This window comes from Polyodon spathula, chromosome 6 (genome assembly GCF_017654505.1).
Source record: "Polyodon spathula isolate WHYD16114869_AA chromosome 6, ASM1765450v1, whole genome shotgun sequence".
NCBI lineage: Eukaryota > Metazoa > Chordata > Actinopteri > Acipenseriformes > Polyodontidae > Polyodon > Polyodon spathula.
This window is the reverse complement of record NC_054539.1, coordinates 5,339,205-5,411,293: the sequence shown is the minus strand read 5'-3', so window position 1 is coordinate 5,411,293 and position 72,089 is coordinate 5,339,205. Positions and strand designations below refer to the sequence as shown.

Below are 72,089 nucleotides of genomic sequence, written 5' to 3'. Positions count from 1 at the left end.
TGCATAGAGCTATAATGTGGGGTAGTTGTATACGTTATTTTATTTGTATTATAAAGGAAAATGTCATGTTAAGCACTGATCTATTGCAGTGGTTATGGACGACTTGCATAACATGCTAAAATGAAAATAATTGCTTTAAGAGAAAACAAACAAACGTGAAACTAACAGAAACTGTATTAGACAACTTTAATTAAATGGTGCTCTACAGGGGATTGAGAAGCAAGCCATTATTGAATCAGCAATGATTTCAAATAATGTGAAAGGTGGATTGTGGCGAGGGGAAGGTAATAAAACATTGCTTTGTCTGGCTGTTATTTGTTCCCACAATTTGCACCAGTCCTTCTCTCGCTCCACCCATCCACCCCACCCCCCAGAACACAGATAACTTATTCTTCACACTGGCATCCGCTGACAGGCTCATCCGACAAGGCAGTGTGTACCAGCAGTGCCAGGGGAACGGAGCGGCAACCTGCGTGGGACGACAACAGCACATGCATTCCCCTCAAACAATCAGCTGTCTATGTGTCCTATTGCTCGCTTCCTGCAAATCCCTTCATTCAGATCAGCTAACAATCCTCACCATTCTCAGTCATGGCACAAAGAAGCAAATGTTTGTGCAAAAGATTTTTTTCTTGCTAAGTGTCTGTAGGCTTCTTTTTTGAATGACAAAGAGAGTTAAGATTTTTGTGTGGCTGCAAATAAACATTTCTCTTTTTTGTGCATACTGTTGACATTTAGAGGAGAGATTTTTGTGTCTTTGCATGGGTTTTTCATCTCAGCAATCAGCACACAGAACTGTAAACACTTTTGTAACTTTATATAAAAAAATGCCCGAATTATAAGCTACACCTCCAATCCCAGGCCTCCCACTAAATTCCACAGCATGGGAACAATTAGTACATACATCCTTTAAAACTCTTAATAACAAGCGCCTTACACATACACCCCAGAGAGCTGACTAAAATGCCAACACTAGCATTACTGAGATGCACAAATACATTAATTCCGAAACAATGCAACATTTTATATACATTTGGAAGGAACAAATTACATGCTGTCTAGTGGGGCAACAGTATTATCCAAGGCCATTTAACAAAACAATCATTTATAAACAATATCATAAGACACTGTCGGGTTACATTTATATATTCAAAATCAATTTTCTGGCATGGATAAAAAAATATCTAAGTTAAAGGAAGCTGCCAATGGCAAGAAAAAAGTGAGATCAATAGTTTTTCTTTTTTCAGATGTCAAATTAGCATAAAAAAAAATGAGAAAAAAACTTTGCAGCAAGTTTACTTTAAAACGATCTTTATTTATTATAATCTTGCCAGACATGTAATTTGAGTTTAATTAAATGATATATTTGAATGACCTATACTATAATATGAAAACGGTATAACCAATACACATTGGTACAAATCTATTGCTAGATACTATTATACACCAGTCCCAGTGTTCTACTGGGAAATATTTTCCCATATCCATTCTCTTCCTATTGCTGGTGACACTGCTGTTTTCCAGTGGTTTCAGGGATTACACTGTTTGAATTCAGCAGTCTGGATTTGTACTCAGACCCAGTAGTTCATTTTGGAATGTAATAATATTATGTTATGTAAGTCAGTTGCAAGTTATTTTTAAACTTGATAACTGTGATACAGTACCCTTTTCAAAAGTAAAGAAACCTCTGTATTTTTCACATTGGAATAAAAAAAGGCAGCCTTTATTAATTGCTTATTGTGTGTATAGCTAGGATAAGTACTTTGTTACCTTCTGAGTCTCTTACCTCCCGCTCCCATTTACTTAACCAAAGAAAACTGTCAACTGGCTGTTTCTCCGAGGGTTACATTGTGACAATACCGTCATCATGTGGTCCAGACATTCACTGTGATTGATTGAGAGGACTCTGGGAAACATCCCTATGAGATAATGTATGAGATTTGCTGAGGCTTGTTTTAAAGGCTGCCTTGTGGCAGACAGAGTCCTGAGATTTGGTGCTAAATGACATTGTAAACTTTCACAGAACACAATTTTAGATATCTAAATTAGATGAAAGAGCACCCCCCCCCCCCCTTATAAAACCATTGCATTTCTGCATAAGCCCACAGTTTAACACTGAAGCAGTAGTCCCCCATTGTGAAATGATGAAAAGTTTGAATAAGTGCACTTTGTGAAAACGGACAGCATTGTATGCTTTGAGCTAACTGAAATTGAAGCACGATTTAAAACTAGTAGTAACGTTTGTGTTGACAAAGGGCTCATCCAGTCAACTATCTAATAAAAATGAGCACTTACTAGTTCTATGAATTGAATACTGGCTTTGACATTGGTTGGAAAAGCTGAGAAGGAAACTGACAGCCATATTAAGTTAATAAAGAATTCACATATAACAGCTGACCTACTGTAAGTTTGCAGGTCAGGGTCACACTAAAACAGGAGGACATTTCCACACAGTCACAACCAACTTTTATTTGCATTACTCTTTTATTTTTTTAAAAATCTTGTTGTGTTGAGCTGGTTCTAACTCGAAAATGCAATTGTGTAGCCCCTAAAATTCTTTAACCAACCTTTTGACCAAAATTATTTCTTCTAGTCAAAACTTCTGTCAAATAACTTTATTTTAACACTGGGTGCTTTATAGTTATGAGTGAAATAGACTGGGTTCTCTTTAATTAGCATTGCTTCTTTCCCCACACTTTCAATGAACCCTTACAATCTCAATCCATTGAAAAAGGACATATTAATTAGCCAAACTCTTAAAGTGCAAGACTTTGTATTAAATATTAATGAAGAATTACAGGAGTTAACCTATATGCATGAAAAAAACATATATAATTGAGTACTTCTGAAGAGTTGACTTAAGGTTAATTTTAACATTCATCTAGTTATGAATATCCACTAGTTCACATGACACTGTTTACTCCATGAGAACTAGATGCTTCTAATGGCTTAGAAGCAGCAGGGATTTTAATGGCACAGCATAGCCAAAACTTCACCAGTGTACATAAAGGGAATTGAAAGGAGTGTTTTTAGAAGCAAAAATGTCTGGAATAGTAAGCAAGGAACAAACACTAGTATACAGAAACAACAATAAACTTCACTGGGGATTGAGGATCATAGGTCTGCAGCCTGCTAGTACAGTACTCTACCCAATCCTCGCCCTTGACTACCACAACCCAGGGTTCCCTTGCATCCTATTAATTCACCTGTATGTTCTGCCCCTCTGCAACTGTGGGTTAGTCATGGAAAATCTTTTTTGGCAGGTTTTCAATCCACTTGACTTCAGAAATTGAACTGTTGCAAGTCTTTTTAGAAGTAGTTCCTGTATTTTAAAAAAACAGTAGTTAGGAAGCTTGGTAAATAAGGATCTAACCAGAAACAGGAACAGAAAATTAAAAAAAACAACTTCATAGAAAAGTAATCAGGTTAGACATTAAACAAGGTAATAACTTATACAGCACTTTGATTCAAGAAAGTCCTCATGTATTTATTTGAACCAATTAAACCCAAGACAAAGTCTGAAAGCACTCAATAATGTATTGATACTTCTTAAATGTCTTGATAAACAGTTATGGAACTTCTTTTATTTATTAATTGAGTTCTCAGGTTTTCGTTTCACTAGTTATCATATCAATTTTGTAAGATGCATTCCTGCCTCTGTCTTCTTGTAGTTCCTTTGTGTGTCAAGTAGCTGTATTCCTGTCTTTAAATTAAATACTGAGACCTTGACAGGGGACATAACCTACTTGAAATATGTCACATTTCACACAAGCATATAAATGATCATTACGACATCATACAACAATAAAATGACCCGATCCATAGTAAATGTATTGATAGATCCCTTCGCTCTTCCTCCCCGTAGGTGCTTGATGTGAATAAAGACAGCTTGCATCCCAGCAAGAGAACAGATTGATTTCAGATGAGTCAGTTATGGTCCTGGTTTGAAGGTGATCAGTTAAATATCATTTTAATCATTTGCAGGCCCCCAGAGCTCATCTCTGACCTTCCAGAATTTTCTTTTTAGATTTTTCAGAGCTTTGTGGGCCTGTAAAGGAGAGATCACTTTGTTTGCTGCCTGTCTAATCACAAAGACAGCTTGTCTGCACTATGGATATGACAGACTATTGGTGCAAGTCTGGTTTCTGGTTTCTCTGGTTTCTTGGGGGTAAATACAGTATTAGTACATTTGGTAAAACTTGGCATTAATTGTATGTTACCGTCTCATAGCACTGTAATAACACTATAATTACAGAAATAGTAACTACAATACATTAAGAATGGAAATGACAGTGTTCACTGGGGGGGTGGGGGTGGGGGTGGGGGGGTTGTGGGCTTAGGGGGTTTATTCAGATGTAAATCTTTTAATTATATATGTTCAATTAGGGACCCTGTAATCAATCACACTATTTTAATGTAAAACAAAAATGGCATAATCAATATTGTTATGCTCACATTATACACATTTCCAGAAATCTCTTGTCTTATGTGTCTTTAAAAAGTACTCTTCATTCTACCTCAGTCTTCTGACATATAGTCACATGATGTGTCACAGCAGTCAGTGTTTGAAAGTGGTCCGTGACATGAGGGACTTTGTCAAATAAGACCCTGAAATGTCCATGAGCCTTATTATTTGTGGTGTTCAATTATTTTGTGTTTGTAAAAGGTGAAAGACTTACAGGCCCTGGAGACTGTAGTCTACTAAGTTAACCTCCATGTTATAATGATGCGGTATGCCTCCACAGACTCACAACCTCATTGCTCACTCATTTCATTTATATGAGGACTGCAAATCAACTTTGTAACAATACAAACACGTTTTGACAAGTAGTCTTTATCAGTGTTCTGCTGGAAAATTGCTGCCAAACTATTCTGTTATTTTTTCCAATGCACAAAAATTAGTTTTGACATTAATCAAGTATTGAAATTCTCTAACAGAACACTTACTAAGCCATCGGGTGATGCTATGTGCTATGTAGAAGAAAATATAAAAAAAAACAACAACATTAGAATCAAACAGAGAGAACAACACAATAAAAGAGGTGTGATTTACCAACACAACATTAACAAATGGATTAGACTAGTATGCCAGTGTGAGGCGTGTGAGTAAAAATGGATTTTCCAGACAGCGATTTACGTGTAAAAAAAATAAAAATTTTATTTAATATTACCAGGAAAAGAAAAAAAAACAATAAAGAAGGATGTGAGGGAGGGAGTGCTGGAGTAAACAAAAAGAAAGGAACGGAAGCCTCTTAATCCTCTTCGTGATCTGCTCAATCCAAAATGAAACAAAAAGGAATAAAAACAGAAAAGAGCAAAGTCAGTAAGGCCTCCGTCCATAATTAAGTACGCCAGGTACCACCGCGTAATCCTAGCGTTTGAATCCTTCATTGTGTCTAACCACTTTAAAAGGGCGTGATCTGTGTTGAGTACAAAGGGTCGTCCCAGAAGGTAGTATTTTAAGGACTCCACCACCCATTTTACTGCCAGGCATTCTTTCTCTACCACAGAGTACCTTTGTTCTCTCGGCAGTAACTTCTGACTAATATATAGTATCAGGTGTTCTATACCATTTTTTTCCTGGGACAGAACCGCCCCCAGACCAGTCTACGATGCATCGGTCTGAAGGATGAACTCTCGGCTGAAATCCGGGCTTACTAATGCTGGGGCCTGACTCAAGTTAGTTTTAATAGACTTAAAAGCCGTCTGACACGTTGCACTCCACTTAATTTTATTTGGAGCGTTCTTTTTAGTGAGATCAGTGAGAGGGGAGGCTATAATGGAAAAGTGTGGAATAAAGCAGCGGTAATAACCAGCCAATCCCAACAATGATCTCACCTGGGTTTTTGTGGTAGGTACCGGTGAATCCAACAAAGCCTGGACTTTTGAATCCAACGGTTTCACTCTACCCTTACCCATTATGAAACCTAAATATTTTGTTTCTTCTTTTCCAATAGCGCACTTTGCCATGTTTGCTGTGAGCCCCGCCTTCCTCAGAGACTGTAGGATGGCTTTTAATCTACTCAGATGTTCTTTCTAGGAAGAACTGTATAAGACTACATCATCGATATATGCAGCTGCTTACTCTCGATGAGGTTGTAATACCCTGTCCATCAGGTTCTGGAAAGTTGCGGGAGCTCCATGAAGTCCGAACGGCATAGTACAAAATTGAAAAAGCCCATCTGGGGTTGAGAATGCCGTTTTCTCACGAGAGGCTTTTGCTAATGGAATTTGCCAGTATCCTTTCGTCAGATCCAAAGTTGAAATAAACCGAGCTCGCCCCAGCCTGTCTAAGAGTTCATCTACCCAAGACATGGGATATGCATCAAACTTAGAGATAGCATTCACCCTCCTACAGTCTATACATAACCGTAGTGACCCATCTGGTTTGTCTATTGGTACAATTGGGCTACACCACTCACTTCAGGAAGGTTCAATTATCCCAAGTTTCAACATACACTCCACCTCCCTCCGAACAGAATCTCTCAGACTTTCTGGAATGCGATACGGTCTCTGTCTAACTCTCAGACCTGGCGGAGTGATAACAGCGTGTTCAATTAAATGCGTTCTTCCGGGAACGTTAGAAAACACATCACCAAACATTTTGATTAAATTGCTTACCTCTTTGCGTTGATCAGGAGTTAATTGTTCCCCCATCGGAACCCCAGCTGCTGATACTGGCTCAATTAAGGTCCATAGTCCTCTCCCTCCTGTTTGGGAGATATAAAATGGACCTCCCATTCTTTCCACAGTTTGAGGAGATTAACATGATAAATTAAATTTTCCTTCCGACGCTCAGGCTGTCGGATCTCATAATTAACTTTTCCAATTGCTCGAATGACCTCAAAGGGACCCTGCCATTTAGCAAACAACTTAGATTCTGATGAGGGAAGCAACAACAACACTTTGTTTCCAGGTCGAAAGTTCCTAATTCTTGCATTTTTATTGTAGCTTTGACGCTGCTTCTGCTGTACCACTTTGAGATTGTCATGTGCCAATCGACCGACTAATTCTAAGCGATCGCGTAGCTGTAATACATATTTCACTATATTTTTAGAGTCTTTTGACTGTTCTTCCCAGCCTTCTCTTATGAGATCCAAGATACCTCATGGCTGCCGACCGTACAAGAGTTCAAACGGAGAGAACCCCGTTGAGGATTGTGGTACCTCACGAACTGCAAAGAGCAATTAGGGAAGCAGTTTAGCCCAATTACGTTTCTCCTGATCTACAAAGCGGCACAACATACTTTTTAAAGTCTGATTAAATCGTTCAACAAGCCCATCCATTTGAGGATGAAAAACTGAGGTTTGAATTGAATGGATTTTCAATAATTTGTATAATTGCTGAATACAGCCAGACATAAAATTAGTGCCCTGATCAGTGAGAATTTCTTTCGGGATTCCCACCCTAGAAAATATTTTAACCAATTCATTTGCTGCTACTTCTGCACTCATAGAGCGTAAGGGAACAGCTTCTGGATATCGTGTTGCGTAGTCCACTACTACCAAAATATACCGATATCCTGACTCTGCTCCCTCCAGAGGGCCTACTAAATCTACACCAATCCTCTCAAACGGTACTCCAATAATTGGCAGTGAGACCAGAGGTGCGGGGCGAACTAACTTAGGGGCAGCTAATTGACATTCCGGACACTCAGATACATACTTCCGCACAAGACCATAAACCCCTGGCCAAAAAAAACGGGCCAGAATTCGTTCCTGGGTCTTTTCAGTTCCTAAATGACCTGCAAATGGAATGTCATGCGCCAATCTCATGACTTCCGACTGAAAAGGCCCAGGAACCAATAACTGTTTTACGAGCTGTCCCATCCCGAGAGCCCGGGTTATTCTATACAATAAGTGCCCAGATACAGAAAAATGCGGAAATATCACTGGTTGTCCTTCCTGCATATCCTTCCCCTCAACATATCTAACCTGTTTCCAAGCATACTGTAATGTGGGATAATTTTGTTGTTCATAGCCCAGGTCAATATCTCGGTCCCAATGATTAGGTACTCTGAGAGAAGTGTCTTTTATTATGTGACCTTCCACATCAGTAACCTCGCAGCCCCGGTCACACTGAACACTTACTCCTTTACCCTGCTGTTTACAAGATTGGTTTACCTTTGAGTCAGACCCCTCCCCTTGTCATCTCAGAGTTCCCTTATATTTTTCCACCCTCCACTCTCTCTTTGTTTTTCTCGGGCAGATTTTAGGGTTAAACAGGTCGGATTGTAACGGGAAAATCTCACCAATTGTTTTCTCCCGTTGCTTAGATTGTCCCCTGGTAGAAACTAAGACCATTTCCCGACCTAAAATACGATCAAAAAACAGCCAGTCTCTTCCCAGGAGAACAGGGTATGGTAAACATTGCGCTACAGCCACTTTAACGTAAGCTGAGTAACCATCAACAGTAAGTCTAACTTTAGTGGTGAGATAAACCCGAGTTTCTCCATGGATACATGAGATAGCCACTTTACCCTGTGGCTTCCAGGTTACCCCCTCCAAAAGAGCTTGTCGAATCAATGTTTGTGCACACCCAGAGTCCACAAATGCATTAGTAGTCTTATCCCCGACCTGTACTCTTAATTGATAAGGGGCTTCCCGACATTCCCCAATGTTCTTACCTGTTACTGCCGACCAGGATCTTCTTGTCAGGTCTACCTCCATCATCGGACAGTCCCTGGCTATATGTCCGGGCTCATTGCATCGGTAACAAACTGGGGTAGAAGGCACCAATGGAGTTTGCTTGTCCTGTGAGTCAGTGACCGACAGGTTAGGGGGTTTTTCTCTCGCCCAAGATGGGGCTAACCTCGACCTCCATGGTCTGAAGGTCTGGTTACCTCCTCTGGGCTTCACTGATGGGTTGGTCCTGGTTAGTTTAGGCGCAGGAGTGGGGTCAGAGGTGGCGCCTTCATTCGCATCCTCATATGCCTCCGCCAGGATGATGGCCTTCTCGAGAGTGGTAGGTTGATTCCTTTTAACCCACTTCCGATTTCCTGGCGGTAGTATGGATGTGAACTGCTCTATGGCGATCTTCTGCACCAGTTCTTGGGGTGTGTGTTCTTCCGGCTGCAGCCACCGGGTGCACTGATCCAGGAGATACTGTCCCGCAACCCGGGGCCGCACCCCCTTGGACAGCTGGTATTCCCGGAAACGGCGCCGGTATGTTTCTTCCGTGATCCCGAGGCGTGAGAGAATGGCTTCTTTTACTTTTGTATAATCCGCGGCCTCCGAGGCCATTAATGCTCTGTACGCTGCTTGCGCTTCTCCTGTCAAACAGGGTGCCAATTTCATGGCCCAGTGTTCCTTGGGCCACCCTGCTGCTTCTGCCACTCTCTCAAAGGTGACCAAGAACGCCTCAGGATCATCTTCCGGAGTCATCTTCTGTAACTTTGGTTGTGAAAAAAACATCCGGGCAACCGTTGTTTCCGCCGCTGGTGTTGAGATTTTCTCTACCAGCTGACCAAAGAACTGGGCGAGCGGTTCCTGGCGCCACGCTTCCCTCTCCTCTCGCTTCTCCTCCTGCTCCCTAAACATAGCCAAGACTGTAGCTGGATCCATATCCCACTCAAACACCACGTGTGAGTAAAACTGGATTTTCCAGACATCGATTTACATGTAAAAAAAATAAAATTGTTATATAATATTACACGGAAAAGAAAAAAAACAATAAAGAAGGATGTGAGGGAGGGAGTGCTGGAGTAATCAAAAATAAAGGAACGGAAGCCTCTTAATCCTCTTCGTGATCTGCTCAATCCAAAATGAAACAAAAAGGAATAAAAACAGAAAAGAGCAAAGTTAGTAAGGTCTCAGTCCGTAATTAAAAGTAAATAACACAGTCCAACCCCGCAAGTACTTCCCTCCAGCCTTTTTTTCCCCGCCTCTATTCCTCAGGACCAACCCAGAACACAGTAGCACGTTCCCTTTAGTACCGCCCCGGTAGTCAGTGGATCACCAATCCCAGACTGACAGGTATCCTTAACTTCACTTGACTCCAGTGGCTGGAATTTACATACGCGTACTTCCGCCCCTCACCAAGGTGCCGCCCCTCATAAAGATGACTTTTGTCATGGTCACAAGACCTTGGTAAGGGAAGTCCCGAGTTGGTTTGATGCCTTCGACTGTTGGGAGGCTGAATTGCAGACCGAAACCCCTTTGACTCATCACAGCCAGTCACTGGTGTGTCAGATGAGGAGCTGTTGACTGTCAGATCATTTCTTTTGAAAGCTTTTAATTACACTGAATTCCTCTTGAGGGCTTGGGGGTCTTCTGTAAAGGAGTTCTGAAGCCACCCCAATGGTTGACTTCATGGCTTCCATTGATCTCTATGTTAGCTTCTCCACAGTTAGAAGGGGCTATTTTATCATCCCTTTGCCCACACATTGTATAAATGGAAACACCAAAAGCATTCTTTGAACACATCTTAGCATTATTATAAACAGTAAAGCACATCAATTCCGTTAATACAATTATTTGTACATCTTAGGATGTCATGCATTTGTTGAAACCAATAAGTGTGTTACAAAACTCTTAAAGACCTTGAAAAATTAAAAGAGTTAGACTCAGCTTTGCAGGCTCAAAATGGAAAGGCCATGAATTGGATGGCATGGAAACCTCACAACTTCTTTTTTTTTAAAACAATAGAAAAAACTTGGTTACAGTAAAACCTGGCAACTTATTTTTTTGGAAGACTATCAACATTGTATGCACAAAGCTGAAACCAAAATCTAAAAACGTGCAGAATTATGATATAGTTGGACCTACCCCCTTCTATATATATATATATATATATATATATATATATATATATATATATATATATATATATATATATATATAGATATAGATATACACATATAAAAATGACAAAAGTAGGGAAATGCGATGTTAAGGTCCGTGTCCCCCTCCCCCACTTCCCCTTACAAGTAGTGGAAGGGGCAAGGCAACACAAGCAACTACAGACAGCAATCATCAGGTAAGATGAACAACATACAACTCACTGCAGACAAGAGACATCCATCATCATGGTCCACTAGGTGTATAAGGTCAACTGTCATGCCAATGTGTTGAGGCTACCACAACACTATAATATAAATGTGTGTTGTATTTCTTTACAGGATTCTCCATGATTTCAAAGGAAATGCATCATGGAAATTGTCAATGTTCTCACATTCATAAAACCTGTATATACGTAGTATATAGTGAACTGTAACTCTTAACGCTGTCTAAGACATTCCAAAAAAGCTGTACTTTTACAGCCGGGTTCACCAGTTTCACAAGCAAATACAAGCACAGGGAGTTTGTGGGTCTCTTGTGCAACGGTTCTGCACTATGTGCACTGATATTATTGATATTCAAAAAATGATATTGGCACAGCTGAGCCATCTCAGAAGCCCAGTGGGTCAGACCTCTCTTCACCTGAACACCTGATCAATAATATTTCATCAAACAGCCAACATAGCTCCTCTGATCCTCAGTCCCTCGAAGCATGAGCACCATCCCTCACTTTAATATCTTTGTAAAGTTCAGCAATTACATTACCCAGAACACGGCACTACAGCAGATTGGATTACATGGCATCACTGTTGGTTCTTTGTCTTTGTCTTTTTTTATTTGATTCATCTCACAAATTATGAACTGCCTCCTCCAGCATGTGGCAGCCTCCCTTTTGCTTTTAAACTAACAAGCAAGATTTCTTTTTTCTGTGCAGTCCCCTGATGACTCGTGGTTCAAGCCTTTTTTAAATTTTGTATCTTCTATGGGGCTTTCGACTCGCAATGGTGTAGAGACTTGTAATCTTGCCATATAATAACTGTTTCCAGCTTTGAATGATCACAGCCATTGTTTGCCTTCTGAGAGTCATTGTTAATGATTTAAACAAGGTCAAGGTCCCAAAATGAGCCATAAAGGTTTTCAACAGACTTTTAGCGGGGGCGCTATTAAGAGCAATCCACCAAATCAACTACTCCCAGAAGCGTAGTTTTACTCTTGTTCATATAAATATGAATAAAAATAATATACATGGTAGTCCCCATTAACTCATTAGTACCAGGATGGTCAATGCGACTTTCTGGACTAAATTAATTAAAACTGTCTCGGTGCTATGATTTGGATAACCAGCATCCACCATGTTCCTGTTAGCCTTCCAATAATTCTTTTTTTTTTTTTTGTGATCAAATTTTTATTATTTTAAGGGAAATAAGACACTACAACAATCTAGTACAGAACATCAATCCCATTTCCCCCCCCTTATCCCCCTCTCTCCCCAGATTACAAAGAACCCTAAGACACTATTTCAGCCAGTATCCTTCCAATAATTCTGTCTTTATTATTATTATTATTATTATTATTATTATTATTATTATTATTATTATTATTATTATTATTATATTCATACATAGACAGTCTTTTGTAATTCACATGCACACTCTTTACTGAAACAATCTGACCTGTTGCAGATTATGTCATGTCATTTGACAATTATATAAGTTTAGCGGAGTGCAACTTGCATTTATTTATTTGCATTACTCTGTACATCTGGCATTTACAGATCAACAAATAGTATGTTGCTAGATTTTAGTAACCTGAATATTTCATATTTTGTCAGGTTAATCTAAAAGATGATTTTATTTTTTTGTTCATTGCATCTTCAGTTTAAGAAATAACAACCAAATCCAGATTGCTTGCAATTACATACAAAACAAATATTATAATCAAGTTGCTTCACACTTAAAAGGAAAATACTCACTGTCATCTCATTGGAAATCTTGCAAGACATGAAAAAGGGTTATATAGAACCCCTAAAATCAGCACAACAAACTGGGCTTTATTTAATTACAGTATTTTGAAATTTGTTAAATGTTTTCTTTTAGTAACAAATTGTTGTAAACTTATGCTTTAATAATAACCCAGCGTCCCTAAATATGTGGCACTAAATCCCAAATGATACAGTTTTTTGCTGCTCAGCTTAATGTGTATATCTTTTTCCATGATACAACCCTTAAGATTTTCTGATACAATTGTATACTTATTGTGCAAAAACATTAAATACATTGTAGGTATAATAACACTGTAATTATGTTTAAGTACACATGCATTTACTAAGAAAGTACTATGTAAATACATAGCAATTAGAGACACAATGTAAAGTGTTACATTTTTTCCCAAAAATGCTTTTCAAGGGTGATGGGTAGTGTTAAATGGTTGTGCATAGCGCAAACCCATTCCTATGTTCATCCACTCATTTTTTTATATAATGCATGCAGAATTTCCTAGTGCTACTAGTCGATTAACCCTGTGGTTGCCTTATTAATGATAAATGGTATTGTGTCTCCTCAATAGGCAGCATGCTCCTTATCAAAATCGAAAAAAAAAGCCATTACAGTAAGTATATTTTTCAATGTATTTTTAATTGCATTATTACTTTTTATGAATACAGCATTGATTGGTTTTGCAAGAACTAACAACAGGTTTTAATGCTATTTAGCGTTAATTGACTAGACTTTGTACTGACAATAAAATTGATTCAAAATGATAGAAACTAGCCCGGGTGTTGTTAAATCAATTCAGATTAGGTTTATAAATCTAAAAGCCCATAGCTCCAGACGTATTTTGTTCCCCACTCGTAGGAGTTTGAATTCTGGCTCTTAGTTTCCAATCAGAGTGACCACACATGTTAGATCTGGTTTAAGTAGCACTACTGTTTTAGTATTCTTAGAATTAACATGAATTACAAGTAGATGAGAGCTTAAGAATAGTCAAAATGTGTGCATCCAAGAAAATTGTTTTATATACAACTGTATGCTTCTGTGAAATGTGAATTATTTAAACACAGATTTGTGCAGACTATGTATTTAGATTAGGGTTACACTTTACATTATGTGTAACTAATTACTGTGTATCTGATTGCAGTTACTTAGTAAATACATGTCTACTTACACATAAATATAATGTTATTATGCATAGTTACAATGTACTTCATCAATACGTAAATCTTAAAAGTACACAATCGTATCAGAAAGGGAGTTGGGTTAGAGTTAGAGTTAAGGTTATGATTATGGCTAGGAATAGGGTTAGGGTTAGAGTTAGGGTTAGGGTTAGGGTTAGAGTTAGGGTTAGGGTTAGGGTTAGGGTTAGGGTTAAGGTTAGGGTTAGGGTTAGAGTTATGATTAGGGTTAGGGTTATATCATTCAAAATGATTTACACAGCTTCATCACTGTTCTGGGACGACTTGGGTTTCTAGTCGGCTCCTGAAATGATGCATCTTGTGCTTCAGCACTCACTTTAGAGAACAGTCTACAGAAACGCTAAGCCTGAAATCCTATTTTTCTCTTTGCCACCCTTTGCTTTATCTACTTGATACTAATGATAAGTTAATCCTATCTATGCCTAGAGCACACAGACGTAGTCCCAGTAGGAGCACAAATCTATATCAGTGAAAAGTGGAATCAGTGGACTTGTCTAACAACAATTTGTAAAGGGAGATACAGACCAATTCAAGTGACACAGCAATGAATCAGGATCCTTGTTTTCCTTGCAGAAGAGTCCTCTAAGGGGCTCTCAATGCCATCTCCCAGTAAGAACTGATACAAAGCATGCCTGAGGGAAAGGCAAATTCATGTACGTATGCTTTCCAGCTCCACTGATCTCTGCACTCCTTTTACACTATACCTATTACTTACCACTCCTGCCTCCTGCAGTCAGTTGAGGGCAACAGTTTTCAAACTTAAAGTGCAATTGTTTTGATATTTTTGTCACTGTTCACGTTATCATCACTGGAATAGGTTCATAGAGGTGCCTTGTTTATTCCTGTATCACACACACACATACACACTCACACAATTTATATACGGTGTCTTACTGGGGCATAACAGAATCAATACAATTACTTAAATTACATATACTTTCTATGTTATCATGGTAATACAATGCTTTAGTGTCAGATATACATCTTTATATTCTTCATGCAAAAGACATGCATGCAATTTAATTTTGTCAATCTAGACAAACAAGATAGAATAAATATGGAGGAAAACAGCTGTCTGCCTCAAAACACAGAACATATCAAATAACATTACCTCCCAAAAACCAGCTTGAGACAAGAACAATTGTGTAATAATATATTCTGACCCACATGTTTTTTTTGTTTTTAATTAACAGCATTAATAATAGAGACACTGGTCTGTAATCTGACAGGGTCTTGTTAGTTGCTGATGAGCATCACATGGAGAAGTTGTCAGTAATGTTAATGCATTCATGTGCATAAAGCTTTCCTTTTCCTAAGCAGCATCAGGGATAGCTTGAGGATCATATCAGCAATGTGCAAGACCCAGTCAATAAGCCTGTGCTGGAGCTGCAGTGCTTGTGGTCCAGGGAAAGGTGGAATGGGTTGAGGCATGCTGTCTGTCATGAGGGCTTGAAGCTCGGCTGGGAAGTGCTTGGAATGTGTATTGTTTCCAAGACTGATAGCTTGGAGAGTAGAGAAGCACCCAATGGCTCAGCCTGTAGGGCCAACTTCTGAAATACCCAGAGGCTTTTAAGTGTTGTAATGCTTTTCATGACATCTAAAGGAAACAGGACTTGGCCTCCCTACGTCTAAAGTCCCCTCACAGCAACAACAACAACAGGTAAGACCAACTGTGACCTACAAGCTCTAGGACTTAATGTGTGCATCGTCCCTTTAAGTGAAAGATCAAAGCAGGGCTGCACATTACATTTATAATGCTGCCAAGGGCTTTTATGCTCTTCAAATATAAAAACAACAGTCAAAGACAGACTCTGGTGTCCACCTTTCGCAAATGGGAATGCTCTTCTGATTCAGACAGAAAGTCATGAGGTTCAGTGGGGAGTCTCTGTTCATACTTAGACAATCAAAAGTGAAAAGTTAACTAGAGTTCAGCATAGAAAATGCTACAGCTTTCAGAGCATGTGTGCTCATAGAGAGCAGGGTGCATTCTATCAGTTTGTCACTGTTCTTTATCCTGCAAGGAGATTATTAAGCTGTTAATGTATGCAAATTCCCCATACTGAATATTCCTTATTCATGAGGTAAGGAGCTTCAAGTTTATATTGTCTTATTTATTTATTTATTTGTTTGTTTTACTGTTTCTTTAACTTCTATGGTTCTTATTGCAGTTATTCAATTTGTTGTGTTGTTGTGATACAGTACTTATGAGTTTATGAGCTGCTCTTTATTTCTGCTTGTCAGCCTTAAATATATCTTTATATTAGTAAGCACCAGCGCCATCTAGTGCACAGCAGTATAATGCCAGCAAAACAAAGGGAAACTTGATACAACGTGGCAGAACACTAGAGGGCAATCTTTCTTCTGCAATGACACTGTGGCTGAGCTAGTCTGTGTTACTTATATTATTTCAAACAGTTATAATTCAGTTGTTTGAAGAATGTAGTTCTACAAGCTCTTGGGAATTCATCTTACAGTTCTGATTAGTGATTTTCAGCTAGTAAAGCCTGCATTTTATTATATATTTAAACTTTAGTCATTGTTACAGATCAAGGGTTTAAAATGCATTCCGTCGCGAATACACAGCCTAGGTACAAGTTAGCTACTGTTGAACAGGTTGCAAGGGCTGTGGTACTTGCTTCTGATGCCTTGGTGAAGTGTTGTTTACATTACCTGTGTGTTTTCAATCAACTTATCAGATCTAGACATCAATATTATTTTGTTTAGAATTTTTTAGACAATCACTGGAAAAATATGCTGTATGAAAGTTTTATGTGCCTGAAATGGAAGCATTGATCAAATCTTATTTTCCCAAGAGACTGAACACTTAATATTTCACACCTATTGTCTAGAAAGCATTACTTTACTCCCCATAAAAAAATAATGATAAAAGAATCATAGATGAAAACATTTCAGAACCATGCAGAGGCATGCTCCCGAAGAATGATGAAATTGATTTATTTGCAGAGAGAATGGTATCTCATTGTTTTAATGGAAGAAAGAATATCAAAATAGATTTAAAAAAAGAGAAGGTATCCTTCACATGATTAGTTTGTTAAGCAAATAGCAACCCTGTAGTAAGCTAAGTCAGTTTCAGTCAGGATAGGCAAGACAACCTCAGATCAGAATGTGATAGTGATGTACCACGTTGTTGTAATTCCTAAAATATTACATGTGATACTGGGCCCTATTCAAAAAGCTTTTATGCATGAGGTTTTAAATAATTCATAAAACTTTTTTTTATGAAATAATGTTCACAAAACCTTACAAGACTTGAAAAAAAATGTTGCAATCAGTTCTATTCATGTTTCTAATACTGGTACAGGATTAGTACCTTAGTTGGTAACCACTCAAGAACAAAGTGCACTAAAATTATACCTGCTGTGTATCAGGTTTTATATCACTATATTACTTGATACCTACCAAAGCCTTCACTATTTTTTTACCAGTGTATAATTGTTAATCTATTTTCTTTGTTGTTGTATGACTGGTAGTTATAGTAGTGACTACAGGTTTGATTCATAAACAGAGTACAATCTTACTACACTGTAGTTTCTGTTAGCACACAATTCTGATATAAATCAACACATTAGCAGCACATTTTTAACCAAGTGGTTGGTTTTTCCTGATCATAACATCTTGTTACTGCACATGTATTAAATAATGAAACAAAAGTATATGTACATTGTAGCCACAGTCCAGTTAATGAGTCTGTAGATGCTAGATTCCTTGAGTCTTGATACATATTTAATGGGAATAATTATGTGTGAAAGTGTTTGATACAAATCTTTTTCTAAAGATGGATCCTTTACCATTAGCAGTAGTACTTTACCATTAGCTTGAAAGCCCAACATGTCACTATGCTGATCCCATAGTTTTTTAGTGCAAATTTTGCTGTATGACTCTGGCTAATAAGACAGCTTTTGGTAGTTAGTTGAACTATTGGGACACATGTTAGTAACCTACCAAAGTGTTTAATAGCCAATGTTTACTTATCATTACATAAACTACCAACTGAAGGTATTATTATGTGTTTATTTAGCAGACGCCTTTATCCCAGGCGACTTACAGAGACTAGGGTGTGTGAGCTATGCATCAGTTGCAGAGTCACTTACAACAACGTCTCACTTCAAAGACAGAGCATAAGTAGGTTAAGTGACTTGTTCAGGGTCTCACAGTGAGTCAGTGAGTGAGCCGAGATTTGAACCCGGGACCTCCTGGCAACCCTTTTCTTTAACCACTGGACCACACAGCCTCATAGAAATTTGTTTTAATCTGTTGGACTGCCAAAAAAAAAAAAGAATTAAATTATGTGTGCAGAAATTGTATCAGCTAGGAGGAGAGTTAAATGGGTTTAAAGTAAAGCTCATATGCATGACCAGTTCAATAAATTAAATAAAAATACAATGTTTGTTTTTTGAACTGCTGAAATATGACTATTAAAGATTTAATTTTAAGGTGTAATGATGCAAAACTTCAGCACATGTATTAATAACCATTATTTTTATTATTATTATTATTATTATTATTATTATTATTATTATTATTATTATTATATTGCATACAGTGTGTACATGCAGTGCTTTATAATTCAGCAGACTTGGAAAAGCAGTGATAACATGTTATTTTATGTTTGTCTTGGCTTTAAAGGCACTTCATTGTGTAGTACTGTTCTAGAAAGAGCATGTATTTAGTTTCAAGAAAAATAAAAATGATTAAACTGTTACATGATTCTGTTCATATAGAACATTTCCGTTTTAAAAACACTGATTGTACTCCCTCAACAAGCCTAGATTACATAATTGGCAAACAGTTTCAAATGCCACCACTCTATTATTTTTGTATAAACACTTATTCTGTATAGTTCTGATCTTGTTACATCATTAGAATGTTGAAACCTGGAACAAAACAGCCGAGTTCACAAAACGAGACGCTGTACCTTCAGAGCGTGAATCAAAGATGTGGCCTCCCTTAGAGCTCATAAGTCTATAATAAAAAATGCAGGCAAAAAAAGTACAACCAGCTGATCAGCCTGTGAATTCGGGGACCTAAAGTGATTAATTAGGCCGTGTTTTGTCTTGAGCAGATTTACAGAGCTGTTTCCAAATAGCTTCATTCTTTGCGATTATTGAAATTCACACCTCTATTGGCTGGCCTCTGCTGCTTCCCGCATGAGTGGCAGACTGATTAAGGAGCCTTGTTAGGATTTCATGCAGCATTGTAATTAGCCATAATCATAGTCGTCCTGGGTGCATGAGAATGTGCGAACGACCGATTCACAACCTCAGCCCATTTGAATATGAATCTCCCCAGTAAGTATCCATAAAATAGAGACGAACAAAGGGCCTTCTCACTTGAAACTCTGTAATGTTCACCCCCTTCTTCTACATCTCTTTTTCAGTTTCTGGGATCTGCTTGCTAAAACAAGGGTTGCTTAATGAAGACAATGGTTTATTATTTCCTCTGAGTGACACAGAAGGGCCAGGGTTTTAAACCTGGTTCTTTAAGTGGGTGCCAAGGACAAAGGAGACAAAGAGCACAAGCCCTCAGGGAACATAGCTCTCTAACAGACATCTTCTTGGAACAGTATCTTTAAAAAAAAAAAAAAAAAATTACAACAGCCTGGGACGAAGCACATTGGAAGTACATTAGCCTTATTAATGAAGGTGGTAGTGAAGGTAGAGGTGGAAGGGTGGGTGGTGTGGTCGACGGGTCTCTGCAAACACAAACCTCCTCAACAAAATTTGAAAATTGCTGTAATGTAAGCAAATGTCTGGCAGTGTGCATGTGATAATGAAGTAATGGCCAGGAGGGGGAGTTGTCCCACTTTTGACTTCTATACACTACCAACAGGATGTATTATTACTAGGGCTGCTCTGATTAATAGATTAATCGAACCAATTCATCAACTAAAGAGTTGATTTTTTTTACAATTTAATAGTGCAGAGTCCTTTTTTTTTTTTTTTCTTTTGGTATATAGAATAAAATCAACCAACGGAAGATCTGCATTTTCTCCGCTGCAGTCCAATCATAAGTGAGCAGAGGTGGGACATAAACAGTTGAAGGTCTTGAGTAGGTTTAACCAATGGGAGTGTCAAAGACCTGCCCTTGTTATACAAGTGTCCAATCTTTAGTGAGCAGAAGCGGGACATAAATATGCTAGGGTAGGATGTAAGAATAGCTGAATTTCGTATGATATTGCTTATTATGGAGACTGTTATTGAGAATTATATTGAGAACTTCAATGCAATATTTCAAATTGCTTTTTTAAAACTGAGACGTTTTAGTCGATTTGGTTACAAATCCATTTTCAAGAAGAACTTTCTCAGAAAAAATGGAGGTGTACAGTACACCACAAACACCTGAACTGATACAGGAAGGGATGGCATATACTCCCCAGAATTTAAATTATGACTGGTAGCTGTCAGTTAAAAAGAAAAAAAAACTATACTGCTGGAACTGTATTTTGTTCAGTACAGAAAAGTAAAAGGTGATCTGGAACAGCACTGGCTGCAGCAATCTAGGATGTCTAACAGAACAAAAACATGAGCATTCCAAAAGTCAATTGAATTGTCGGGGGGTGACGCATTGTCGTGCACACGTGATAGCCATCTGCTAGTGTGAAAATTGTAAACTGCTGACCATGCCTTAAAAGACTAGTGCGGTTTTTTAATTTGTTTTTAAATTTTGTTTCTCTAATGTTGAATTGCCACCCTTCCATTCTTGCTAATAAGTGTTTGAAACTATAAACTACCATTCAGGAAGTATTGGGACAATATTGGAAGCATAGTTGTAGTACATATACTTTAACCAAGCTCAGCTGCCATATGAAAATAATTATTAAAAATAAATGATGTGAATTGAAAATGAACACAGTTCTCGTACATGGAAGTAACTTTACATTTTCTAAATATGTTTTGCCTTTGCCTGCCATTTAGGTGTAATAGGTCTCAGAGTAGATTAAGTGTGAACTATAAGGAATTACTGTTTAAATTGTAGAGCTTCCAGGGTGAAGTGTTGAAAATAGCAGACATACTAAAAAACAAACAAACAAACAAAAAAAAAACTTCAAGTTTGATTTTTGGAGGCAAATTGGAAGTTTATTAATTCTTTCAAATACATGCTGAATATGTATACACTGATTTCTCAATTAATTACACTATGTAACACAATTTTTGTTGCTGGGTAGTAAGTGTTATTTCCTAATTGCTTATGCCTCAAAAGTATAGAAAATGGCTATTATTCCCCACAAACTTTGCTTTTGTGACCAGGACAGTGATATTTCAAAATATCTATTTCCAATGGGAAAATGGGCAAATGGGCAACAATTATACTGTATTTACAGATTCTGCGATGGTACATATTTAATTATTATTGAGAAGCACTGACCTGCCACACTTACTGTGTGATTACCTGTGTGCTTTTTTTTGTTTGTTTGTTTGTTTTGTTTTTTTTGGTGTTTACGACATTCTGCAGCTCTGATATACAATCTACTTCTCCATCAAAAGACACGTATCGCAAGCAGTACCGTTTCAGCAGTGCTATCCAGGTATGACTGCAAGGCAGGCTTTGTTTTACCCAACTCCCTGGGTTAAGCCTGAAAGTTACCAACAGTAATTGATTAGAATTAACAAAACACTGCAGGAACACATGTGATGACTTGCCAGGTTTTGTTTTCATTTTACAGAGACACATCCCTGTGTGCTTCCAGCAGAGAGGAAATTCTCTCCCCATACATACAGTATAATAACCAATCAGACAATGCCTTATGATTAGGGCTTCTATTTTTCGGGTTTTAATAATTGTATTTTTTGGTGCTTATTTTGAGCTATTTTCAAGTTTTATGTAAATTGTTTTTTTTTTCTGGACTTTCGTTTTTGATATTCTGTATGAAATAAGTGTTTTTGGTTACAAATGTATTCAGAATGAATCAATGATAGATGCAAGACAGGAAGGCAGGACATTATCCAGCAGCACTGGGAAATGTATTTATTATTATTATTGTAGTAGGTTTTATTTCAATGTCAATAAAGTCAATGTGAATAGATTAACCATTTCCACAGTTTTTCCGGTGTTTTCTGGTGTTTATTGGCTATCCACTGTTTTATTTTATTTTTTGTATCGGGGGTGTTTTATCTGGTTTTATTGGTTAAAACCGAAATTCAGAAGCCCTACTTATGATACACACTGTCAAATTGGTAAGTTGTCAATTCATTCAGTGAAAAAGGCTCTTTGAACAGCCATGACTCCAGGAATATCTACACATACACTGAACATGTCTATAACGCTTCTATGCATAAACAGATCACTCTGTCCTTCTGGACTATCTTCTCTCTAAACACAATCTTAATGGACTGTTAATATAGCTTCCCTATTTCTCTTTGTTTCAAGCTAATTGAGAAGGCTAGTCTGCACTCAGTATTTACCTGTTACATTTAAATGAATATACGTTTGAGCACTGGCAGTCCTGGTGACCCTGGAAAAAGGCCACTAATCCTCTTCGGTTCTCCTCCTCCCTTAGGGCTGGAGCGAGGATCCTGTGCAAAAGAAAGCAAAAAAAACAAAAAAAAGCTGGTGTTAGAATTGCACACAAAACCGACCCCAGTGGTTGTAATCCTTCTTTGTTTTTTTGTTGTTTCCTCAGATATCTAAATTTTCTAATTATTTCCACAATACTCAAAATATATTCAGTAGATTTTATAAGCACTGTTTTAATTTACTGAGTCTGGATCCTAGGAAAGGTACGTGACTGATTGTGCTCAATTATTAATTAGTGAAACAAATTAATAGTCAAACAAAAATAAACAATATGCACACATGTTAAAAACAATAGATTTATCGCACAGCAAAATTCAACCAATATCTTGATAATAAATGATAATAACAATTGACACAAAATAACTCATAACTATACACAATAATTATAAATTATATACCACCCCACACTCTAAATTAATTACTTGTGACATTCCTCCTCGCTTTGTCACTGATGTCCTGGACATGTAATTTTTTCACTTTAGGTATCTGACAGGGGATCTTCCCATCCCTTCACGTTGGAATTTTCTTAATGGGATGGCTTGCTCTCCCTGTGGGCAATGGCAGGTTCTGCTGGAACTGGTATCCCACTAACTACCCAGGTTGAGCTAACCATTCCCACCCGTTCTAAGCCAATTGCTCTAAGGTTGGCATAACCTTTTTCAATTGGGTCGTTTCTGGGAGATTGGAAGTACAAACTCACAAGTTATTTAGATGTAAAGTCTTTTCAGGCCCGGGCTGACCTTCTGGCCTGTCGATAGAAACCCAGAAAGGAACGTACTTGACACACCGTTGTGGGGGAGGCCAATTCTTGACTAGTCCCAGCTGCTCACGATTGGGTTCCCGCCTCCAGTCTTGACCACATGATACAAGACTGCTAAGGTCCTTCTGAAATTGTCTTCACCACATGTGAACACTTTCTTCCGACAGTTCAACAATACCTTTAACTGGACCTCTTGTTGGGGAGTCAAACCATCTCCATGTAATGCCAATTATGGGATTTCTTCTATCCAGGAGTTTGAAAGGTCAGCACCTCTACTTCAATGACACCCGAGTGGGTTTCTGATAAGACCACGTCATTAAAGGAGTGTTAATTAAGGTTTTATAATCCATTTATAATCTCACTTCTCATTTCTTCTTCTTTAATGTGCAATGTACTGATTTTTTTTTTAAACCAATGCTATAGATGATAAGTTGCTGATGTGTCACTTTATGTGTTGTAGTTCAAACCTGCTCCAATTGTCAACTGATGATACCAATAAGAGGTAGGAGGTGATGGATTTTAAAACCTTGGTTAGAAGTCAGTTCTTAATGTACTATACCATTGCTGTAGTCAGAAATGCTTCATGATATTTAGTCTCATTTGATCACTGCAGAGCACTGAGCATGATACACAGAAAACGTGGTTCACAGCATCAGTGGAATGTCTGAACAGCAGTGTATAAAGAAGTGTATGGCAGCTGTTTGGAAAGCACCTGGACAGAACCCTAAATACAAGTTGATGCTTTCAGTTGCCATGTGTCAACTTAAAGGGGACAACAAAACAAAAAAATGAACACATTTTAAAGGATAAAAAGTAAGAATTAAAGGCCATGTGTATTAGTTATCCTTCCCAAACTTTCAATTGATGGTATTTCTTACCATGTCCACTCTCTATTGATGCTGGCTAATTCCACTCTAAAGATGGGGGGAGTTTTTCACTCACCATCTCTGAGCTTTAAATCAGAAGAGACATCTTGTTCCATAGGGAGAAATGAAAACGTCAAAACATTGATTGATTTTTTTTTTTTATATATAAATATAATGTCGCATTGTCAATTTTGATTTCTTTGTCACTTGTCATAGATCCCTCTCTCTCTCCTTCTCCCTCTACTGCTCTCTCTCTCTCTCTGGTCTGAGATCTGATGAGAAAAGGAGTGAACATGGAGAGATGGAAGATAACAGAACTCATTAAATAGCTAATTGAACTGGGATGACTGTTTCACCACTAGGGCAGACATACAGAATTCATCAAAGCCTTGTTTTATGCTTTCAAGAGGACATTTTTTGAAAAGCAGCAGAGAATGTTTTTTTTTTTTTTTTTTTGCAGTTTAAAGATTAAAGTGTAAAAGGATTCGACACTTCTAGATAGCAATCTCTGTAGTGGTAAGAAAGAATCCTATTCCCGGCACTGACAAAAACAGTAACAATCAGATTTGTGTTCACTGCCACAAACACTGAGTTTATATCATATCATAGTGAGTTTATATCATAAACATTTTATTCCTAATTTTTTTTTCTTACCCATTTAATCTATGTTGCATTTTTATGTAAAAATTATCAATTGTTTTTCTGCAGCATTTACCATGCTTATCAACTATTCCAGCAAACATAAATTCTGAAAAGACTCCTCAAGGAAGAGGTGTGGGGAAAGCAGATTTGCATTCATCCAAAGTTGACACATTGTGCACTGAAGCCTGTGCAACAGTGATATTCTTCCCCACCTCAGTTCCCCACAATCAACCTTAAAGAGTCTTTTTGAGAAACAGCTTTAGCTGGAGTTTAGTTAGGCATGGTGAAGAATGATTAAGAATAAACAAGAAAAATACAGAACATTAAAATAGATAAGGAGAAATATATTAATAAAATGTAAGTGATATAAAGTCTATATAGTTTAAAGGTGGAAGAAAGTGATTTACTTTCTTCTTAGTTGTCACCTTCATGTGTTTAAAAGCTTGCAACGCTCTTAGCATGCTCCCCCTCCCATGAGTCATAATGTGAATTATCTTTATCCAAGTGCCTAACAAATCCCTGTCACATTGCAGCAGCAGTTGTTTCTTTTCAACTTGTGCACTTTTCAGGAGTTCTAAATCAGTTGACTTCAAACTCGATGAGATGGCATATGCCCTGGTTTGAAGAACAGATGGAAGCTTGGGGGAATTGTTTCTAGAGGATGGCTACAAGCAGTACTGCTCTATAAAAGAGAGCCATTTGCCCTGGTTTCTCACATAAATTATACAGGCAGGGAGCACAAACCCAATTAGCGGAAAATCTTCTGTCTTGCTTGTAGAGGTCAATTAGCAAATTGAAATGAAAATTATTTTTTGACGAGGGTCAGTGTTTTAATGTTGTCTGCTCTGCCGAGATTAGTATTTATGACAGATTAGTATTTTTGTGTATGGATTGGCATGAAAGTAAACAGGCTGCCAAGGATTTAGTGTTTCCCAAATATGCACCATTTTGGGTTGATTAAAATTAGCCCTTAGAGTTTCTGTCTGTACAGAATGATGGAGAACAGTATATAATCCATTATGGTTCTCATTATACCAATAGATTAGATATTTCTATTAAGATTTTGCTTACACCAGTCATGCTCTGTGATAAATCGTTTGGAAACACTGTTCATCTATGTAGACTTTTCACACCCAATAGCCTTTCACTCCTGAAGTAATGCCAACTGCTCCTTGTTGCCTTAAACCCGGGAATAAGCTAACCTGTTAGGGTATGGGTTGGTATGGGTTCAGAGGGTGAAAAGAGGCGGTGGGCTTGATAGTGTGAACTGGGGTCACCCGTTGATTGGCAGTCCTCCTGCTCAATAGGTGACTGCAGTGAAGCAACATTGGAACTGGACATTTAAAATTGGGTAGAAAAACTAGGGTAAAATTGGGGGTTGTCAAAAATAAATAAATCAATACTTTTATACTGAGCCTATACTGACAAATATATGAAAAAAAATTGGGAAAATGTTAAACTGGATGACTGTAGCACTGCACCGCTGTTTGATTGAATCTATTCTGAAGTGTTTTTCTCCTCCTGTCAATTTTGTTTCAACATTACTTAGGACGGTTAGGTCATGAGGTGTCTGACTTTCTAATAATTATCCTTTCCAGTCTCTGTCTGGAAGAAAGGAACAGGGCATTGGAATGGAACTCACCACTTAACAGGAACTCCTTGTGATTTGTCTTATGAGTTGTACAAATTATTTCCCTTTATATAATACAGTAGCTATTCTCGGAAATACATTTGACTGTTCTGAATCTGAGGGAGGTACATGTCTACTCTATGCTTTCATGTTAGTGTAATTTGCATGCTACTTAGCCAGGTACAGCATGGTAATACAAAATAAGTGAATCAGATAATTGTGTATGTAATCCCTTATTGACTATGAAATCATATAGAGATTTGTCCAGAAATCTTTTTTTAATTATAGGTGCAGCGCTGCACTTTCATATAATATAATGAGCTTGCCCTGTATACAATTACTATATAATGCAATGTACATCATAAATAATAATAATAATAATAATAATAATAATAATAATAATAATAATAATAATAATAATAATATAATAATAATAATAATAATTAGAACTGCCAGGCAGTTTTAAAGCTTCCAAGCTCAGTACCAGTTGAACATTTTGGCTGTAGCATTGCAGCACAAGTGTCAGCAACAGATCAGTTTTATGGAGTAGTTTCAATTCAAAATACCACATTAGTTCATTATCTCACAATGCTTTATAACTTTAAACAATATAGTAACTATGACCCTATCAGCACATTGTAAGGCGCCTATAAGCCGATTTTACATTTAAACTTAAGGAGAGGTCAAAGGTAATTTTTGATAAGAGCACATATGGGTTCCTAAATGTGTTGTATAGTAACCAACCCTATGTGCACTGTATGGAGTTATAAGCTAGTTTTACATTTGACCTTAGAGAGGTCAAAGGTCACAGGCGAGGTGATTTTTGGATAGAGTATATATGGGTTCCTATCTGTGTTCTGTAGTAACCATTAACCTTTATACACTCTGTAAGGGGTTATAAGCTAGTTTCACATTTCAACTTAAGGAGAGGTCAAAGGGCACAGGCAAGTTCCTTTTTGGATAGAGCACATATTGTTTCCTATATGTGTTCCATAGTAACCATTAACCTATTTGCACTTTGTAAGGGCTTATAAACTAGTTTTACATTTGACCGAAGATTTTTTGAAAGGTTTTTAAAGAAATGTGTCAGGTGGCCAAATTGGTTTACACACAAACACCATTTTTGAAAAAGCTGATTGTATTAACACAGGGATGATGCTTGTTATTTCAGGAGTTAATCAACTAAACCGTGTTCAACTGAAGTGGTTTTAAATATAAGAATGAAACGTTGGTCTGGTAGCCATCTTGTTTTACAAAAGAACACCATTTAGTCATATTTGAATTCCATTGTCCCCAGGATGAGGCCTACCAAGTTAAGAGTTAGTTGGTTAAACGGTTTGCAAACAGAAGAAGCTTGATGTTTGGGGCGCGTTTGACAAATCTGATGGCAACCATTTTATTAGTAAAATTTATCACAGCAACTTGTGCTTTGCGAACTTGAAGCGCATTTGGTTGCTGATGACGACTGCGAAGTTTCAGATCAATTGGTTCACCGCTTCCCAAGAAGAAGATTTTGAAATGTTTTTAAAGAAATATATCAGGTCATCATTTTGGTTGACACAGGAGTGCATTTTTTAATATTTTTTTTTTTTTTGCATCTTAACTGTAATCTACACAGGATGATACCTGCCAAGTTTCATGTTGATTGGTTACACCGTGTGCGAACAGGAGCAGTTTAAAATTTTGGGAGGAAAAACAACAATTATAAAACAAAGTCAGATTGGAAGCCTAAAAAAATATCTTTACAATACAATAGGCTTCCCAAGCCAGACTGGAAGCCTAAAAAATAATTACAATAACAATAGGCTTCTTAAGAAAAATAAATAATGCTTGCAAGAAGTCGAAGAAGACAGTCTTGTAACTTAAGAGAAGGTCAACTGCACAAACTCCTATAATATAATGCATTACAGAAAGTGCTATTGCTGACATCACATGTCAAAAAAGGAAACTTTCAGTGTGGGGTTCTTAAGCACCAAAGCAATACCAACAATGCATAAAGCAGAGTCATATATTTTAAGATTTGTAGACATACTACATATTCTGTAGTCCAATATTTATCAAATATGAAATCTATCAGCTATTCAATTCAATCCCCCCCACCCCCAACACAACCTTCCTTGTTTTCGGGATGGTTTAAGTTTCTGCTTCATGGACACCTGTTACATATTGCCAGTAATTAATTTTCAACAAATACATACACGCATGGGTACTGTTGCTACAGGATATGCATTAACCATGGGGAATAAAGATCTGAAATTGCCTTCATGCTGTGCATTTAAACAACACTTCTTACACAAATTAGGGTATCATAGAACAATGCTCAGTTCAGAAGATCACCTTCTACAGTAATTATATTAATTGTGGATTGCAGTCTACACAGATCACTCCTGTTTATTAGGTTCTAAATTTAGTCAAACTCCCTGCCTCACTGGTATTATATTTCAATAAATGTTTAAATGGCACTTTTTTGTTCTAATATGATGAGGGTGGTTGCCATTTACTCAGCAGCAAGGTAAATATATTTAATCTGATATTGAATTTTTAGATTCCACACTGAAAATACATTGTCAATGTTTTCCACTATTTAATGAAATGTTTGGGTTGGGTGTATTTCACGGACTTCTCACATAACCCTAAAAGTCACTCCCAGCTCCTGTGTGCGGTCATTTCTGGTCCTTCTCTAAGCTCTTCTGGTCCTTCTGCTCATTCTAGTCCTTCTCTAACACCATACTCCACACTACTCTGGGGAAAAAAGGTTTTATTGAGAAAAAAAAAATTATATATTAAAAATACAAAACTGAAAGATCATAATTGGATAAGTCTCCACCCCCCTGAGTTAATACTTGGTGGAAGCACAGCTGTGAGTCTGTTGGGATAGGTTTCTACCAACTTTGCCCATCTGTATTTGGCAATATTTTACCATTCTTCTTTGCAAAACTGTTCAAGCTCTGTCAAGTTCCTTGGGGAGTGTTGATGAACAGCAATCTTCAAGTCATGCAACAAATTCTTGATTGGATTTAGGTCGGGGCTCTGACTGGGCCACTCAAGGACATTTACCTTTTTGTTCCTTAGCCACTCCAGTGTAGCTTTGGCTGTGTGCTTTGGGTCATTGTCATACTGAAAGGTGAACTTCCATCCCAGTTTCAGCTTTCTTGCAGAGGGTAGCAGGTTTTCCTCAAGGACTTCTCTGTACTTTGCGCCATTCATTTTCCCTTCTATCCTGACAAGTGTCCCAGTCCCTGCCGATGAGAAACAACCCCATAACATGATGCTGCCACCACCATGCTTCACAGTAGGGATGGTGCTCTTTGGCTGATGCACTGTGTTGGGTTTGCGCCAAACATAACGCTTTGCATTTAGGCCAAAAAGTTCCATTTTAGGTTTGTCAGTCCACAAAACTTTTTGCCACATGGCTACAAAATCTCCTGAGTGTTTTTTTGCATACTTCAAATGGGATTCAAGGTGGACTTTCTTGAGTAATGGCTTCCTTCTTGCCATCCTATAATACATGCCAGATTTGTGGAGTGCTTGTGATATTGTTGTCACATGCACACTTTGACCAGTTGACCACTTTGGCCTCTTGATTGCCTTTCTGATCAGTCTCCTTCTACCCATCATCCAGTTTGGAGGGACAGCCTAACCTTGGCCTTGGTCTTGGTGGTGCCAAACACCTTCCATTTCTTAATAATCGTCTTGACCGTGCTCCAAGGGATATTCAAGGCCTTTGATATTTTTTATACCCATCCCCTGATCTGTGCCTGAGTTATTTTGAAAGTGCCTTAGTGCTCATGGTTTTTGCTTTGAAATACACTACCAGCAGAGGGAACCTATAGGAACTGCTGAATTTATCATGGAGTCATTGGAGTCAACGTGGGCCAGCATCCCTGTGGAACGATTTCGACACCTTGTAGGGTCCATGCCCTGACGAATTGAGGCTGTTCTGAGGGGGTGCAACTCAATATTAGGAAGGTGTTCCTAATGTTTTGTACACTCAGTGTATATAAAGTACATATGAACTGGAGAGGAGGGCTATAGTGGAAAATTATTGACCCGAAGTAAGAATATTGTTACCGACAGGGGCTATAATGCCCAAAGCCATTTCCACAATGAGCTGAGTCTGCAGTACATATTTAATATATGAATCAGTCAGGAAAATAAGTGAGGTAAGATTGGATAGTAAATATGATTTTATATATTGTGTTTACTGTAAATACAGCCGATACAGCATAAGTAAATAAATAACAATGTTTTTTAAGTTCATGTGTTTTATATATATAGTTTTGAATATAAAGGGGGTCCATAATGAAACAAGACTCGGAAGTATTCACAGATTTTAAATGTAATTAAGCAAGCGCTCTGGCTGGATATAAGCTTGGCATGTTTGTACAAATAGCCTCAGAGGTCCTGTGGCAGAGACAGAAGGAATCAGAGCTGCAAATCTCCTCCCGGCCAGAAAGGGTGCTATGTAAGGTTGGTGGTATGCTTTCCCATAGACGGGCGACTCAAAGGTAGGTGGCAACTGGAAGTCGGCCATTTTGACTAAGGCTGGCTGGTGGAAATGCCAGGAAATGCAGGACAGGCCTGGCGAGTGAGTGCGCTGTTGCTCTGGTTTGTTATAAACAAAAGGTTTAAACAAACAAAACACTTTATAAAAGGCACATTGGCCAAAAGAAAACAGACAAACAAACCAACCCTGACAAACACTAGAACAAGTAGCGGGCTGAACCGGCACCCGTAGCAATTGTTCATTTGTTTTCTTCTTTTACCTCCCCTCTCTACTCCCGTTCTCCACTCTGAACACCCGAGTGATTTGTGCACCTATATATACAGCTGTGCCAGGATTCAAGTACTAATTAATCATTCACTTGAATCCCAACACATTAACTAATTTGTGCAATCCCTGTGCCCAAATACTAATACTCATTTAATCTGCACGTGAAATGATGGTGCAATCTGCCTGCCTAAATACACATACATATTTTAAATCACTTGTGATACACAGCCCAATTTATACCCCATGCACCAATATATACACACCACATACAACATAAAATACGCAAAGGGGCGAGGCACCCTGCCACATCTGTATAGTCTGATCTTTTATGGAGCATTCATAGCATGTGAATTAGATTAGCCACATTTGCAATGAAAGCTTGTATGTTTACTGGGTTTCATGGTCTTGAAAACCTGTTTGAGGTTTTTAGCAGCAACTTAAAAATAACAGGTCAAGAATATTTTATTTTTTAAATGTTTTTAATTATTACTTTATTTTTTATTTATTTTTAAACACAAAAACTTTATTGAAGGTATCCTACACATGCAGAACATTTTGCAAAACAGCATACAGTTTACAACCTTGGAAATATTGTGCAATTTTATTTTAAGACCCATGTTAATCAACTTAATGGAAGCATCTCTAGATCAATAATATTATAAAAATAGTAAACCTAACAAACAATGCAGAAAAATGGCAGCTTCACATACTGCAACATTTAAAAAAAACATTATTTTGAAAATATATTCAGGAACATGTGTGACCTGTTCTGAGAATGGGGGATTTGAAGGCACAGAAGGACTACTACACAGACTGCCCTGACTTCGACAGAGCCTGTGCATGAATCCCAGGAGACCACACCTGCAACTAATCACTTGGAGATCTGAGAAAAACAGAAACAATGTGCAGCAGACCTTTACTGATTTCCTACACAGACATTTTCAGACACTTAACAACAGATGTCCACATCAGATTGTCCTTTTTAAGTCCTGTAACTGAAACTCATCTTTTAAAAAAAAAAAAAAAAAATTTTTTATATATATATATATAACTGTTTTATGGCATGCACAATCAGTGTTAAGTGGTACTGTTGCTCTGAGCTTGTCTCGAGAATCTCAATGCAAGCTCAAAGCCAAAGTAAAAGCAAATTTAGAGAAGAATGATAACTCAATATGGCATTTAAAAATCTTCAGTTTGGTCTAACAACATTTCAACTCAGTAGTAAATGCTTCAGCTAACGACTACAGTGCATCACTAAGATATTCCGTTCTTCTTGGGAATGTTTTGCTTTAGGTAGGAAAAAAAAATCAAATGCTACAGAACAGAACTTTATATCCTGTGGCTGATTACATCTGAAGGTAATGCAACACCAAAAGAAAAATGTATGTACTTTAATATATTAACAAAAATAAAACAAATGTACCAAACACAACACTAATTAAGCCTTTGTCAGCAAAAAATATCACATCCCTTTTCTCGTTTGGCTTTCCTGTATCTGAACCTAATTTCTGACAGCTTTGAGTTAATCCCAACTCCAATTTGTCCTCTTTTTGCATTGGGGAATTTCTTCAATGTGGCATCTGAAAGTACACAAACATAAATACAGTCAGTAGAAAGCATTTCAAAGGTCTGTATTTCCTGTTTGACATTTTCTATTTGAATGGACAGAAAATATATATTCTAAACTGAACACTGAAATCAAATTTCTGTCTAAACAATTTTTCATCTTGCTAATGAGAAAGCGGTGAAGTATTTTATTGCAACATAGGTAAACCTGAAATATGTAAGCAAATACAGCTCAAAAGTATGGATTAAAAAGACGGATTCTCAAAGTCTGCGCCAATTACACTGTAAAACAAATAAGAAACAACATAAGACTGCTTACAAACACCTACATGAAATGTCTGAGTTGTTTATTTCAGATTTGGTAACTCTATTGGCTGTGTTTTTTCTTTCTGACAATTTGGAGAAAAGGGCTTTGATAATCCAGCCCTCTGTGTAAAGACATGTTAATCTAACATCATCGTGAAACGTGCCATGCATTACGTACTATAGATTGCATCCAGCTTTAACGGATCCAGTCCTTCTTTTTGGTCTGCATAGTTGGCCCTTTTACTTTTACCACCTCTGAGGTTGCTCCTCAACAGAGTGTCCATGTCAAAAACTCCAAGCAGTAGGGTTCTAGCCATGGCTGTCGCAGAGTTTGCTTGTATGGCAGCTTTCCACACCATTCCTTCACTATACACGTTTGATCCCTTGTATACTTCCACCTGAAACAGAAATGAAAAAAAAAAAAATATTCAAATTACTTTTTAAGATACTCATTAGGGTTTCTGGATGACTGATAAAGACATTTTTTCTATATTTTACTCTTGTGTGCACTCTGTTGAATCTAAAACCAGGCAATGTTAGCTATTAGGTTTATTTTTAATGTAACTTCCCTTCAGCTGAAGGCACACACGTTTCTTCCCTTATTAAAGTTATTCCCCAAATGGAGCTCTTATTATACCGCTTACAAGAGACACAGCTGATTTCTCAAGTAGCCCAGCTGTGGCTCATCCACCAAGGCATTAACATAAATAAAGGGACTATGTGAACAAACATGGCCTTAAAACAAACTGGAATGGCTGTTATCCCTCCTCATTTCTGCTTTAGTTCCATGCATGCATTTTGCAATAAACTAATAATAAAAAACAATAAAGCAGTATCTAAAAGAAACAGCATCAAGGGTTACTGCAAAAAACTACCTAAAATAGTGAAAACATGTGACTACTATACAATTATTTATTTGACACCCAGTAGAATGTGTTAAATCAGAATGGAAGATGTGGACACATTACTGTTAGCTAATCAATTTGCTTCATGGTTACTGAATGTAGAGACTCACAGAGTTTGTTACGTTCGCCGATGCACACATACTCTGCATATTTGACCCTTCTATGTCTGCTGGTGGAGTTGGAAAGGTTGGTGTACTGCAGACACTATCAGAGCAGGATGTCTTGCAATCTTCATCAGAAACAAAGCAATCGGACGAAGTGGTTTCAATACGAGCTGCAAAGGTGTGTCTCATTGTTGACAGAAGGGAGGGGATTTCTGAAAGTACAAGTAAAATGTTACATAAAATTGCAGGTTTGCCTAGGAAAATAAATACATGAAAGTCTTAAGAATGCAAAAAAATGGCTTCTGTATAAACACTTACTAGGGGTGCGACAATTAATCAATGCATCGTTTATTTATCATCTGTCCTTAAATTTCCAGAGCTTCAATTACATATTGGTGAATTGATGCATCAAATTAGAACCCAGTTTGAAGTCTCCTGTTGCCGGTTTGCAAACCTTGAGTGTGTGAGACTGCGCTTCTTTTACTGCTAGTATTAGCGCGTTGCTAGGATACACACTGTAGGCCTCTACATTCGCGTTGGACAAGCCAAAGCAGAAGTAGGCATGTTGTATTCACGTTTTCTTGATTTAACAATTAAGGTAAATTTTATTTTTTATTTTTTTACCTATTAACTCTACCGATTTAGGTTTTGCTTCAAAGCATGTTGTGTTTGGATTATATGGGAATATTATATAAAAAGAAACTGAATTTAGTACGATAATTAAATTAGTCAGAATTTGGGAGGTTAATTCAAATGCTTTGCTTTGCTTTTGGACATAAAATGTTATCAGTAATGAACAACAATGGTACACAGAGAAATTACTTCTGTTAAAAATATAGTATTATCTATTATTATTACAATGTTAACACTAGAACCGACACGGTTATACACATACCTAAAACCACCGCAGGCAGTCATTATGACGGTTACATTTTGTATTTATTTTTTATTCAGTTGTCACCAATGTTTTTTTCCCCACGGTTTTCTCCCCAATTTGGAATGCCCAATATCGGCCACAGAGGTCGCTGGTGCGCGGTGAACCGTGGACTCCCCTGCCGACCTAAGCCCTCCCCCTACCCGGGCGGCTCACACCCAATTGTGCACCGCCACACAGGAAACCCCAGTCACGGTTGGCAGTGACATAGCCTGGTTTCAAACCTGCGATCTCCAGGCTATGGGGCGCATTCTGCTCTCCACGCGGAGCGCCTTTACTGGATGCGCCACTCGGGAACCCCATGATAGTTACATTAAAGTGACACGGTTACATCAGTATTAAAATGAAGGACACGGTATTAAAAGTTTTATTTAAGAATGTCATATCAAACATCTGCACAGCCAAAACACTGTACTTAAATGAACAATTAAACATAAAAGGGTTTATTTTCTAACTTACAATGATAAAGCACTAATTTAAAAAACTGAAAAACTATAATAAAATAAAACTTTCAAAAGAAACTAGTGTGTAAACAGGTATATGTACATACAAAACTGTAAAAAACAAATGTATTTTTCATTTAAAATGAAAGTACCATATGTTTTCTCTGTGTGTGTCACTCTGTGCAGCACTGAATCCATGTTGAGTTGCTGCAGCCTGTTGCTTTGCAGTTTACTGATCAAAATGTTTATACCGAAGCGCTGTTCAAGATGACATCTCCTGATATTGCATTCCTTGTACAAAATGAAGGAACTGGTGGCTTCCAGGTCCAGTACAGATAACAACAGGCTTGTATATTTAAAATAAATAAAAAAAAAAAAAAAAAAAATATAATATATATATATATATATATATATATATATATATATATATATATATATATATATAGAGAGAGATATATAGAGAGAGAGAGAGAGAGAGAGAGAGAGAGAGAGAGAGAGAGAGAGAGAGTGTAGTTAGTGTGTAGGTTACATTCAATATAAAAACATGTATTGTAAAAGACAAAGTGACGGCTTTGGTGGTTCTAGGTAAAGGGGATTATTATAACATTTGTATTTTTGTGATCCTGCCTTTCAAACGCCATCAGGGTATTTAATACATGTATTTAGGAAAAGTCAAGAACGGTCAACCTTGTATCTTTTCAAGATATGTCAAAATGACTGCCCTTTACAATACATGTTTTTATTTATAATATAACCTACAATATTCTGTTTGTTTTTTTTAAATATACAAGCCTGTTGTTATCTCTACTGGACCTGCCAGCCACCAATTCCTTCGTTTTGTGCACAAGGAGCGCACCAGGGAAAATATCAGTAGCAGAGATTTCATTTTGAAGCTAGCCGCAGCTCTTCGGCAGAAACATTTCAATCAGAAAACGGCAGCAGCTCAACCTGGATTCAGTGCTGCACCGAGTGACACGCGCAGAGAAAACATGTTACTTCAGTTTTAAACTACAAAATACATTTGTACCTGTTTACAAACTAGTTTCTTTTGAAATTTTATCTTATTTTAGTTTTATATTTTTTGAAGTCATGCTGCATAGTGGTAAGTTAGAAAATAAATCCTTTTATGTTTAATTGTTCATTTAAATACGGCATATCGGCTGAGCAGATGTTTGATATGGTGTGCTTGAAAAAAACTTTTGAGTTCTATCTGATAGTTTGTCTTTCATTTTAATACTGATGTTGTTTAAAATGTACCCGTCCTAACGACTGCCTAGTCTGACTGATGACCTATGCAAAGCATTATAATTAGGACCGATTAATCAACTGAATTTTTTTTACAATTTAAATCGTGCAGAATTAGATCCGCATTTTCTCCGCAGCAGTCCAATCATTAGTGAGCGGAGGCAGGAAATAAACAGTTGAAGGTCTTGAGTAGGTTTAACCAATGGGAGAGTCAAAGACCTGCCCCTTGTTATGCAGGTGATCAATCACGAGTGAGCAGAGGCGGGACATACATCGTCGAAGGTATTCTTTGTTTCAGTTGAAGGTCTTGTAAGTTTAACCAATAGGAAAGCAAAGATCTGCTCTGGTTTTGCAGCTGTCCAATCATTAGTAAGCAAAGGTGGGACATAAATATGCTAGGGTGCACAGTGTAAGAACAGCTGAATTTTGCATGACACTGCTAATATTATAGAGACCATTATTGGGAATTATATTGAGAACTTCAAAGTAATACTTAGAATGGATTTTTATAAATTATATTAAAAAAAAATCCATACGAATCCATTTTCAACAAGAACTTTCTCAGAAAAATTGGAGATTTGTTAAAAAAGGGAGATATACACCACAAATACCAGAATTGACACAGGAAGGGAAGGGATATACTCGCCACCTCCAACATTCAAATTCTGAAAGGTATTCGTGGCTTACCGCTAGCTGTCAGTTTAAAAAGTATTGCTATGCAGGACAGCCGCTACAAGATCAATACCTTTATTAAAATGTGCATGGATTAATCTACCGAATAATCAACTAATGCCCATAAATTAACCGATCAAAATCTTTAACACTAGAAGCGCCGAGATTTCAGACTGCATACAACCACCGCACCCGCAAAATGTGCGGCTCCATTTTAACATGGCTTCGATATTTTTATTTATGAACATCACACATAACATTTTCATAGCAGAAACTCTGTATTTACATTAAAAATTAAAAGAAATTTGTAGACTTCGCGGACTGCTAAAACGTCTGGACGGATGATGTTGGGTTGGCGTGGGCAGTTTTAGCAAAACGAGAGCCGAAGTTAAATGTTGAATCGCTAAGCTACCAATAAAACATGAAGAACAATACTGTGAGGGTGATATTGTACAAATATTTTTCTTTTTTTTTTCAAAAACAGCACATATACATAAACATGAAAAACTGTAATAAAATAGACTTTACGCAATAAACTTCTATGTGAACAAATGTAGAAAGCTGAAAAACATAAATAACTAGTTATAAAAATAGCACAAAACAAAAATATAGCATAACTCATGCAACGTGAAAGCGCTTTGAGTGAAACAGAGTTCGAAGGCTCTGATTGTCTGTTCAGAGTTCTATTACAGCTTTCTCAGCACAATCTATGCAGAAAACACGCTTTTCAACTGTAGCACTGCATTTGCCACAGACTTTTCACAACAGGTGCAGACATCAAAAGTTCTGTTTTTATTGCATTTAGCAACCTGGCACTGTCTTTTTTCTGTGTGCGGTGGGAATAGCGCTGGCTGAAGGTTGAGGGGCATTTGTCAGCTGGCTTTCGAGTCTTTTATCAAAATGTTTCTGCCATAGCTCCAGGGAAGGCTGCAAAATGAAGTCCCTCCGAGTGATTGTATTGCCGGTGCACTCTTTGAGCAAAACCAAAGCGTTGATGGCTGCCACATCCAAAGCATTATAAAAAACAGCCACAGCCACAGAGTACCACCTTTGACAGAATACAGCCGTGCCATTTGATCCAGTATATCCACACCATACTTCGCTGCGTTGTAAAATGTAACAGTCTCTAGCTTTCGTTTAGCATCAGTCCCGATGGTCGCCAATTTGTGCAGAGAGCTAGAATGAGCAATTTTTTTTTTTACACTGGTACACACTCAGGGTGGCACAGTCGTTCTGCCTGAGGAGTGTAGTGGAGTGCAGGGGGGCTCGCACGGCTTGAGCTGTTGGTGGTAACTCTATTCAGAGGACAGGCAAACGAGAAAAAAGTTGCGTAGCGATATCACACTGTATTGTGATTCAATGTGTATATTTTGTGACAACTGCTAATAAAATAAATAAATAAACAAATAAATAAATAAATAATATGTGTTGAATGACTTTCATTAGTGTTTCAGCACTCGACAGGAGAATACATTCTTTCACAATGACTGACTTTATTACAAAGCCCAGACTGAATTGTCAGCTATACTGTATTGGTTTCAATATGCCGCATAAACTGCGGGTCTGGCGATTGAAGAACCAAGTGCTTATAACTTATTAATTTTTACGATTCTGCAGCTGAAACACTATATGGGTATTTCATTCAAATATTTAGTAACACTTTAGAACAGACATGCACAAGATACTCACATACACAGAGATATTTAAATTTGATTTGCAAAAGCCTTTCAAAAAACGGCTAGGGTGGTGCTAGTGTTAATCGAGTGACAGTCCTAATTATAATATGTTTGGTACATGAGGTGCATCATAGGACAAATGTTTAAATATATGTACCCGTATATATACCTTTCTATAGATTTACTAAGCATTGCATGCTGTATAGAAGAGCTCTTGCTGTACTTGTCACATGACCACTGACGGACCACGTGACAACACTATTAAACCCATAGTTTGAATATATAATTAAGCGATAGAGCCTTGTGGTAGATGACCGCTACTGGAGTTACGCGTCCTGAGATGTAGACGAGGGCGCTAATGAAAGTCAAGGTCATCTACCATACAGTAGAGCATGCATCGAGAGGGCTCTATCGCTATTAGAAAACGATTTATTTCTTTATTTTCTCTTTAAAACACAATAACTTTAAAACCTATACTTATCTTGAACTGATATTTTGCCAGGTAACCTTCCACTGAGGAAAATAGACCCTAACGTAATTAGAAAAACAAAATAGGCGTAGAGAAAACAGTTTTCTGTTTTATTTATCATGACACTACCAGATAAATTAACTGTAGGATTGTTAAATAGTCTGTCTAGTAAAGAATCAGACTCGAAACTTCTTGTTGGAGGCAGTGTATCATTCAAGCTGGCAGGGACTGGATTTGCTGGTGCGGAAAGAACTGAAACAGGGTTGGCAGTTTGACTGGCTGGTTTTGAGGGAGGGTGTTCTTTGGATCCAGTGGATAGCAAAATTATGGACCAATTGTGTCTTTCCTGTTGATTTCCTGTCCAGTAGCATTACAGTGTCCTGTCACAGACTTGTCTCTAGACCAGCATCAGAAAGTACGTTTAAGTAGCTTTTTATGTTATCAAATTAGTTGTAGATTGGAATGTTAAGGAAAAAAGCTGGTATATTCATGCATGGATTGATTTAAAATTTAATTCAGTTAAGCACTTAAATGCTCCAGCGGGCATCCATGCAAAATAGAAGCCTGGTAGATCTGGAAGCTGATTGGCTGTTCGCACTCAATCGTTTTCTAATACCAAAAAAAGGGAGAGGAGAACAGCAACAGAACATATAAACTTATATTAAGCTAATGCAGACATACATGCAGACATGTGTGTATCTGAATATGTCAGTGTCCAGTTTTAACTTACCATTGACCAACATATCTTTGAGTCGTTTATTCTCTGCCTCCATTTCGGCTTTCTCTTTCTCAAGTTGATGAACTCTGGCATGCAAACCCTGGATTTCCTCAGCAGGGGAGAGCAGACTCAGATCTTTTTGCTCTTTTGAGTCCTCCTTTTTTTCCTCCTATGGGATGTAAAAATGGAAGACTGCTGACACATGTATTAGTAAATAATGTTTTTTTTTTTGTGTTTGTTTGTTTTTTTAATAAACTTTCTAAGTAAATAGATTACTTCAATTATTAGACTATTTTTTTTTTTTTTCAAATGATAATATTTGACTGGACAGAAAATAATAACTGGCATTTCAAAAATTACAACTATTCTTACATTGTAACAAAAATATGATGCTGTCTTAACAGATAATTGGCAACAAAAATAATCTGTACTTGTAAGGCACAAGAGAAATGTACTATAGCCCAAATAGTGATGAGCGATTTATCTAAAATATGGTTAATTTCCGGCAATCAAATTGTACATTGAAACCGACTTTGAACAATTAATAAACTGCACAATTTCGATCGATTATTATACTATAAAACTCCACGTTTTCTTTATGGTCACTCATCATAAAAGTTACTTCCGCATCTCAGCCACTTTCAATTCCTGCTGTTCGCTTCAGGCAACCACTGAAGATGCTCTCACTGTGGGATCTGTAGTGCAAGAACCTCGAGACCCGCCAATCCCGTAATGCATACAGCGTCACGAACAAAAACATACAGGGAGCATAGAGTAGTATCAGAACTCTTTGTTATAAAGAGATTGAGCGAGTGTTTAAATACTGTACGTTCATAAATACAAACTATTTGCATTTTCTTTACACATCTATCAATAACCTTATTAATGACGTTTCATTCTGCAAGAGAAAAGCAGTGGATATTAAATTGCATAAATATAGGGTCAGTCCATGGCAGATCAATCACAACTTCATGACAGTTTAAAATACAAGCAAAGCACAAAACGACATTCAAAAGATGACTATATTTCAAAACCTTTGTTTGCAATTGGCTTTTTAAAAATGAAAGGTAATCACATGACATTTTTAGGGTTTTGTATAGCCTTCCATAATACACACACACACACACACACACACACAATTAAACCCTTAAATTGCTCAAAATCCATATCATCACATTCATAAGAGCTTTTTTTTTTATGTACCCCCAGAATCTTATTATTAAACAGCATGGTCTCCATCGATGAAATAAAACAAATCATCATGTTTATAAAGTTACTATTATTATTATAATTTCTTAGCAGACGCCCTACCCAGTGATCTCAGCATTTCTTTACATGGCCATTCTTATGATAGACAATATCCCGACTTTGTCTTGTTTGTTTTTCTAGGTCATCTAAGCAATTTCTGTGCTGACCAGCAAAAGGTTTTCTTGAAATGTATTAAAGTATTGTAGCAACAGTGAGATGTGTACTTTCAAATCAGAGCTGTGCTACCCAAACAGTGAACTATGTAGTCGACAATTATAACATATTTAACACTAGAAGCGGCAGTCATTTTGATGTTTTTTGGTTTAAAAATGTAATTTTCTAAAAGCTCCGGGCGCAGTCACATTGATGGCCACACAGAAAACTATTGTATTTTGATTATACAGAACAGTATTCTACTTTATTATTTTTATTTACCAGTCCGCAATGTGTTTAGCCATAATTAGATTAGTCTCTACTCTCTACCCGAGTGAATGACTGACAGTCTATTGTTTTTCAATCAGCCTTTTCAAAGGCTGGCACCTACTTGCCAGCTGCGCTGCTTTGGTCGTCGATTAGCATCGGGACTAGTGAAAATAAATACCAGAGACCGTGGAGTTTTACAATGCAACCAAATATGGAGTTGATGTTTTGGATCAGATGGCATGGAAGTCCCCTGTGAAAGCTGGCTCCCGACGGTGGTCTTTTCAGGTGTTTTCCAATGTACTGGACCTAGCAGCCATCAACTCCTGGGTACTTTACAAAGAATGCATGGAGAAGAATTTACCAAGGAGAGAATATCTTTTACAGTTGGCACAGGAACTTCGCAAGAAGCATTTGAAACAGGGAGACTGCCAAGCGTATACCCACAGCTGAGCCACAAGAGATGCCAATGCCAGGTTGGAAGTGCAATAAAAATAAAACTTTGGACAGCTGTGCCCTGTGCAGAAAGGCGGTGTAGACAAGCACATTATCTGTGTTGACTGTGAACAGCCTTAGACTCAAAGTAAAGGAATACCCTTTTGTTGAAAAAAAGAAAAATAAATTAGCCTTTTTTCATAACTTCTTGTGCTGTGCCTGTCTGCATAATGTTTTTTTTCCAAGTTTATCTACCTACGTTGTTCAGTTGTTTTTGCTCATCTGATAATAAACCGATTGCTGTTGAAAAGTTAAAAATGTATTGCTATCGTTTCAGTACTATAAATATGCATGTTGTAAACTGATGTCTGTTCAGATGTTTATTTATTTAGGTTTTCTTGTTTTATATATATATATATACATATGCGTTTCGGTTGTTGAGATGTTTACATGCCGTACTCAATAAAATTTTTAAAAATAAATAAATATTTACATCTGACTGTTTCTACTTTCGTCATACTATTTACAGTGTTTTGAATGCAGCAGTCAGAAAGACTGCTGTGGGGCTTCTAGGTATTAGTATATCTCTGGTTCTTTAAGTGTTAAGGTACCGGTGTGCTGTACACTAAAACCGTGCATTGATGTACATATGACAGGATTTGAAGCAGAATACAGAAACAAAACTAGTGGGTTAGGAATTCTGTCTCATCCAGTAAGTGATCAAAAAACAAATTTAATCAGATCTGCATCTAAACAATATCAATTAGCCTTAGACTTGCTGAAAAAATGTCTGGGACACCTTGGCAAATGCAGACACGCATAGCATTTAGGCAAACAATTTGGCCAGCTGTCTGATAAAATGGCTCTGTATACCCCTCTTTTCTCAAAGGGCCATTAGGCTACTTGGGAGGTGAAGGCCTTATTCAGAAGCACAGAGTTATTGCTGCTACGTTACTGTCTGCATGGATGTCATCTCTCAAAAGACAAACTGTGCAAGTATTGCAGCTTTCTATCTCCTTGCCAAGGGGATGGGCACTGCACATGTATTCTGCCTACATGAATATTTTAAAATGATGAACTTGAACACCCTTCAGATGACTCTCAGAGAAGAGGAGACCTGACATGCACACCACATAAAAATCTCCAGAGAAGGAAAAAAAAAGAAAACTGGAGATGAAAACATCTGTGTGCTCTGCTACAAAGCTGGGAGGTTCCAGAGCTGCTGCTTTTGAACTGGTGCCAGGTGTGTTTAGTGATATGAGTTTTACTGTGTACTTACTTGCACCCAGAATTAAGTTAGGGACCTATTTATAGAGCGACGTGGACCCCACCTTGTAGAAACCCCTGTTAACTAAACCTGAGAGATCATGTCTTACTTTCTGTTCATTTTTAAAATCCTTTTTCATACACTTGATACCCCCTACAGGAAAAGATCATTTGAGTAAAAAAAGCACTCCTCAACAGTCACATAAAATAGGTGCTCACCCAGTTAAAGCGCTGCCGGTGGGGGTGCAGGATAAGTCACACAGCTTGGCCAGTTCACATTCAGACTGTGCAAAGAGGACGTACTTTGCTGGGGACCACAGAGGCTCTGACACTCCTGAGGTGGGGGATGGGAAAACCAACAGGGACTGCTTCTCTTCATCGTGCAACAGCGAACCCTACTGGTCAGACACCGAGCACATTCAGAGTGGATAAAAAGCAGGGCTGATATCTGTTCTCCAGGACCAGTAGTCCACCCATCTCTGCTCTAGATTGCTCGGCATAAAAGCGATTCTGGCTTTAGGCTTGCGAGATCGGAGGACGTTCAAACGCCCTTAGAACATTTGTGCTGTGTGAGGACTCACTGCGGTGAGGAGAAAAAACATAATTGGAGGAAAATAAATAAAAAATAATAATTGGTCACTGTGGCAAAGTGGTGAATACGTGCAGGTGAGTGCAGTGCAGAGTGGATAAATGACACAGACGATGATGTATAGGTGCAAGGGTGTTTATTAAATGAATTCAATGTCCAGAGCCTTATAGCAAACCTGCAAATAATACTAATGTTGGAAGTGGTACAGCGGCGTGTATCACTTCTGATTATATTCCCACGGGTTTGACCCATAACCCACAGTCCAGTTCTTTCACCCACACAAAACACAAAACACAGACACAATTCCGATAGTGCGTGATTTTAGTGCTCGTGGTGCAGACAGACAGTTCCTGTAGTGGAAACGGTGAGTGGTGATATCCGGGTTTTACGCTGGCCTGCGGCTGCAGCTCCGGATCGTGCTCAGTAGTCTTAGTGAAAACAACACAAGACAAACAGAGTTAATACACAAATAAGCAGGACACTCACGGTTTCGGTATACAAGACGGGCTCCTTCTTGGTTATTTAGCGTAACCATCTGCAAAAAGGAACAGATCACAAAGCCACGCCCCCCTATTTATACCCTCGCCCATGACCCCTAGGTTAACGAGTGCATCCGCTCCTCCAATCCTCTGATGCCACGCCGTTTACCGTCGGGTCAGTGAGCTTGGGTGCCGTAGCTCCGCCCCTTTCCTAAATGGCTGACTTCCACCTACCCTACGGAATAAATTGTCTTGCCATTTGTTTAAGGTTACTCTGTTCCTTCTTTCTAGTGCCCTCACCGGACGGGAAGGAGATCTAACACCAAGCGTCATTCGATCTCTTCACAGTCACTCTAAATTATTATAATTTTTTTTTACAGTATGCACTACCATTAATCAATGATACGTTGATTAAAAAGAAAACACAGTTCCTTGCTGTTATATTGCAAGCTATGCAAGAAATGAGTAGCACAGAACCTGATAACAGCTTAGCAGGATTCTTCTAATCAAACTGGGGACAGTGATTTAAGAAATCTGCTGATATAATAGCATAATAAAAGGTATTACCAGAGCAAAACTATTCAGGCCTGAATCTTATTACCTGATTTCTGTAAAACCACAAACTACTGAACATGCCTATAGCTACCTTAAAGAATAAGGAGCTACATACCCATAGCACATGCCCTACAGGATATTCATTCTGGTTCTAATTGCAATTGCTCCATTGTTTATTGTATTTAAAGTGTTTCAAGTGTTACAGAACCCCCTGCAATGTTTACATGCTGCATTGTTATTCACAAGGGTGAATCAACTTGAGAATAAAGCCATAAATATTTGTAAGCCTTTTTTTATGCCTTTTTCACATATGAAAAAAATTTTTGGCATGAATATCAAATTCCACTAACAATATAGATTTTGTACATTGTAACAGGTCGCCAACATTTCTGAAGCAAAATAGGTTTCATGGGTGTGATTCACCTAATATTTTGGTCGCAAATATTTATGGCTTTACACTACTTTCATTTGTCTTTTACTAGGGAATGTTCATCAGGAGAAAGATCATTTTTCTTCTACACATCGCAGTGTGTCCAGTTCATGCTTCCTCCTGAAACAATGCTGGTGCTCTGATTGAAGTGTGTGGCATACTGTAAGAAGAGAAAAACAGAATTGTGGAAGGAGGAAGCTTGACAGTGTACCTTCTGGATTTCAGAGTGGAAGGTGTAATGAGTGACCCCCACTGGCCATATAGCCACATTGTATGTGTGCAGAAAAGACATTACAAACCCCACCAAAGGGAGATTCCCCTTTAGCGAAACCGTAGTGTGTCTGCCATTAGTGCCGAGGGCCAGTGGGACAAATCCAGACAGCAGAAAAAATAAAAATATTATATAATTAAATAAAGTGTTACAAAGGCTTATTATTTTTGTACACCTACAAGTTTTATTTTTTCAATTGCTTGAAAAAAAATCAAGATGTACCTCCCTGAGGAAGCATATGATAACAGCATATTAGGGATATACTGTATCCTTCTGAATAAAATGAATAAATATAATCAAATGCTTGTGCAGGACCCATGATAAAGAGAATAATAAGAAAACACATACCCCACTTGTTAGAGATACAAAAATACTAAGCATTTGGAAGTCCTTCTCTTGTGATTTAGAAAATGCTTTGAATTAAACAGGAGGAGACACTTAATGACTGCGTAACACCAACTAGTCCTTGACTTCTATAATTCTCAAAGCCATTATTCTGACTCATCATTTTGCTGATGTGCGTACTATTTTAAACTTGGAAGGATAATGGATTTGCTACCAAAACTGTAAATTGTGTTTTATATCAGAGGCCTGTCAGTGCTGGAGCAAGTGGACTGACTGTGCTGTTGAATTTGCAGCTCTCCTCTTCTGTCTGCTTTTCAAGGTGAACAGGGTCAATTTTAACAAAAAAAAAGGAGTGGTGCAGGTGATTACATAGGACTAAATAAAACCAACTCCTTATTGACTACATTTCCACTCATTAGACAATTGCAAAATATTGCTTAGAATAAACAGCAAATCAACTAGAGCTGTACAATCAAGTGTATTTATTCTATTTTTAGACATCTCTGTGTAAACTGCACCAAGCTTCTATGCACACAATATCATTAGAATGCTGCCCATATATATATATATAATATATGTGTGTGTGTGTGTGTGTGTGTGTGTATATATACACACACACACACACACACACACACACATATATATATATATACACACACACACACACACACACACACACACGCAGTGTTCTCTCTAAGCTTTTTATATACTGAGAAACGGTACATTATCAGCTAGAAACCTTCGACCATGCATTAACCCTTTTAATATATTTTTGTTGCATTATACAATTTTGAAACAATATACCAACAAAAGTATCTCAACAATTTTACAATTTACTTTAAATTTAAACAAGGTATTTACTGTGGCTCTGCCTCTGATTTTGAATCATCCTCTGATCCTGTGCAGCTGTCAGTTGTTATCATATAGACTGCATGCTTAACTGATGGTCTACATAAAATTGCTTGATACTACTGCATAAAACACTGGCATCTGCACTGCCTTCAACTCTAACCATCTTTAGGGCTATTAATTGATCCATTCTTGGGAATACCAAATTCAGTTTTTCAAAAATGCCATATTTAATTATCAACGTATTAATAATTAAATACGGCATTTGAACATCAATATAATGATGGTAGTTAAAATAAGTAAATTTAATAAACATTACCACATTTATTTTTTCTTTTCAGAGTCTTGTTGCTGTAATAGTATGTAAAGCACCTGAAGACACTTCAAACCTGTCATAATGTTTATAGGCATCACTTGGCTCACTGCTGGCATTAAAATAAGCAGGAAAACCTAATAATTATATTAAAACAGTTCAGAAAACCAAATGTCCAGCACAGTTGTGAGAATCATATTTACAGTCTTCCACTAACACAGTAGTTCAGTCTACAAATAAAGTTTGAAAAGACCTGTTTAGCTTATTGCTGGCATCTACAGTAACAATACAAAATATGAAACAGTTTAGTAAAAGTCCAGCAATGTCAAGTGAGAGTAATCCTATGTACTAATTAAAAGTGCCCCTTTTAATGTAAATGCATTTAATAAATCCTCTCAGTTGTTTATTTTCTAATTCTGCAGTGTTATTTGCAAGATTTAGAAAGAGGCGTATCTCCAGACAGAATGTGTTCCTGAAACCAGTGGTGTGTAGTGTAGTGACTACATCCTTTACACGGTACAGTGATCAATTTCCTTTAGGATTGTATAGCTAGAAAAATAGTTCTGAGCTCTTTTCTTCCTCGTCAGAAAATATCATTCAATTAAGAAACGGCCCTGGTTTAAAATGGCTAATTAGAGCTTCATTAAAGGAAGGTTGCGTGGAAAGAAATAAACTAAACGATAATGAATATGCAATTAATTTAGCTTACTTCTGGAAAGTTCTGCCTTGATTGCAGTATTTTAGGTCTTCGTTTTTTAGCATAGAATCCAGTGCTTTGTCATTGTTGCCGTCTTATTTGCTTTCTTATTCTCTATGTGTTTATGACTGCATTATGTTATTTAATGGTATTGACTCGTACATGATCACGCGAATTACAGCAAAATGTAACACTATCGCACCATCCTTGTATAGATAATCCAATTTCTTATAGCTCTGTTTTACTGAAATATTACTTTTTTCTTCGTTTGTGCAGCAGCCATGTTGAGTTAAGAACATAAGAACATAAGAACATAAGAAAGTTTACAAACGAGAGGAGGTCATTCGGCCCATCTTGCTCGTTTGGTTGTTAGTAGCTTATTGATCCCAGAATCTTACCAAGCAGCTTCTTGAAGGATCCCAGGGTGTCAGCTTAACAACATTACTGGGGAGTTGATTCCAGACCCTCACAATTCTCTGTGTAAAAAAGTGCCTCCTATTTTCTGTTCTGAATGCCCCTTTGTCTAATCTCCATTTGTGACCCCTGGTCCTTGTTTCTTTTTTCAGGCTGTAAAAGTCCCTTGGGTCGACACTGTCAATACCTTTTAGAATTTTGAATGCTTGAATTAGGTCGCCACGTAGTCTTCTTTGTTCAAGACTGAACAGATTCAATTCTTTTAGCCTGTCTGCATATGACATGCCTTTTAAGCCCGGAATAATTCTGGTCACTCTTCTTTGCACTCTTTCTAGAGCAGCAATATCTTTTTTATAGCGAGGTGACCAGAACTGCACACAATATTCAAGATGAGGTCTTACTAGTGCATTGTACAGTTTTAACATTACTTACCCTTGATTTAAATTCAACACTTTTCACAATGTATCCGAGCATCTTGTTAGCCTTTTTTATAGCTTCCCCACATTGTCTAGATGAAGACATTTCTGAGTCAACAAAAACTCCTAGGTCTTTTTCATAGATTCCTTCTCCAATTTCAGTATCTCCCATATGATATTTATAATGTACTGTGGCAAAGCGTAAGCCTTGCACAATGGAATATGTAGTTTATTGTATGTCTTTTTGTTAATTGTTAATATTGATTTAATTGTTTAGCTGCTGTGGCGCTCCGCTGGGGACGATTACCCGTCTGCGTGGAGCAGCAGCTGAAAGCAATCAGCTGTTCCAGCAGGCAGGTGGGCGTGTCTCAGCGGAGCGTCAGTATAAAAGCATGTTGATCGCTGTGATCGGGGCTGCTGCAAGGCCTGCCGTTTTCACGGCACCTTTTGAGTTATAGTTTGGGGTATTGTGTTTTATTTTGCACTTTTTGTACGGTTTGCTGTATTTGTCCTCTGTGCGTTACCATCGCTGGTAACGTCACATGACCGCCTTTATTTTACTTTCACTTTCTTTTTGTTGTTAATAAATCCTGCGCGCCTGTGCCGGCGTTTCAACACCACCTCTGTCTCTCTGTATGCTTGAACAGCGGCGACCCACACGCGTGTGACCCGTGGAAGACCCTGTCACATATGGTGTCGGAAGTGGATTCCGCTGCATCCTGCCGAAGCAAGGCTAGATGGCTACAGAGAGACAGGAGGAGCAAACCCCTGAAATTTTTTGGGGGGGACAAGGGCAGACCGCAGGTAACCCTGAGGGGCTGCTGAAGGAGAGGGATGGAGCCGCTGTCCTTAAAGGCACTGTGAAGGAGCCGAGACATCCCGCCCGAACGCCAGAGAGGCCGAGGAGGGTCTGTTCCCGAGAGCTGCAGAAGGAGTTCCGGTCCTGGAAGCTGGCGAGGGAGGAGGAGAGACTGCCTGCCCGGACGCCAGCGGGAGGAACTGCCTGCCGAGCGTCAGCGAAGGAGGACCTGTCGTTTGTGGGGGATCGTCACAGAAGGAGGCGGGTCAATCCTCTGGAGAGGAGCCCCGTGAAGGGACACTGGGTTTAGGGGATAATAATTCTGGGTGTATTGTTGTTAATTATTGGTATGTGGATAGTGGTTGTATGTGTGTGCATGTTTATTGTTTATAGCAATGCTAACGTTGGAGCCTGGTGTCTGGTATGATGGTATGGAGGTTGCACCTGGCTCTAATGTTCCCTCCCACCCACCCTTGTGTTTTTTTTTTGTTTTGTCGAATGGACCCCTATGGGTTCCATTCTGAGCGGGAGGATATGTGGCAAAGCGTAAGCCTTGCACAATGGAATATGTAGTTTATTGTATGTTTTTGTGTTAATTGTTAATATTGATTTAATTGTTTAGCTGCTGTGGCGCTCCGCTGGGGACGATTACCCGTCTGCGTGGAGCAGCAGCTGAAAGCAATCAGCTGTTCCAGCAGGCAGGTGGGCGTGTCTCAGCGGAGCGTCAGTATAAAAGCATGGCGATCGCTGTGATCGGGGCTGCTGCAAGGCCTGCCGTTTTCACGGCACCTTTTGAGTTATAGTTTGGGGTATTGTGTTTTATTTTGCACTTTTTGTACGGTTTTCTGTATCTGTCCTCTGTGCGTTACCATCGCTGGTAACGTCACATGACCGCCTTTATTTTACTTTCACTTTCTGTTTGTTGTTAATAAATCCTGCGCGCCTGTGCCGGCGTTTCAACACCACCTCTGTCTCTCTGTATGCTTGAACAGCGGCTACCCACACGCGTGACCCGAGGAAGACCCTGTCGCATATGGTGTCGGAAGTGGATTCCGCTGCATCCTGCCGAAGCAAGGCTAGATGGCTACAGAGAGACAGGAGGAGCAAACCCCTGAAATTTTTTGGGGGGGACAAGGGCAGACCGCAGGTAACCCTGAGGGGCTGCTGAAGGAGAGGGATGGAGCCGCTGTCCTTAAAGGCACTGGGAAGGAGCCGAGACATCCCGCCCGAACGCCAGAGAGGCCGAGGAGGGTCCGTTCCCGAGAGCTGCAGAAGGAGGAGTTCCGGTCCTGGAAGCTGGCGAGGGAGGAGGAGAGACTGCCTGCCCGGACGCCAGCGGGAGGAACTGCCTGCCGAGCGTCAGCGAAGGAGGACCTGTCGTTTGTGGGGGATCGTCACAGAAGGAGGCGGGTCAATCCTCTGGAGAGGAGCCCCGTGAAGGGACACTGGGTTTAGGGGATAATAATTCTGGGTGTATTGTTGTTAATTATTGGTATATGGATAGTGGTTGTATGTGTGTGCATGTTTATTGTTTATAGCAATGCTGACGTTGGAGCCTGGTGTCTGGTATGATGGTATGGAGGTTGCACCTGGCTCTAATGTTCCCTCCCACCCACCCTTGTGTTTTTTTTGTTTTGTCGAATGGACCCCTATGGGTTCCATTCTGAGCGGGAGGATATGTGGCAAAGCGTAAGCCTTGCACAATGGAAATATGTAGTTTATTGTATGTTTTTGTGTTAATTGTTAATATTGATTTAATTGTTTAGCTGCTGTGGAGCTCCGCTGGGGACGATTACCTGTCTGCGTGGAGCAGCAGCTGAAAGCAATCAGCTGTTCCAGCAGGCAGGTGGGCGTGTCTCAGCGGAGCGTCAGTATAAAAGCATGTTGATCGCTGTGATCGGGGCTGCTGCAAGGCCTGCCGTTTTCACGGCACCTTTTGAGTTATAGTTTGGGGTATTGTGTTTTATTTTGCACTTTTTGTACGGTTTTCTGTATTTGTCCTCTGTGCGTTACCATCGCTGGTAACGTCACATGACCGCCTTTATTTTACTTTCACTTTCTTTTTGTTGTTAATAAATCCTGCGCGCCTGTGCCGGCGTTTCAACACCACCTCTGTCTCTCTGTATGCTTGAACAGCGGCTACCCACGCGTGTGACCCGAGGAAGACCCTGTCACATGTACATTTTTATTTCCTGCGTGCAGTACCTTACACTTTTCTCTATTAAATGTCATTTGCCATGTGTCTGCCCAGTTCTGAATCTTGTCTAGATCATTTTGAATGACCTTTGCTGCTGCAACAGTGTTTGCCACTCCTCCTACTTTTTAACAAGTTTGCTTACTATACCAGAATCTAAATCATTAATGTAGATTAGGAATAGCAGAGGACCTAATACTGATCCCTGTGGTACACCACTGGTTACCACACTCCATTCTAAGGTTTTTCCTCTAATCAGTACTTTCTGTTTTCTACATGTTAACCACTCCCTAATCCATGTACATGTGTTTCCTTGAATCCCAACTGCGTTCAGTTTGAGAATTAATCTTTTGTGCGGGACTTTGTCAAAAGCTTTCTGGAAATCTAAATAAACCATGTCATATGCTTTGCAATTATCCATTTCAGCAGAGACATGGAGTGAAGTCACATGATGAATAAACTTGCAAAAAAAAAATAATGGACATGGTATGTTTTCTTCAACTGCTATACACTTAAATGTGTATTTTCAACTAATGTGCTGATTACATTTTGACCAGTTCAAAACACTTGAGATGATTTCTGAAATTGTCGTTTTTTTAAAAGGGAATAAATCAAAAACCATCAAAGTGTGAATATTGTGATTTTTATTTATGTTTACCGGAGTATGTATACTTCTAAATAATGCAGGAAGATTGTGCTTCACTGATTTTAGAGTTCAATTATATGACGAGTTAAAAACTGCAAAGTTCATGAGCAGTACCCAGCAGCACCGAGCAGCACTCTCTATAGAGGCAGAATCACCAGACGCTTGCTGCACCCACCCTGTACCTGTTATATAAAGCAACATCAGTACAGCATTACAGAGCACAACGATGCATTACGATAGCATGGTGTTGTACCCATTTAAACACACTTCTAATGGTACGACTGCCCCTTAACAACAGGGCAATTGCCAAATTGCTCCAGATACAATGTAAATCAATAAATTCAATGTTTTGCGCTAATGTAACTCCACATCAGTGCCTCAGGGTGGAGATCATCTATGTATACTGGTGTCAGACACATAGTAGGTGCTCAGTAAGATTCAGTGATGGCGAATGTGTGATGAAGTTGTCTCAAGTTTTCTTACCCAGCTTCACGCATTGGGGATGTTGCCAAGATGGCCCACTGAATGTTGCAAGTCTATAATTAACCACCATGTAATTACAATAAATAAGAATTTCTGACACAGGGGACAGACTATTTCATGATTCCATTGCTAAAGAACCTGCACAGATTTTAACAGAAAGATGCTTCCAGACATGTCTAATCTTCCTTATTATTTCATTGAAGCAAGCAGGTTCAATAATTAATAACGCAAGGAAGGCATGCCATTCACAATAATTAAGATGTAAAATATACTAATTAAGTTATTAAAGGCACGATTTCGTGACACCGAGCTGACGGCAGACAAGACAGAGCTGGACAATCTCCTTTGCCACCTTCCTTTCCTGCAGCGTGTTTTGCTGGTTCAGCAGAACAGCCTGGTCTGATCAATGAGCATTTCCCTAAACCTGTTCTTTTTTCAAATCAAACAAGTGGCACATGTCTCGGCTGGGGTGCACTTCAAAATTCCACCTTTAGTTGCAATCCTAAATATGCTCTATGAAAGAATCACAGTTGAAATTATTAAACTATTTTCCGCATTTTACTGAAGTTACCTTTGCTAAGTAATACTCTAAATGTGTTCGGCTGAATTATATGCATATTAGGTGCACACGGGAAGGTTTCAACTATCTTGATCATTGGACCACATTCTACAACGAGGACTATCTGTATAGATGGGACGGACTGCACTTAAATAACAAGGGAACCAGACTACTTGGAGAAAAAATCCTCAAGCAGGTTCAGAAGCATTTAAACTAGAAAGGAAGGGGGGAGAAATCAACAAAAAAACAGAAGGGAGACCGCATCAAAACAAGAACAACAACTCAGGTAAGACAACCATTACATGTATTTATCTAAATGTTAGAAGTATCAGAAACAAAATTCTATAACTTGAAGCTACTGCACTAACAAGTAACTATGATGTGATAGGTGATACAGAAACTTGGTTGTCTGAGAGTGATGGGGACGAATATAATATTTGTGGGTATACACTGTATATAAAAGGCAGGCAGGACAGAAGAGGAGGAGGGGTAGCACTAAACATAAGAAACAGTCTTGAAGCCCAAGTGTTAAACCTGGACAAAGAAAATAAAGCCGAATCAATATGGGTCAGAATAACGGACAAAAATTCAAAGGGCATAATAATAGCAGCATGCTATAGACCGCCAGATTCAGATGGTGAGCAAAATAATCTGTTATACAATGACATTAGAAATGTGTGTAGCAAAGGAGAAGCCATACTAATGGGGGATTTCAACTTCTCCCATATAAAATGGGAAAACCCGATGGGTAGCACGAAGGATGAAATAGAAATGGTGGAAATGACAAATGACTGCTTCCTAACACAATTTGTCAAGGCACCGACTAGAGGGGAGGCATGCCTTGATTTAGTCTTTTCAAATAACGAAGACAGAATAACTAAAACAGAGGTCAGAGAACCACTGGCAAACTCAGACCACAACATGGTCTCATTTGAAGTGTTTTTTAAAACCCCAAAAGTAATGACTAAAGCTAAGGTTTACAATTTTAGAAAAGCAAACTATGAAGGTATGAAACAGAGACTAACAGAAGTAGACTGGAATAAAATAGAGAAAACACCCACAGAAGAAGGATGGTTGTTCTTCAAAAATGTAGTACTAGAGGCGCAAACAATTACATCCCTAAAGTAGACAAATCTAAATGTAAAACTAAATTGCCAAAATGGCTTAATAGATCAATTTAAAAAAATATTCAGCGAAAAAAGGCACTTTATAGAGCATTAAAAAAGGACCAAAAAGAAAGTACGCAGAAAGAGTACACGGAACTGCAAACGCAAGTCAAAAAGGAAGTTAGAAAGGCCAAGAGAGAAATAGAAATGAACATTGCTAAGGGAGCTAAAACCAATTCCAAAATGTTTTTCCAATATTACAACAGCAAGAGAACATTCAAAGAGGAGATTAAATGTTTAAGAGATACAAATGGCAAAATCGTAGATGAAGAAAAAAAAAATAGCAAATATATTAAATGATTACTTTTCACAAGTTTTTACAAAGGAAGATACTGACAACATGCCCCACATGTCATCCAGTTCCTATCCAGTTTTAAATAACTTTAGCATAACTGAGGCAGAAGTGTTAAAGGGACTAGGAGCTCTTAAAATAAACAAATCCCCTGGGCCGGATGAGATCCTCCCAGTAGTACTCAAAGAAATGAAAGAAGTAATTTACAAACCGCTAACCAAGATCATGCAGCAGTCTCTTGACACAGGGGTGGTACCGACAGACTGGAAAATTGCAAACGTAATACCGATCCACAAAAAGGGAAACAAAACTGAACCAGGTAACTACAGACCAGTAAGCCTGACTTCTATTATATGCAAACTTATGGAAACTATAATAAGATCCAAAATGGAAAATTACCTATATGGTAACAGGGTCCTGGGAGACAGTCAACATGGTTTTAGGAAAGGGAGATCGTGTCTAACTAACTTGCTTGATTTTTTTGAGGATGCAACATCGATAATGGATAATTGCAAAGCATATGACATGGTTTATTTAGATTTCCAGAAAGCTTTTGACAAAGTCCCGCACAAAAGATTAATTCTCAAACTGAACGCAGTTGGGATTCAAGGAAACACATGTACATGGATTAGGGAGTGGTTAACATGTAGAAAACAGAAAGTACTGATTAGAGGAAAAACCTCAGAATGGAGTGTGGTAACCAGCGGTGTACCACAGGGATCAGTATTAGGTCCTCTGCTATTCCTAATCTACATTAATGATTTAGATTCTGGTATAGTAAGCAAACTTGTTAAATTTGCAGACGACACAAAAGTAGGAGGAGTGGCAAACACTGTTGCAGCAGCAAAGGTCATTCAAAATGATCTAGACAAGATTCAGAACTGGGCAGACACATGGCAAATGACATTTAATAGAGAAAAGTGTAAGGTACTGCACGCAGGAAATAAAAATGTACATTATAAATATCATATGGGAGATACTGAAATTGGAGAAGGAATCTATGAAAAAGACCTAGGAGTTTTTGTTGACTCAGAAATGTCTTCATCTAGACAATGTGGGGAAGCTATAAAAAAGGCTAACAAGATGCTCGGATACATTGTGAAAAGTGTTGAATTTAAATCAAGGGAAGTAATGTTAAAACTGTACAATGCACTAGTAAGACCTCATCTTGAATATTGTGTGCAGTTCTGGTCACCTCTCGTTTGTAAACTTTGTTATGTTCTTATGTTCTTATATTAGACAAGAGTACTAATACTACAGCTGTTTCCTGTGCTCTAGCAGAAAAATAAAACAGTGTAACAGAACCTTCTATTACCATTGACCAAGGGAAAACAAATCTTAATGTTATAAAACTAAAATAGTCTATTCTGACTGCATGGACACAGAGCTATAAACTACACAAGCTATAGACACTTTGTTTACCAAAACAGTAATAATACATTGTAGGCCACTTCGTTAGTTTTATTCTTGGCAGGTGTGCATGTGTAACTAGTTTCTATCATAGCTTTTTTTCCGTCCATAAAACAAGGAGAAAGTTGTAGATTCAATACACCGTGACACAATCCTACACACATGGCGGTGTGTGAGGAATGGAATATGTCAACACGCATGCTGTACAGGCACGTTTTTTTTTTTTTTTAATTATTAATATCTCAATTGAAAACAAAATAACCAAACCATTATGTCATGATGTTTTAACAGCACTTGTATACAGAAAAAATTGGCATTTTTTTCTGTTTTTAAATCCACTTCGATTTGATACATTTTGTGAGAACCCAATCTAACAGAGAGTGTATGTGCAGTTGGGAGCATGCAAATTTAGAATCCACTCACCGAAGGCAAAGTACTTCGCTGTATTCACAGTATTCACAGTCAGATTGTATTAAATAGTGTACACGATATTGTGATCTTGTATTTTAAACACTGTGGTAGACGTGAAGATTTCAATAAAAGCACAAAACAAACAAGCATGAGATCTCTGGAGTTGGGTGAAAAAAACAGAAACAAACAACTTATGATAAAATATCAAAAATGCATATCCTAAATTGTGTAATTTATTATAATATACCTAATACTAGGCCTGAATTCAGCAGTAACCTACACCAGTTCGGGCCTACACAATGTTGATACGGTACATACTGGCTGTTAAATACACGTACAACGTAAAGTAGACGCACAGAGTCATTTTAACTTGAGCAAATACAAAATCAAACGGCATATATACACAGCAGATACAACGAGTCATCTGGCTAAATCACATTTTATTTTCAAAGGCATGTATATATTGTTGATGAGTATACAGTCCACATGCAACAAGCATTCAAAATTTACAGCCGATCGTACAGTGAAGAGACCAACGCTGCAGAAAAACACCATGGCAAAAGGAGGGATATTACAGAAGAATAATACATTAAGTACTACAAGTTCTCTGTAACAGGACATCGCATATAAAAACGATGCTATGACTATACTAGCACGCCGAATTTACTTCAAAATTGGTTTGCACTGAATGTTACAAAAAAACAAACAAACAAACAAACAAAAAAAAAACACCAGTATGGTTTCATAATTCATGTAGCTTCTCATGTGCAAACGGGAGATGTGCTAAACGTCATGGTGCATTTCTTAACTGTTACGAAACAGTAAAGTCTGTACTTACGAATAAATTCGTCATCATTGTTTTGACAGCCGCAAGCCCTTCTGAGATTCGTGGCTCATTTGATCGGGGGCAGAATTTCTCCTCCAGCATTTCTGCGTAAAATAAAATGGCGATCGAGTAATTTTTAATGGCTTTGAATTCTTTGTTTGCAATGAATATGGCCTATCCGTTTTAATAATCACATAATCATAACACAGGAAAACCCTCCACTGTCAGGAACTGAGTGGTTGCTAGGCAATACTTGTCCAACCACTTTTTAGTTTTCGCTGTGACGTACTAGCAGGCCACATTGATTCTACTGCAATGTGTTTGCATTAAAAGGGGAGGCAGGGTAAAAACTACAATTTAACTTTTTTTTAACTCCACTGCTATAGAAAAAATCACAGATGGAGAATTAAATTAATCTCCAGATCACAGTATAACGTTTCCCACTTTACGTAACTTCGTTCAGAATAAATAAACTATAATAATATCGTGATTTGAAACAAACAAGCAAGCTAGCTGTTCATACTTTAGATTTAAAATTGGTATTGCAGTAACTTTCTACGGAGTACTTCTTCTAGTACAAACACATTGCTAAACGTACAAAACCAAAACCACAATGTTTTACAAGTGCGTTAGTCCTTAATTAATAACAAACAACAACGAAGAACATACCTAGCGACAGATCCATAGCACAGACTCCTGAAACAAACACAATAAATAAGCTTATAAACATTCAGAAACTTTCAGAATGCTTCTAAACAAAACAGACACATTGAACAAAAAAAAGTTTTTCACTTGTTAATAATAATAATAATAATAATAATAATAATAATAATAATAATATAATAATAATAACAGATTTTATAAAGTTCGGAAAAATCGAAAACGGTTCTAAATTTCTACCAGTCAGAAATCTAAAGCTGCACAACGTCAAAATATATGGTACATATTGCAGTGAGCTTTCAAACATTAATAGAGAACGTGATAAAAGTACAATACCCAGAGCCAAAACATAGTCGCACATTTTTAGTTTGAACTGTGTGTTACGATATAGCACCAGAAGGTTATTGCTGAATTCGTAGCATCACATCTAACATAGAAAGTTAAGAGTCTCCCTATGTTTAAAAAACAAAAATGTTTAAATGTCTCCTGTAACATTTAATATATTTTACTAAACACATAACAGACACTTTCCAAATGCATTGTAATACACTCTCTCATGTGACACTTGGACAGTGATGTTGCTTTGCTAGTACGCGCATGTGTGTGTGTGTGTGTGTTTATTTTTAAAGCAGTGGTTGTCAATATGGTTTTTGTGCTGGTTAACTGCTGCATGACTCAACCTTATTCGCCTGTCTTAGTTACGTTTACAATGTCATATGATTTTTCTCCAACAAATTGTAGGAATTAGTGTTTTATTTGTACACTGAACTTGAGGTAACATTTAATTGGTAATGCATGCAATGTTTAGGCTACACGGACCAGTGCTGACAGATTGGCTTGATAAGAATAGCCAAAAAATAACCAAACATCCAAAGACAACATTTACCCTCTTTAAAAGTCAGGGCTTCCCAGCCCTGGTCCTGGGGACCCCTGTGTCTTCTGGTTTTCATTCCAACTGAGCGCACAATTTCTTAACCAGAACCTTAATTGAACTAATAATTAATTTTCCCTTGATTGCCTAGTAAAAAAATTATTAGCCTTCTTAAAGTAGTACTGTAGTTTGTAATAGAAGTCCCTAATGTTCTCTTCATTGCATCACAAGGACGACCGACTGAAATCATACAATTGTGCAGGAGATGTGCGTGACTTGCCTCTGCAAATTTTTAAAATACGTGCACACAAGATAATCAACTAGAAGATCTTTGGTATCAGTGAGCAGCACAAAGGGATATCCACTAGAAACTGTTCTCAGGGCATCACATGATTCTTAATAGTTAGGGTTAGGGTTAGGTATTGGGTTTGAGATTAAGTTTTAGGGCTGGGGTTGCTTAAGGTTAGGGTTGGGTTAGGTTCAGGGTGGGCTGATTTCAGAGAGGTGTCGAACTTGGGAAGTGAAAGGCGGGAGTAAATGGATATTCCATATCGCTGCTACCAAAGACTCTGAACAGCTGTTGACCCACATACTGGAACAGTAGCTGGGTGAGTCTTGAGCCCTCCCATAGTGGATAGATGGACTCATAAATCTTCAAGAAACAATCAATGAAATAACATAAACCAGTTTGGTGCAGTATGTCACTACTCACTGTTACCAGTTTTTCGGTTCTTCAAAAGTATCAAATCCATAAACAGTTGTGCCTAGCCGCGATATTTGGACAGGCCATGGTTACTATAAGAACCCTAAAACCCATATAACACCAGACAAAGTTTTCAAGCAATTTTGTCACAAACATGTTCAAGCAATTTTCACTTAAGTTGCCCAAATCAAGATGTTTTAAATAGTGTGGCTTCAACTATTCAAATGATGGAATTGCTTAAAATGACAGATAGGACAAACTGCTTCTTACATTGTCAGAATAAGTTGCCAACAAGCTATCTGCTGGTCCTTACATAACATACAAAGGCAGCGGAAATTATTCTATTGTTAAGCTCAGTTGTAAAAGAACAAAGAGGTGATAGCCAAACATTATCAGTCTTGATTTTTTTTTTTTTTTTTTTTTTTTTTTTTGTCGAGCTGAAGAATGCAAAATTAGTTATATAATTAAAAAAAAGAACTCCTTTATTGAGAATACATGAGAAAAGGACAAAGATAAAGACTGAAAGGGTTAAATAAATACCTTACCTCTTATGGTCAGTCAGTACTGCAACAGCATAATCACATTGGTAACCCTCTTATGGTCAGTCAGTACTGCAACAGCATAATCACATTGGTAACCCTCTTATGGTCAGTCAGTACTGCAACAGCATAATCACATTGGTAACCCTCTTTTCTGACAAAGCTCTTTAAGGTCATTGTTAGTTATCCATTAATACCTGTAATTCTGATATTTTAAATACAACTAGAGCAGTTACAGTTACTCCCAGGTGCCTAATCACTTTCTATCCTTTATATAAATACTTCTTAAAGAACATTACATTCTTTTTAATGTTTCACTGGAAACATATTAGATATTTTATCACCTCAAAAAATATTTCATTGGTGATCATACTCAAGACAATGGTAAATTTCAACTGGAATAAAAAAGGTAAACTAATATATTAGATCATCCATTTCACTATTTTATCTTTAAGATTTAGTAGTTAAGAGGAACTGATACAGAACAGATACCAATGTTTCCTTACGAGGAGAGTGGTTGTCAGAACGCCTGTTAATTGCATGCTGTGAATGTTTTAATAAATGTTATACTGTGTGTGACCTGCATATGAATCAGGAGCTCTTGATATATGCCTCCACACTATTTCCACCTTTATTAGGCACACATACATATCACAATCTTAAACTCCAATTCTCCAATATCTAGCCTAAAGACAGCAAGATATCACTAAGTTTATGCTGCAGACTGATATTGTCCCCTCATATTGCTTTCCTGAAACCTACTGACAGCCCTCAAGGTCCTCTTTATCACTAAAGGCCTATACACACCGCAGTCCAATTATTGTCAGTGACACGAACAAACCAAACACAAAATGGCTGTGTTTATCAGTGACTCTGTGTACCTTTGGGGATAGATTTAATTGGTTTCTGAAAAATGCAGTTCAATTGTTTACATCTCTGTTTGTTACCAATACTGGACACTAGTTCCTTTAACCAGTGTGCTGTGGTTAGATTTGAAAACATGACAATATATTGGTAATCAATGTCAGCTCTCACTTAAATGTTGGTTAACACAGGTTCATGATGGTAGCAGAAAAAGTATGATGACCTATTGCTGCATCAGTTTGATTGGGTGACTGAAGGATAGCAAGGCAGAAAGAAAGGGAAGAAAACCAGCTGCTTTACCGTTTGTTGTAACATTATTAAAATTGGCATGCGACTGGCTATTTATTAGTAGTAATTTCTACACAAAACGATTTTGTTTCTTGCAGAAATAGTTTGATGCTCCTGGATTCTCTATGGAATACTTGCTGGGATAACTTTATCCTTAAATGGTCAGAGTTATTACAATATTACTGAAAGCTGCATGATTGGATTACTGCAGCTAAACTATATGATCCAATCATATAGGATTGTAAGCCACTGTCTGCTTGGTTTAGAATGGAAAAAGAAATGTCAAGACATCAATGTCAACCACTCAGTGGAACAAATTCAAACCTACCCTAGTCTTTGGAGAGAAGGCAGATAATACTGGAAGACAATGCACCTCTGTGTTACGATCTAAACAGCGGCAGTTCAAATCCCACCTCTGCCACTGACAGTGACTCACTGTGTGACCCTGAGCAAGTCACTTAACCTCCTTGTGCTCCATCCTGCGGATGTCCTATTGTAAGTGACTCTGTACATAATGCACAGTTCACAGCCTAGCTTTGTAAAGCGCTTTGTGATGGTGGTCCACTATGAAAGGCACTATATGAAAATAAATATATTAGAATTAGTGGTTATTATTACAATAGGGTAGTAAATAGAGATTGTATTCTGCTCCTTTAGCGCTGTTTTATTTTTTGTGTGCCATATTTTTGCATTACAGTTCATTTCGTGACTCTGTAGAAGACACTGATGCTAGTATGATCTGTTTTGGTAAACATTATTATTTATTTATTTCTTAGCAGACACCTTTATCCAGGGCGACATACAATTGTTACAAGTTATTACAGTACAAAGTATCGCATTATAAAATATCACATTGCAGGTTATTACATTGTAAAGTATCACATTACAGAATATCATAAAACAGACAAGAGCAGATATAAAAGTACAATAAAATCAATTCAAGTAAGAACAATATAAAGCATACAGTAACTTATCAGTAAGAGCGAATTCGACTAAGTGCAGTTAAACCTTATAATAACTATTTGCTTATATATAACGATAAATGGATGACAATGATTTCAGATAAGAGCAATTACAGAACACATGAGTACAGATACCTATCAGAGTTAAATTAAATACAAGATATAGTAAGTAGTTATAGGTATGAGCAGTATTTGAATGCAGGAAGGTATGGAGCAGGTCAGTGCAAGTACAAGCTGATGCAAGTACTGGTCCAAGTGGCTGCCATATAGTCCAGCATGGTTGAGAGTTGTACTGTTTACAGATTCTGTCTGATCTGTCAGTGACAGAGAGGGCGACAGACAAGCAGTCCCTGGTTAAGATAAGGTCCATTGACGGCCCGCTGAGTGTGTGTTGGGTGACGAGTAGAGACAGAAGGTGAAGGAGTAGAGAAGGAGGAGAAATCCAACAGAGTGGATATGGTTGGAGAGGTGGATGTTGAAGTCACCTAGTAGAACAACAGCAAAGAAGGGAGAGGGGAGGGAGGAGGTGAGGAAGTCAAGCTTAGTAATAAAGAGAGTAAGGGGTCCAGGAGGGCAATAGAGAACAATGAGGAAGAGGCGACAAGGGGAGGTGATTTCAACAGCATGAAACTCAAAGTTGCTAACAGAGAGAGGAGAGAGCAAGAAAAGAGCAGGGAGGGAGAGAGCAGAAGTCCTGTTCCCCCACCCTATGCAGAGGGGCAAGGACAGTGGGAGAGGACAGAGAGAGGAAAGGGCAGCTGGAGTGGCAGTGTTATCAGGGAGATCCAGGTTTCAGTGAGAGCTAGGAAGTCAAGAGAGAGGTGGGAGGCAAAGGCAGAGATGAAGTCAGCCTTGTCGGTAGCCATGCGCCAGAGAGAGCATGGGGGGAGGGTGGGGGGGAGAAAGAGGGAGAGGCAGGGAGATGAAGTTAGAGAAGTTAGATTTGCAGCAGGAGGAAGGAGACAGAACAGGAACGAGGGGAGAGGATTACAGGGATATTAAAGATAGTCTTGGTAGGGAGCAGTAGAGGAAAGGAAGCAGAAATGACTCTGGGAGAGGGTGTTATCGAGTGGGAAGAGAAAAGACAGGTACAGGAGGAGCGAGAGCAATAAATAATAAAGAGAAGAGAAAAAGAAGCAAGTGTTTACAAACCTGGTTTGGAGTTGGAGCGTTCAGTTCGAAGCACGGGTAGAGAGTTTTGCAGCCAGTCCACAATGGCCAGTCCTCATGTGGACTACCACAGTGTAGACTACGGGCCCTTTGGTGATGAGGACCTTCGGTGACCTGGCACTGAGTGCTGGTGCACTAAGTTACGTCAGTGCTTATACAATGCCCTGCTGGTTGAGAGCTGGGGGTTACTTACAGAGCAGTCGATCCATCAACTGCTAGCCTTCCTGCAGTGTTGTTATTGTAGACCCCACCTGTTGCTGGGATATAAATAGGTCCTAGCTTCAAACAAACATGTAAATTGCTAGGGCTGTACACAATTGGTTGCAAATTATTTTAAATCCAGTCAGCTGGTCGATTGTTACAACAAGGGAAGGATTAACCTATACACAGATTATGCTATAGCGTAGGCACCCAGCAGAATTTTGGCCCCTGCAAGATCACTGTTTGTTTGGCACATTTTAAAACATTTTACAAAAATGGTGTTCTTTTATGAGGGCTAGGTATTTCTTTCTTGATTACATACCTGGTCTCTGAGTCAGTCACGTAAGCAGCTTCCTGCTAATAATGTAAAATACCAAATGCCCCATGCTCTCTACCTCCTGGGAGAGATCCATCCCTAATCCTGCTATGTCAGAGGCATAGGCATATGAATCAGGAGCAATTTATGTATTAATTAATTTCAGTTTTAGGGCCAATTTAAAAACCTGTTCTGTCTTAAATGTGCACAGTATGTCTCTATACATTTTATACATTTCATTTGGGGATTGGAATTTTAGAAAAAAAGGCAGGTAAAGGGAAACATGTACAATGAGGGAGGCTGAAGGAAATTCAGATGTGGATGTCTGCAGCCGGCAAGCTGTATATATAATTCTGCTTCTATTGCATATATTAGCTGCTGGGCTTTACTAACAAAACCACTGACCCATGAACCCCAGTGGACGTTATATCATGCACTTGCTAATGCTTTTGTACGTTACTGAATGGGACTGAAGCTTTTTTATGTCTGTGATCCATATTGCATCATTTTGTGTTCTATGTTCCCATGGATGTTTGATTCTTAATTAAAATGATCATTAACAGCAGTGATGTTTAATTATTATCACTGGCATGTGATTTCTGTTGTATGGTAAAAGGCAGTAAAGGCATACACGGTTTAACAAGCCTCATGCCCAGCTATGATCAGAAAAGAAAAACACCTACATAAAAAGCTCAGATATTCAATTCAAAGACGCTTTCTCATTATTATCAGTTGGTGCTGAAAACATGTGGAAATTGAAAACAAAGTAAAAGTTAGGAAATCTCATCTTGCATTTAACATGTTTTTAACAGGTTTCTATCATGTCGTGAATGGGCTCTCACATATTTCAAGCTGTGCATAGGATTCATCTCAAATTAGCTTTTTACTGGACTTGTTTGTATCCAACTATCTCATAGGGAGCTCAAAGCAACCCACAAGCACATATTAATGAGTCTTAACGAGGTTGACGGACCACCCTGTAGTGTATGAACTATTAATAGTGCAGAAAATATAAACCCTGTTTATACACAGCGCTGTATTGGGGCATAACCATGGAATTGTATAAGAACAATATCGGCTATGTAATAACCACAGAGAGATGGACACGCGGATGACGTTTCTCACGTTTTTATATGGCAGCACCACAATCGGGATATGTTCCCCTCCATAATGAATTATAAAGTACAATGCCAATCACTTTGAATATAAAAGCTTTTTAAAAAGAAAAATGCAATTCTCAATACTGCAAACCATAAGAGTGCATAATGCTGATTTAAAACTGGAAAAAATAATGGTTACCATGCACAGGCATGATGGGAAATACTGTACAGTGACTGCATCTGTATTTGTCACCTTTTTTGTTTACATTTTTTGTGCAAACTACATAGCGGAACATGTATTTAAGAAAAATAAAACCATGCTTAGTTCTTCTCAGTGCCGTGAAATGTCTGCTGTGCGCTCCGATCCAGTAACAACCCTGCTCCGCTCCCACGCTCCATATAGAATTGGCTCGCTCCGCTCCGCTCACATTCTCTGTTCCCAGCACAGGGCCAGATTAACCAATATGCCAAAATATGGGTTAGCATAGGACCCCCACTTCCCTTAATCCAGCACCGGTAAGACCAACACAACTCGCTCATGTTACAGCCTCAACTGGAAATCATTCACTTACAAATTAAATATTATTTTCTTACTTACAGAACGATCAGTCAGTTGACTGATAGTCTTCCTGCAGTGTTGTTAAATATCTGGATTATTTAGGAACCTACTGAAGTTAGCCTGGGGTAATCACAGGAAACTAATATTTGACTTAAAAATATATACAGTATGGAATGGATGACAGAATTGGTACCAAGCTTTAGAATATGTACTTCTACTGTGTGATTTTAAAAAGCTTTTCTCTTTGTCTGTGCTACACTTTGCTGTGCTTTAACTTTGGTAGAAGACCACAGTCAAACATTGTGAAGATGTCTTTGGATCTTATTCCCAGACAGACGCTGAATAAAATGATCAGTTTCGAAACCTTTGTTTGATTGAGTTGTCTCTCAGTCTGCGTCACAGATAGGTACTGCAGCAGCCTAAGCCGCTATTGTCGTTTGTTTGACAAATCACTGTTGAGCAAACAGATCAGTCATGGTCTTTGCAAAGGACAACAGTAGCTTCCAGCTTTTTCTCTCTTATGAAACTGTCATTGAACGTGTGCATCATTTATCAGGAATAATTCAAAATGTCTGGTCCTAAATTAGGATTATCAAGATTATAAGATCACTTGGAGATTTAAAAAATGTATTTTACTTTATAAACTGCATGAGTCTTCATTTATATCTTCAAAAGAAATTCTATGGGGGTCTGTTGTGCATTATTGTAAAGGAAGTTAACTCACTGAGAGTGTCTGAGTGGGTTTTATCAAAAGTATTTGAAGCCATAGTAGCACTGTACTTTAGTTTCATGAATTCTACTTTGGTTCAACTGGGAAAAGCACCTGCTCTCTCCAAAGCTGTAATTCTGCATTAGGTGTTACGACCGCTTGCCATCTTGCTGCAGAACACTCTTTTTTCTCAGCCTCACTAATATACTGACATCTGTATTTGAACCATCCCCTGTAAATAGCAGGACAGAATGTTAAATCAACACTTTATACTTGAATTAATGGAATGTGCCCCCGTACATTTTTATGAAGCTAGCGATCGTGTTTTTTCTTAATTGTTTACTTTTTGATATTTGTGTTGAGGTTCCTTTAGCTGAGCTCTGGAGCTGTTCTTCTTTTCTAGTGTCCTGCCATAGACATATGTAACCCAGGCCAGAGCAGCCAAAGTAGCTTTAGTAAAGTAAGAGTCAGAGCCATCTAGTGAACAGATACGGTTTACATTTTTTTTGTATTTAAGGTAATACACAGCTTTGCGCTAGATAGCACTGGCACTTTTCTAACGACACTTTAACTAATCTACCCTAGCTTTTATGTGTATGGCAGGCAATTGAACAGAAGAGCAGTCCCTGAACTTGGCAAAAAGCACCTTAACACAAATATATATTAAAATTAATTTGTAAACAAACACAATATTTTAATACGTTCAACAAGAACCACACATGATGATTGCAAAAATCATGAAAACAGATATAAATCCTGAAAATGAGTTTTGAAACTGCAGCACTTTATTACACACACACACACACACACACACACACACACACACACACACACACACACACACACACAAATAAACAAAAAAAATACTGTATGGGCAATGGAACTTTGTGTAACTCAGTTGTTGTATCACGTAAGTCTTATACCATACTGATTCTTTAAACACTGTTCTGAGCATGTGGCAGGTGATTGAAATGTAGTTGCACAAAAGTATACTGGTTCAAAACCACTTGCAACTTAAATGGAACTAAGTAAACACAGGTCTACCTATAAACAACCAGTAGAATAAATTATAAAGGGGATTGATTCTGTGTCATTTGGGTCTCTCAAGCAGAACCGATAGAAAATACTTTCAATTTCTTTTGATCTGTAGCCACAGATTACAGCAAAGGGGCAGGCACTGCCATGATAAGGCAGTATTGACAGTTGTCAGGTTTCACAGCCACAGCAATAAGTCTTTGTACATTTGGAGATGCAGTTAACAAAGGAAAAGGTCAACTCAAACTCAGATCAAGTGAATTGGTGTTAAACAGCCGTTTGAATCCTTTAGTATGAACACAGAGTAAGAATTAGACTATAATGGGGATCCCATTTCAGAGGCCTGTAATACAGAGCAATTTGTCTCAAGGGACCAGGCATGCCTTTGATAAAAGTCTCAGTGTAGTATTGCCTGTTGAATTCATAAATGACAGAATTGTACTCACAGTAGCTGACAGAACAAGCTTTTAAACTGTGCACTTGGAAAATGTACTGTAGCTTTATGCAAAGGTGGTTAATCCTGGTTAGATAGCTGGCTACTTCGATAGCTTCCCATGCTTCCCCCCCCCTTCTCTCTGAAGGCCTGTGTTCAAATATGGTGGTCTCATTCTCAAGCCTGTGTACACATTAATGCATAATGGATAATGTTTCGACTGGCAGAAACGTTTGTCTGCTTGATTTAGTTTCTTATAGTTTTGCCTTAGGATTGAAGCATGCTTCATAACTACAAGGACATGATCTCATGATGCATTGGGACGCAACTTTCCATAAGCACTAAATTCACAAATTAAAAAAACAAAACACAAGGCTGACTTTGAGCTATTACGTTGGTTGCAGCGTGTTGCTGTAATAATTTGGTGACTACTTCACAGAATGTTTTTTGTTTTGCCAGTTCATTCCCCCAGTGTATGCTACAATGCAAATGACTAATGATGTTGTTGCCTGCTTGAAAAAAATACCTTTTAACAAAAGCAATGTTTATAGGCTTATCCAAAGCCTGTGACCTGATTGACCAATGTGTTCTCTTAATTGCAGCGCCTTGTTTTGTACTTGACGTTGCTTGTTATTGGTGTTGGCCGCATTTGTCATACTGAGTGGTTAGCATAAAGAGCATAAAGAACATGTTATCAAACAAGGTGGCTGGCTGGCCGTTGAGTTAGGATTCAATGAACTTATGGTGAAATGTTAATAAATTTCATTATGCTGGTAGCTGTGCTGGAAATGACAGGTAGATCCCTAGTCAATACTAATGGTGAGCTACAATTGGACTTTGGTTTGTGTGCTGGAGGAATGATTTTAACTGACGGCAAGCTAAATCATTATAATTTACTGTTTATGATACATTTCAGGGATTGGCTTAGCCAATCAGGTGTCAGGGAGCGAGGTCATTATCCTATGTTAGTTATAAAATGGGATGGAAATTTGTGCTAAGTAGAACATAAGAACATAAAAGTTTGGGAACGAGAAAAGGCCATTCAGCCCATCAAGGCTCATCCCTTGTTAGCACACCATTCTCCTGTACTGGGGGGTGGGGGGTGGGGGGTCTAATTTAAAAGCACATAATCTAATTTAGTTTCAAATATTGCCAGTGTTTTAGATCCTACTACGTCACTTGGTAGGCTAGTCTAAGCATTTACAACTATCTGTGTAAAAAAGTGCCATTCTAAACTTACTCATCGGCCATTTATACCCTCTTGTTCTACACTGTGCTAACTGAAGTAGTGTCTTGGGTTAACCTTATCTATTCCATTTATTATTTCATAGACTTCAGTCAAGTCCCCTCTTTCCCTTCTTTTTTTTTAGAGGTTTATCATGCTGTGATTAATTCCACTATTGCAGCCACACTGCTTCTCTGTAATATCATTCCAAGCAGGAGCATGATTAGTTAATGGTTAGGTTCATATTCCCTGCCTTCCTTTTCTATCTTGTCATTGCCACAAATGTGTCACAGTGCATCAAGTGCTCAATACAAGCACTCAGTTGACAAATTTATTCCGATAAAACCCGGCAGTATTCAAATCAATGACACTTGGCAGCTCTTGCATAGAGATGACAGGTTCATAACCACTGTATTTGGATTCACTCTGTCTGACAAATACAGCAAAGAGTATTGTAATAAAAATACAATCAATTAGACTACTGGCAGACGTTCAATTTCCAGAATGATGCTTTATTTAGGAGGCTTAGCAAGATGAAGATGCCAGCAATTAAGGAAATGCATTTAAAAAATAAACAAATCTCTTTCCTATGCTGTGGAAATGATTACTTGTGGGTGACGTCAGACCAGAAAGGAGACACACAGGACCTGGATATGAAAGCACTGATGTTTCCGTTTATTAATTAAATTAAAAAAAGGTTGAACAAACAAAACAAAAACACCTTCCAAAAGTAAATGGCACGGTGGCCAAAATATACAGACAATAATCAAAACAGACACGGAACAAAGCAATACCAATAACAAAACACTGTGTAAAACACAAAACTGCACATACACATAATAATAATACAAAATAATACAAATTTAACAAAATACACACAGGTGCAGGGTGTACCCCGTCACATGTGCATAGACCACTACACTCAGGGGACAGAATGCAAGCTAACATGCAACTTCTTTTTTTGTGTGTGTGTGTGTGTGTGTGTGTGTGTGTGTGTGTGTGTGTGTGTATATATATATATATATATATATATATATATATATATATATATATATATATATATATATATTTTTTTTTTTTATTGGTAACCATTGGAAAAGCATTACAACAGCACACAAATACTGTGTATACCTGCATTGAAAGACAATTCAGCTTTTAAGATAGTCCTTCCATCTTAATTATCCATAGTTAATGATGTTGCAGAGGACTAATCTAATGACAACATTAATGGTAACTGTAACAATAAAAAATAAGGTTGATTTTATAGTTGTGGTTTTAAAATCCACTTTGAAACAAATTGCAACCTAATGATTTTGTTTCCCTATTTTTTTTTCTTTCCTCTTTAAATCTGATTCCATTCCCATCAAATAAGGTTGCTTTTGAACAATGAAATAACCTCAGACATTAACAAGGTGAAGTGTCTTCCATCACAATGCCCATGACTGAACTGAACTAATATTGACACACAATCTCACTCTTTAGTATCTATAAGCTGGTTTGACGGGATGGGATGAAGAAGGCTGCACACATGTATTTCCTGATGGTGTACTTAATCTTTTTAAGGCTTTACTAACCAGTTAGGTCATTTCACAACTTTCAAACACACCAAGCTGAGCACAAGGTCACCTGGATGCCAGCTGTATATGTGACCCTACTCATTCGGCTGTCATCTACAGCCTTTCATAGCGGTGCCTCGGTTTGCTTTTACTTGGTGTTTTAGTCAGAGATGAATGGGGTGCGGTGTCTCTGCCTTTTACAGAGTGATTGGTATTAATTATTACGAGCCTCCATAGGTCTACAGTAGTGTCATGTCCTGGCCTCTGAAGATGTAAGGATTATGTGGCCTGGCCTGCATCTATTCTGTTCACCTGATCTTGATGAATTGGGAACATCTTCTGAATGTACACACTTAAAGGGGAAATTCGACTGGAGAATTCATCAATACTAAGCTCTTAAAACAAGGCTGTTATGTTTCAAAGGTAGGCTAAGCAGAGCAGTGTTTCAAGAGAAGGACATAACATGAATGATCTACAATTTTTTAACACATAAATAATGTAAATAGAAATAAGTGAGTGTAGATATCATGGCATGAAAAGCATCTAAGTACCTCCACTGTTTGTTTTCAAAAACACTTTCCCTTGACAAAGATATGTTAAACATACCAAAACACTGGGGGATTGGTTCTTTTGAGATATAATATATATAATATATAATATATATATATATATATAATGATATATATATATATATATATATACATATCTTGCTATAGACTCACCTCACCCCCCCACCGCACCCCCGTTTTTATATAACAATCTATAAAAATATTCTGTAGTCCATCTTCATTTGGTCAGTACTCATTTAGGCTTTCAGGTTGCTCCCGTGTTGCCCTGCATCCTGTGATCTCAGAGTGTGGTTTGGAAGATATAGGGTCAGTAACTCCTGCAAACACCTAGGTGCTAATCCACTCAGGGCCTTGTAAGTTAATAGCAAAATCTTAAAATCATTTTTATACTGCACCCAAGCCAGTGAAGTCAAAATAGGGTTAATATGTTCACCTTTCCTGGTTTCAGTCAGAATTCTAGCAGTGATATCCTGAACAAGCTGCAAACGGGAAGCCACATGTTTTTGGAACACCAGAAAAAAGTGCATTACAATAATCAATCCTAGATGAAACAAAGGCATGGATTAGTCTCTCGGCATCAGATGTGCAAATAATTGGTCTCAA

General features: G+C 38.1%; 1 protein-coding gene across 3 annotated transcripts; it reads right to left on the bottom strand.

Annotated features, from left to right (window-relative positions):
* Window positions 1-31,703: 31,703 nt before the first annotated feature.
* Window positions 31,704-58,926, bottom strand: LOC121316718. Of its 3 annotated transcripts, none has more exons than XM_041251822.1 (7): window positions 58,723-58,926; window positions 58,396-58,422; window positions 57,739-57,830; window positions 40,226-40,382; window positions 34,063-34,268; window positions 33,226-33,445; window positions 31,704-32,755 (listed from the first exon to the last, which is right to left on the bottom strand). In XM_041251822.1, exons 1-7 carry the CDS (start codon window positions 58,745-58,747, stop codon window positions 32,625-32,627), a joined length of 858 nt encoding a protein of 285 aa, XP_041107756.1. In that variant the 5' UTR covers window positions 58,748-58,926; the 3' UTR covers window positions 31,704-32,624. The 3 variants fall into 3 exon arrangements, with proteins under 3 accessions (XP_041107756.1, XP_041107757.1, XP_041107755.1); XM_041251823.1 differs by having other exon boundaries at window positions 31,705-32,755; window positions 58,746-58,925; XM_041251821.1 differs by lacking the exon at window positions 58,723-58,926 and having other exon boundaries at window positions 31,705-32,755; window positions 58,396-58,482.
* Window positions 58,927-72,089: the final 13,163 nt, after the last annotated feature.

Coding starts and splice junctions, on each gene's coding strand:
- LOC121316718 (XM_041251821.1), bottom strand. CDS start 58,456: ATGTTTATAAGCTTATTTATTGTGTTTGTTTCAGGAGTCTGTGCTATG. Junction 34,269..40,225: donor CAAAGATATGTTGGTCAATG/GTAAGTTAAAAC, acceptor TTGTACTTTCAG/AAATCCCCTCCCTTCTGTCA. Junction 33,446..34,062: donor CGGCGAACGTAACAAACTCT/GTGAGTCTCTAC, acceptor TTTCTGTTTCAG/GTGGAAGTATACAAGGGATC.